General features: G+C 54.2%; 2 protein-coding genes across 4 annotated transcripts; one reads left to right on the top strand and one right to left on the bottom strand.

Moving 5' to 3' along the window:
* The first annotated feature begins 14,425 nt into the window (after positions 1 to 14,425).
* LOC100341843 (L-gulonolactone oxidase) lies at positions 14,426 to 40,075 on the top strand. Its single transcript, XM_008249274.5, has 12 exons — positions 14,426 to 14,542; positions 15,482 to 15,583; positions 18,340 to 18,465; positions 19,792 to 19,886; positions 20,303 to 20,393; positions 22,815 to 23,000; positions 29,318 to 29,425; positions 30,296 to 30,372; positions 34,561 to 34,710; positions 35,525 to 35,689; positions 38,191 to 38,281; positions 38,828 to 40,075. Exons 1-12 carry the CDS (start codon positions 14,540 to 14,542, stop codon positions 38,954 to 38,956), a joined length of 1,323 nt encoding a protein of 440 aa, XP_008247496.2. The 5' UTR covers positions 14,426 to 14,539; the 3' UTR covers positions 38,957 to 40,075.
* Positions 40,076 to 50,826: 10,751 nt separating this feature from the next.
* Positions 50,827 to 67,775, bottom strand: CLU (clusterin). 3 transcript variants are annotated; one of them, XM_070067796.2, is made up of 9 exons: positions 67,593 to 67,775; positions 63,223 to 63,357; positions 61,265 to 61,413; positions 59,502 to 59,672; positions 58,467 to 58,875; positions 57,402 to 57,506; positions 52,836 to 53,065; positions 51,307 to 51,482; positions 50,827 to 51,091 (listed from the first exon to the last, which is right to left on the bottom strand). In XM_070067796.2, exons 2-9 carry the CDS (start codon positions 63,314 to 63,316, stop codon positions 51,082 to 51,084), a joined length of 1,344 nt encoding a protein of 447 aa, XP_069923897.1. In that variant the 5' UTR covers positions 63,317 to 63,357; positions 67,593 to 67,775; the 3' UTR covers positions 50,827 to 51,081.
* Positions 67,776 to 69,654: the final 1,879 nt, after the last annotated feature.

Genomic DNA, 69,654 nt, shown 5'->3' with positions numbered 1-69,654 from the left:
GTTTAATTCATTTAACGTAATGTCTTCAAGGTCCATCCATGTTGTAGCAAAGTATTAGAATCGCCTCCCTCTTTAAGGCTCAACAATTTTCCATTGCCGGGATGCAGCAAATTTTGTTTTATTTTTGTTCGTCTATCAGTGTGCACTTGGGTTGCACTACCTCCTTTCCTGAGCATCTATATGCCAGGTGATCTCATCTCCACAACCCTACACAGTTCTATTTTCAGCTGAGCAAACAGAGGACCTGAGAGGGTAGCCACCTGGCCGGTTCCCAGGTGCGTAATTGGGTTAGGATATCGATCTAGGTCTGTTTGACTCCAGTGCCTCCACGCTGCCCACTAAGCCACGCTGTGAGGGAGCTAGGGCTTTATTCCGTGAGCTGTGGGGATCCAAGCAGAGAGGAAGAACAGTCAGAGTGAGTTCAAAGTCCTGATTTAAAAGGTGACCTTAGAGGAAAGATGCTTAGTATTTTCTGCTCTAGTATATATAAAGCTTTTTTTTTAGTTTTTTGTTTCCGTGTTTTTGAAGATTTATTTATTTATTTATTTATTTATTTGAAGGGGAGAGTGACAGATAGAGGAAGAGACAGAAAGAGAGAGAGAGAGAAATCTTTCATCCTCTGGTTCACTGGCTAAATGGCTGCAACAGCAGGAGGTGGTCCAGGACAAAGACAGGCGCCCAGAGCTCCATCCAGGTCTCCCATGGGTGGCAGGGGCCCAAGCACTTGGACCATCCTTGGCTGCTTTCCCAGGCACATTAGCAGGAAGCTGGATCAGAAGTGGAGCAGCCAGGATGCGAACCAGCACCCTGATGTGGGACGCCAGCATTGCAGGCTGCAGCTTAGCGTGCCAAGGAACAATGCTGGCTCCAAAACATTTTTGTGTTAGTGATTGTTGCAGCCATTGTGGAAAAAAGAGGAATCAGATTTTAAATCTGCAATAACATTTCCGGTATGGTTTTGTTCTTAACAACAAAGCCCCCTGAAAAGGAGGAGATAATTAGGCCCCAGCATAAGGAAAAGGGCCTTCAGCAGTGAGTTAAAGGGAACAAGAGGACTTGAGCAACCTCTCTGACCACCGGCAAAGGTCACTCCGCTGTTCTTCCCCACGCCACCGCGGTGCTGCATGGTGTAACTACTGTTGCGCTTCCTTCCAGAGGAGCTGGTAAAGAGACTCAATGCCCCCACCCCGCTGTGTGCCCTGCTTGGTATTCCAGTGAGTGGTCTGACCACAGGAAGGCACCCAGCAAGTGGGTGGGGATGAATCCAGCAGCTGGGAGTGGCCATGACGGGCACAGCCCTGGGTCTTTAGGAGCAGTCACTCACAGGGGTTCCTGTCAGTGTCTGGTAATTACTCTCCAGGGAGACGCATGGGCAACTTCACGTCTGTCCCCACCCTCCGTTCCCTCACCTGCGGAAGGTTCATTTTGTCAGATGGTTTCAGATAGGCAATAGCTTCAAAAACAAGCTGAAATCCCATCACTGAACCGATAGCATTAGTTCAGCCCTTTGAGTCAGGGGTGGGTGTGGGGAGCCCCGCCTTCCTGCCTCCCTCTTCCCAACATGGTCCCCCCGCTTCCTCTGTGGAGCCCCGCCTTCCTGCCTCCCTCTTCCCAACATGGTCCCCCCGCTTCCTCTGTGGCCAGGAGAAATCACTTATGGGTATCTCCTGATTCTCACTGTGAGTACGCAGGCTGCTGGAAGCTCCCTCTGGGCAGAGGATACACCATTGCCCTCATCCCCTACTCCTTTTTAAGATTTACTTATTTATTTGAAAGGCAGAATTACAGAGAGGCAGACGCAGAGAGACAGAAGTCTTTCATCCGCTGGTTCACTCCCCAAACAGCCACCCACAGCGGCCGGAGCTTCGCCAATCAGAAGCCAGGAGCCAGGAGCTTCTTCCAGGTATCCCACATTGGGGTAGGGGCCAAGCACTTGGGCCATCTTTTACTGCTATCCAGGCCATAGCAGAGAGCTGGATCAGAAGTAGAGCAGCAGGCCAGCGCCACGGCTCACTAGGCTAATCCTCCGCCTCGGGGTGCCGGCACACCGGGTTCTAGTCCCGGTCGGGGCGCTGGATTCTGTCCCAGTTGCCCCTCTTCCAGGCCAGCTCTCTGCTATGGCCTGGAAGTGCAGTGGAGGATGGCCCAAGTGCTTGGGCCCTGCACCTGCATGGGAGACCAGGAGAAGCACCTGGCTCCTGGCTTCAGATCAGCGCGATACGCTGGCCTTAGTATACCAGCCACGGCGGCCATTGGAGGGTGAACCAATGGCAAAAGGAAGACCTTTCTCTCTGTCTCTCTCTCTCTCACTGTCCACTCTGCCTGTCAAAAAAAAAAAAAAAAAAAAGAAGTGGAGCAGCCAGGACTCGAACCGGCGCCAATATGGGATGCCAGCTCTGTAGGCGGCGGCTTTACCCACTAAGCCACAGCACGTCCCCCCTTATCTCTTGTTCATATATGCTCAGCTCCACAGGGCGACGTCTAGACAAAGTCCAGGTTTTGGACCCAGCTTTAATATTTCTTTGAGCCCTTAGCCAACATGTGTACAATCTTTGCCAAGTCTGGTGGAAACCCAAAGGGTTTGTTTTTCTTCACTTCTCAGAGAAGAGAAAACAGACTTTCTGTTTGATTGTCAGAATGGTATGAGGAGGCAACTCTGGCAATGAAGCAAAGTAAAGTGGACCCAACTGGGCACTTTCAGGTGACTTGTCCTATTCCTGCTTTCTCACTCTGAGGATCCTTCCCATCCGCATTAGCCTGGGCCTGGCTCACAGCCCCTGGGGTCCCCAGTCAGAGCACGTGCAGCACTCCCCCACCTCCTGGCACTCATTCCTCTTCCCTCCTGCTGTGCAGTGTATATGCATTCTTTATTTATCTGGGGAAGTGTGTGTGTGTGTGTGTGTGAACACAGAGCAAACTAGCAGCAGATTTCAAAACCCAAACACAGTTTTGCTTAAGTATTGAACCAGATGAGGAATTAGAGTGGAGGGAAAACGTGGACACAGGGAAGTGGAGGGGTAGGAGGCTTGGCTCAGCTGGAGTCTCTCGGCGCCCACCAGCGATTTCCTTCCTCACAGTGCCGAGTCTTTCTGAGTCTCTAGAACAAGCAGCTCTTCAGGTGGCGGGGTCAGTCGGTGATTGACCATGTGGTTTAATTGTTAGGGTTTTTTTTTTTCATTATAAAGTAATTCAGATACTACTTAAAAAGACTGAGTTGCATAAAGTAAAAATGTAAATTTCCCTTCAAACACCTAGGAGCTAATAGTAGCTACTATTAACAGTTTGATCAGTATTTCCCAGACATTCCAAAAATGCTCTTCAGTAAATATGTGTGTATGGGGGTACATGAGTGAGTGTGTGTGTGTGTGTGTGTGTGTGAAAACATGCTGCCTTTTCGTTTAACAGATGTTGGACAGATTTTCCTGTCAGGACATACAGCTGTAGCTCACTTTTTCAGGGCCGCATGCTGTTTCATTATAGAGATGAGCCATGATTTATTTAATTAATCCTCCGTTGAGGAATATATTTTGCTTTCACAGATGAATAATAAGGTTTTTTAAAAGATTTATTATTTATTTATTTATTTGAAATGCAGAGTTATAGAGAGAAGGATACACAGAGAGCGAGAGAGATCATCCATTCACTAGTTCACTCTCCAAATGGCTACAATGGCCAGGACGGATCCAGGCTGAAGCCAGGAGCCAGGAGCTCCATCAGGGTCTCCTACGTGGGTGGCAGGGGTCCAGGTGCTTGGGCCATCCTCCTCTGCTTTCCCAGGAGCGTTAGCAGGGGGCTGGGTCAGGCACTCACATGGAATACCGACATTGCGGGCTGTGCCATTTGCCAGCCCCTGAATAATACATTTCAGAAGAAAATGCCACCTCATCACCAGGCTCTCTCTATGGTCATTCCAATTCTTGTGGCTTCCATGAAGGAACCCTTGGCACTGTCCTGTTCTTAAATTGGCTGTGTTGTGCTATGGTGAGAAGCGCAAGCATGCAGGGACTTGGAGTCTGTCGTTGTCAAGCTCCGCTGTGCATCCCTAACCCACCTGACTGGAAACCAGGCCCTTAGCACCTCTCAGCCTGAGCACCTTCCTCTGTGAAATCACCTGAGCGGCTCACAACGTGGCAGGTGGCAGGTGGCAGCTGACGTCTGGGGTCCTTTCAGAGCCCTCTGAGGCCTGACTCCGCCCCCTGCTCCTGTCCCACTGGCCAAACAGTGGAGAGTCAAAGGTCGCACTTTGTTCTTTTTACCCAGATTTCAGATGCCTCTATCCACCAGCATCTTTGGCCTCAGAGACCGCCACTTGGTCAATTCTCCTGGCCTCTTTTAGAAAACGCTGCTGCTGGCGCCGTGGCTCACTAGGCTAATCCTCCGCCTGCGGCACCAGCACCCCGGGTTCTAGTCCTGGTTGGGGCACTGGATTCTGTCCTGGCTGCTCTTCCTCCAGTCCAGCTCTCTGCTGTAGCCCAGGAGTGCAGTGGAGGGTGGCCCAGGTCCTTGGGCCCTGCACCCACATGGGAGACCAGGATAAGCACCTGGCTCTTGGCTTCGGATCGGCGCAGCGCCCTAGCCGTAGCAGCCATTTGGAGGGGTGAACCAACGGAAAAGGAAGACCTTTCTCTCTGTCTCTCTCTCTCATTGTCTAACTCTGCCTGGAAAAAAGAAGAGAAGAGAAGAGAAGGGAGGGGAGGGGAGGGGAGGAGAGAAGAGGGGAGGGGAGGAGAGAAGAGGGGAGGGGAGGAGAGAAGAGGGGAGGGGAGGGGAGGGGAGGGGAGGGGAGAAGAGAAGAGAAGAGAAGAGAAGAGAAGAGAAGAGAAGAGAAGAGAAGAGAAGAGAAGAGAAGAGAAGAAGAAAAGAAAATTCTGCCCCTAGAGTTTCAGGGGAATTTCAGTGAATGCTATTGAGGTACAGGGAAAATAAGAGCAAAGTTGCTGGCTCCACCCAACAACAAAGCTCCCTTCATCCACTTTTTTTTTTTTTTTTTTTAAGAGGCAGAATTAGAGAGAGAGAGGGAGAAAGGGGTTAGGGAGGGGAAGATCTTCCATCTGCTGGCTCACCTCTAAATGGCCACAACAGCTGAGGCTGGGCCAGGCCGAAGCTGGGAGCATGGAACTCCACCCGGGTCTCCCACGTGAGTGGCAGGAGTGCAAGTGCTTGCGCCATCTTCCGCTGCTTTTCCAGGCACGTTGGCAGGAAGCTGGATCAGAAGTGGAGCAACCGGAACAAGAACTGAACCAGTGCTGTATGGGAAGCTTCCTTCCTCCCTTCTGTGAACTGTGAAGGGCTGGAGGCTGGGCTGAGCTCAGGCCTGGTGGAAGCCGACCCTTGATCTAAGCGGCTAACTCGGCTGTCTTCTGAGCAAGTGCACTGCCTCTGGCTGACCCGTTCTGCACCCGAGAGGGGCAAAGAGAAGACTATTGAGGAGAGCATCCACTGTGCTCGGGAAGGAGGAAGGGAACCCCATGAGGAGGTCCGAGGGGACAAGGCAGGCCTGTCCCCATGGCCCTCACACCTGTGTGAAACTCGCTGGCAAACGAGTTGATGGAGGGCACCAGCCCTGCCAGTGCTGCAGTGGAAAGTTAGGCCTCACTCCATCTCTTCCTGTTCATGCTACCTTTAGGCGCTCCTGCTGACAGAGAGATGAACCTGTACATGGAGAGGAACAGGAGGCAGCAAGCAAAGTCCAGGGCGCTTAGGATCCTGGGAGCCTCCAGGCCCCTGCCTTGTGGTCAGCACCCCTGTGGAGGGTGCATGGCCCCACTGAGCTCTTTCCCTCCCCGCCCCACACCCCCCCACCCCACATCAAGACACTGCTTCAGGAGCTGTATCAGGGCCCTGTGGCTGCCAATTCAAATCGCCACAAACCTGGTGGCTCAAAGATGAACAGTTATTCTCTCCGAGTTCTGGAAACCAGAATGCCAGCATCAAGCTGCCATAAGGCTTGGTTCATTCTGGCACTCTAAGGGAAAAGGTGTTCACCACTGTCTCCCAGTGATCGTCAGCGTGCAGACGCTTCACCCCCTTTTCCTGACTCTCTCCCCAGGGCCTTCCCCTCCGGGTCTCTCAGTGGGTGAAACCCGCCTCTCCTTTCTGGTAACAGAGCACTTGCCATTGCACTGAGGGCACACTTTAGATTCAGGATAATCTCGTCTCCAGATCCTCAACTTAACTACATCTGCAAAGTAAAGTTATAGTCATGAGAACTGGGCGTTAGGACGCGGACCTCTTTTGGAGGAGTGGGCATTGGGCATCCCACTCCACTGGGGTGTGACGATTCTGGGATGCAAGTTGAAACACCATCCTTCATCAAAACTCGCATTTACTCTCACTGATTTTTGAAGTTAACCATCACATTGAGGAGTGTGAAGATTTAGGCGTGGTCATGTTTCTCAGTCGGAAATACGTCCCAGGAGTGAGGATAAAACTGGAACTACTGATCTGGACGCCACGGAAACCAAAAGTGACGAGAATGACAAGTTTCCTTCTGAGTGTCTGCGATTTCAAGTTTAAAGAGTGGGAGAGAGGAGAGGAGGGGTTAGGAAGAGAGGAGCTCTTGGGACTCTGATGAACTCTGAGGTTGAGTGCATTTCAGATCATCCACATTGTTTCTAAATTGGCTCTTGGGACTTCTCCAGCCTTGCACAAACTCAGGGAACTCTGAGAGGCAGCTCCAGGAGCCACGGAATCCCAAAAGCTGCCTTCAAGTTGCCTGCCCCAAGTGACAGTCCCTGGGTACCAGCAGAGCAGATGTGCTGCTTTGACTATTCAGGTTGCTGCTCAGCTCATCTTCTGTAAGGGAATTAGTCTGGTGAATACGAGCCTGCAGTGGAGCACAGAAAATAAGGTCTCTAAACCAAGACCATGCAGAAGGCTCGCCCACCAGTCTTCCTCTCCAGGTCCTTCATTCTCTCCTCTCTCTTCCCATCCATCCAGCCTTTGGTGGGTAGCTACCATTACCTTGCTATGGTGATGGTAATAAAAATAGGAATACGGTATGCTCTGTGTTGGTTCGTCAGCAGCTCACAGGTGGGTGAGGGGACCAGATCCAAAAGTAGACAGTCCTGATGCAGTCTGACCACTTGTAGGACGGGGATCATGATGATGATGATGGTGACTATTTGATGCCCCTATGTCAGGCAGTGTAAGAAACAGGCACTGCCTCGTTGAATTCCTTCAAAACCCGAGAGAGTGGAGACTCCAGGGAAGCGAGGTGCCCACGTGAAAAGGACGGGCACTGGGCTGTTTGTGGGCGCCTGGAGGCGGCCTTCACCTCTGTGCTTAGGGACACATGGTGGTGGGGGATGCCTATGGCTGGGCAGATAGCAAATCTGGCACTGCAGGGCCTGCAGGCAATGCTCAGCTTCTGTGGATTAGAGCGGCAGCCTGGGAGGCCTGGCACAGAAGCCCGGAGCAAGTGCTGCTGTCCCCTCCCCCTGCTGGCCCTCACCTTGGTCCCTGTCCCCCGCACATCTGAGCACCTTCAGTGAGGCACAGATCGGGTCACCTTTCAGTCTGATTCCCCAGTGGCCCTCTGACACCCTTTGGCTCTGTGAAGGCCCATGTGAGGGCAAAGCCCAGTCCAGGCCTCTGCAGCTTCCTCCAGACACTGAGCCTCCCCCTGGGCCTGCCAAGGGACAGCAACTCCTCCTGTGCATGGACTGGGCTGGATAGCAATGACCAGGGCCACACGCGGGCTGACCGGGGCCATGCGGATCTCTTAAAGGCTTCCCACCGTGCCTGTCCCTTGCTTTCACACTCACTGTGGGGCTGAAAGCCAGGCTGGTTCCCCAGGGACACTGAATCTGACAAACAGGAGGCAGAGTATTTACCAAGCCCACGTGGCTTCCCTCAGACAAGCGCGGCCACAGATCCAGGCCTGCCAGGTGGGCGATCCAGGTCCCTTCCTTCCATGCTGCCGGCAGGCGCACCCAGATCCCTGATGGGGAGCCACGTGCGGGGCCACACAAGCCGACCTCTGGCAACGTGCGGGGACCACGCTCTGTGCTTGCGAGGCTGCCTGGCACCTGGGGCTTCAGCGCCCCTTCCTCCAGGATTCTGAGTTCTGCCCCCACCCTGCCCGAGGACCAGCTCCAGGGGCTGCGGAGCACTAGATGAGTCCCTGCGCGCAAGGCGGTCCCAGGAGAGCGCGTGCGTGTGTGGCTGGGTGTGTTCCAAGCAGCTCTTCTGGGGTGGGGGGAGAAGGCGGTGCTGGCGAAAGGCTGTGACGACAGCGGAGGGCAGGGGGCGCCTCTGGTGGAAGGCAGGATGCGCTCTGGCTCCTAAACCAGGGAGGCGGGGAAGGAGAGCAGGGAGCAGGTGCGCCCGGCGGCCACGCCCACTCAGCCCCTCCCTGGCACCAGCTCCTTAGAGGCTGTGGTGAGGGAGGATCTTCACTACCCTTGCTGGGCGCCTGCCTGGGGACGGCTGACTGGCTTTCTCCAAACTGTTTCTGGAACAGCTGTCAGGCCTAGAGCTTTCAACTTCCAGAAAAAATGTATCAACTGAAATATTCCTTTATGTCCGCAAGAGTCCTGGACTGGAAACTTCAGCCGGTAGATTAGGGTCTCCTGAGAGATCTCAAGGCCCCCTTGCCACCTGTCCCCTTGATCTCAGTATCTGCTTCGTTGAAATGCTCCCGGATGGGATCTGGGGCAGGTTGTATATAAACAATGAAGAATCTAAACCCTCCGCCACCAGCTAGCATGTCTTCTCCAGCCCCCACGACTTGTCAGTAACCCTGATTCCTGACTTAAGCACTTATCCAACACGCACCCCCCCAACCCCTGCCCTACAAACAGGACCCCCAGAGGCTGCAAGCAAGACGGCAGCCGGAGCAGAGGCTCCCGTCGCTGACTTCCACAGAGACACCCGTCTCAGTAGCTGTACCTGCCCCAGCGCATCTTCGCAAGAGCTACAGAGGCCACATGAGAGACCACGGTGCCTCCTCTTAGTATAAGGAGAAAAGGAGCCGGCTCTGTCTCTCCCTCTCTCTGTCTGTAGCTCTGCCTCTCAAATAAATAAATAAATCTTTACAAGAAAAAAAAATGAGCCTGCAGTAGTTTTATCGAACTTTGAGTCCAGCCTGCACTTGCCTGGGCAGGGCCAGACCAAATGGTTTTGTACCTTACTGATTCGTGATCAGTGATGCTGAGCGCTTTTGCATGTGTTTATAGGCCATTGGTGTATCTTCTTGGAGAAATGTCTATTCATGTCCTGGTGCATTTTTAACGTTTATTCATTTATTTTTATTTGAAAGGCAGAGTGGCAGAGAGAAAGAGACAGAGGCAGAGACAGAGAGAGCACTTCCATCTGCTGCTTCACTCATCAAATACCCACAACAGCCAGGGCTGGACCAGCTCAAAGCCAGGAGCCAGGAGCTCCGTCTTGGTCTCCTACGTGGGTGGCAGGGACCCAAGAACTTGGGTGATCACCTGCTGCCTTCCCACGGTGCACATCGACAGGAAGCTGGAATGGGGATGGGAGGAGGGGCTCGTTCCCAGGCTCAACCCACAGCACCAGAGCGCTTCCTCCCACACACACCTTTGTCCATTGTTTGATGGGTTGTTGGTTTTGTTATTGAGCTGTAGGCATGTATGTGTCCCTGTTATTTACCCCTTATACATGATACGCATCCCGCACGCCATGGGTTAGGTTGCGCAGTTTCCTTATTCTCATATGGTTCCTGATTGATGGTTCTGTCACAGAAGACAAGTTAGCAAAGTCAATCATGCAAATTTTATTTAATCAAGGTTGTATGTGACACTGGAGACTTCAGAAATAACGACCCAAGGAAGAATCGACAGCCCTGTCAAAATGGGGTTGGCCAAAGGGTAGGGGACTGAGCAGGAAACCCTGCGAGTCCGGTCTGCCCAGCATCTTCACAGCCTCTTTTGAGGTTTTAGATCTTGTTTTAGTGAAGAGACTTCTAGTTCCCATGGCCTGCTTAGGGAAGAGGAATTCTGGCTTTTACAGCTTGCTTCAGGCCAGGGCGGGGGTGGCGAGGGAGTGGGAAGAGATGCAAGACAGGATAGCAGGAGGTCAGGCAGCTCCTGCTTCTGGTGTCTTCCAATGTCCTTCAGCTCAAAGAACTCCGCATGCCAAGGTGCCCTGCTTCAGCGCATTGTGTTCTGACTCTTCTAAGCTCACTTTTTAATCAATTAAGCAAAAAATAACATTTGTTTCTACAAAGTTCCTATGTTAGGCCCTAACTTCTGTTTCTCAAACCATTCATCACTGTTCTACATGATAGCAGACCATATCCGCATAGGGAGCTCATGTGACTGTTTGGGCTTGGGTCAGAATGGCAAAGCAGGCATAATTATTGAAGCAACTCGGAGTGAGTGAATTTCTGAGAAACCCCGGGAATGGTATTCATTGCACTTTGAGTCCGTTAAGGGGACTGATACTGAGTCATTGTCTTCACCAATTATCCTGGATCCAGGTGGATAAAGAGCTCTGAGGGGTATGGGTTGCTTTAAGCTGTCCTATCCTGCTTTGTGGCATACGTGTTGGAAGAACTTTGTGCAGCATCCTATTTTAAAGAGAATGAGCATGGCCGGTGCAGCGGCTCACTAGGCTAATCCTCCGCCTGCGGCACTGGCACACTGGGTTCTAATCCCAGTCGGGGCGCCAGATTCTGTCCCGGTTGCCCCTCTTCCAGGCCAGCTCTCTGCTGTGGCCAGGGAGTGCAGTGGAGGACGGCCCAAGTCCTTGGGCCCTGCACCTGCATGGGAGACCAGGAGAAGCACCTGGCTCCTGCCATCGGATCAGCGCGGTACACCGGCCGCAGCGCGCCGGCCGTGGCGGCCATTGGAGGGTGAACCAACGACCTCTCTCTCCGTCTCTCTCTCTCACTGTCCACTCTGCCTGTCAAAAAGAGAGAGAGAGAGAGAGAATGAGCTAGCTGAGTGTGGTAAGGAAGTGATAGTGGTAGATCAGAAATCATTAAATAGTCTGCACATTACTAGAGTAATTTGAACATTACTCACAGTACGAAGAACAGAAGTGTGTTGAAGAAATGCGGTAAGTTACCAGGTACACATAGTAAATCAAGGAGTTCTTCCTCATTGATGAGCGAGTCTCAGGGGGAAAAAAATCTAAAATCAAACTCTTTAGTGACCGCTGAAATGGCAGCATTAATTTCCCTTGCCAACAAATGTTTGAAAAGGTTAAGACTCAGCAGGTATTGAGCAAGCTGAGTCCTTCACAAGATGACATAAACAATAACCTTTCGACCTCAATCATGAGACGGGGCCGACACAGGCTGAATTAACCGATACGCACCAGTTTCGCTGGTTTTCATATTTCTTCTCATTTAATTTAAACTTCTTCAATTCAGGCAATTTATAAAATTGATATGCCTGGCTTGGGGAGGAGTGGAAATGGTCCATCTCAGGACAGTAATCCAAGGTGGAGAACGAAAGCTGCGGGATATCTCAGCAGGGAGGACAGGGGACCCAGAAGAAGCTTCCAGGGGGTGTGGATTGGCCCAGCCCCCCCCCCCCCCGACCTGGGCCAGAGAGCTGGTGAGGTGAGGGATGAGGAGCTGAGAGCCGCCAGCAGTCTGTTTGCTGACGTCACACACTGCAAAACACCCCACCGTCTTCCATGGCCATCCCACCTGCTGCAGGTGTGGCACACCCACTCCTCGATGGTGCACCTGCGCCTCACGCCCCCTCCTGCACAGGATGTCCTGATGCCCACATGAAGGCTGCAGCTCCAAGTGGAGACGCCATGCCGCCTTCCTAGAGATCACCACTTGTGCCAAAGCCCTGCCCAAACTCTGCCCCATTTGTATATTCAATTAGGGCACCACCCCCACGCGATGAAGAGATGCTGCAAACAGTGATGGGATCAGATGCCATTCTTTCCTGGAAAGACACTGCCTGAGTGTGGCTATCTCTGCCTGCACCTTTATCTATGTCTCTGCTTTGAATCTTGGATTATCCTGTCCCTCTGAGATAAGAGGTGGGAGTAAAACCAGCTGGGGACACCATTCCCCACAACACGCCTGTACCCCAGGCTGTGAGCTCGGAATGCATCCACAAGGAGGAGAACGTGGACTTGACCCTGGCGAAGAGGGAAATGTGAGGGCAGGAGGCGGGACATACTTTGCCTGTGAAGTTGCGGGAACAGGTTCTCGAGGGGGAAGAAGGAAGTGAGCTGCTGTATTTGGGGTGGCGCAAGGCTGTGCCCCAGCACTCCCCGCCTCACCCTGCTGTGAGCCCCCAAGTCCTCAGGACTTGATTCTGACCCTGCTGGCTGTGTGGACCACAGCCCCCAGGTCTGCCTCAGGGCTCAGAGACAAGGAGGGTGCAGAAGGGTCTGTGGCTGGCCGCCTCCATTTCCCAGTCCCAAAGCCGGGGAAGAGGCTTGTCCTTGCTCTTCTCTCGCACCGAGGCCTTGGTGGAGACTCCAGCTGCGGGGACTCGCAGACATGGGGAATGAGCGTGCCAGGGCCTCTGCAGCCAACCGGCATAGGTGAGGTAGTGTGAACACAGACACCTGCTCTCCCTCTGGTCTGGAGGCTGGCAGTCCAGCACGGTGTCAGCCAGCCTGGTTCCTTGGAAGAGCTCTCTGCTTGCCTGGTAGATGCAATCTTGCCCCTGCGTCCGCACGTGGCCTTCCCTTGCCCTGCGTTTCCACATCTTCATCTCCTCTTCCTTAGGACACGAGTCCTGTTGGGTTGGGGCCCACCCTGGGGACCCCTTTTCACCCTAATCTCCTCTTTAAAGGCCCGCCCTCCAAATACAGAGGTGCTGGGGTTAGGACTCCAGCGTAAGGTTTCGGTTACAGCTCTTGGCCCTGGTTGGCTCTGTTCCGAGGCTCTGAGCCCTGCTGGCTCCTTACCTATCTCTGCGGCTGCCCTGTCCCTGACTGAGCTGCTACCGGATGTTTGTACACAGTGGTCCCTCCACCAGCCAGGCTTGCCTATGGGGAGCACATGGCCACCACCCCCGCCGCACAACGTCTCATTTGTGGATAGGAGTGCCATCCCACACAGGCACACACGCACTCATGCGAGCACATGACGGCTTGATGGAAATACAGACCAGGGGGCACGGGTGTGACCTTGACCCCCTTGGCAGCAGTGTCCCCCTCGGTGTCTATCTGGCCCCCAGTTTCCCTGCTGAACTCCAGAGGACCACTCGGGCTTCCCATTAGAGACTGGCTCTTGGCTGGGAAAGATGTGATAAGCTAAGATGCCCAGTGACTTATTAATTTGTGTGTTGCACAAACCATGCATGGGACATGAGTTCTGAGCCAGGCCCTGAGTTGAGGGATGGGGATAGGGACAGCAGGGTCCCGAGGAGTCTGCCATCAGCAAGTGCACAGTGGAAGCAGAGCCCAGAGCCACCTCCTCTTCCAACCCCGGCTGTGCCCACACTAGATCTTCTCCTACGTGGACGGCAATCTTGATGCTGACCCTGGGAGTCAGGCAGAAGTGCCCCCATGTCACTGCAGAGAGACCTGGGCTTCACAGAGTCGATCGGCAAAGCATAGATTAGGAATCCAGGCCTGTTGCCCTACAGCCTTACTCTTCCCCTGACTGCTAGGAGACGTTGCCTGGGCGTGGTGTCACCTGCCCCCTGGGCTGGAGCTCCCAGTGTCCTGTTCTGTGTCTTAGTGGCAGTGGCCCAAGTGGTTTACTCACCCCCCCAGGCCTGGCAAACGAACTGAGGCACACAGGGGCTGAGACCTTGGCTGCTCGGGGATGCCCCGTGGGCCTCCTCCGTGCTCCTCCGCACACCCCGCAGGCCCCAAACTGTAGCCTCCTCTGACTATGGTGATAAGAACCTAGGCAGAAAAAAAAAAAAAAAAAAAAAAAAGCCGGTGCCATGGCTCAATAGGCTAATCCTCTGCCTGCGGCGCCAGCACACCGGGTTCTAGTCCCGGTCGGGGTGCCGGATTCTGTCCCGGTTGCCCCTCTTCCAGGCCAGCTCTCTGCTGTGGCCAGGGAGTGCAGTGGAGGATGGTCCAAGTGCTTGGGCCCTGTACCCCATGGGAGACCAGGATAAGCACCTGGCTCCTGGCTTCGGATCAGCGCGATGCGCCGGCCATAGTGCGCCGGCCGTGGCGGCCATTGGAGGGTGAACCAGCAGCAAAGGAAGACCTTTCTCTCTGTCTCTCTCTCTCACTGTCCACTCTGCCTGTCAAATAAAAAAAAAAAAAAAAGAACCTAGGCAGGAGGCTGTGCTGTTCCAGGGCTGCAGAATGCCTAGCGCTGGGCTCAGAGCTCAGGCAGCTTCCAGGAACAGAGCAGTCACGGCTCAAATTCTTTCCAGCGTCCTGTCCTAGGAGGGGGCTGGGGCAGGGGCGGGCCTGCGCTGCTGTTTGCACTGATGGCCCTTATCTTGTTGGGGGTGGAGTCTATCCCAGCCCTGTTTACCTATTTATGCCGGCCCCAAAGCCCCTTGGTGTGTGACAGCTGCAAAGCCAGCCCAGCACCAAGGTCATCGCACCCTGGGCCTGCTCTCCGGGGCTTTGTTCACAGAGGAGCCGGAACCAGCCAAGGCCACTGATCACTGGAGTCATGGTAGGGGCCGGGTCAGTCAGTCCAGCAGGCTGGGTCCACAGTGGGTCTGCAAGCAGGTGCGGGGTGGGGGGTAGGAGTGGGGCAAAAGTAAGCCAAGGCTGGGGACTTGGGGGAGGGGGGACCTTGAGGCTCCGGGGAGATGTTAGAAGAGCAGCAGGCATGGGAGAGGAAGGCCTGGGCTGGACTCCATTGGCATCACTTGGTTGCTGTGTGAGCTCGGGGGTGGGGGGTGGGGGAGTTATTTCACCTCTCTGAGCCTCAGTCTCGGCTTCTGAAAAAAAGAGCAGGTTACCAACTTCATGGCCTTAGTGTAAGGTCCAAACAAGACGTGCTAAGTAGAGGGTCCCGGCACAGTGCCAGGCAGCACAGCAGGTGTCCAACAGAAGGGAGTCTGATCCCCAGGACTCCATGCTGTGGGGCCAAGACCAAGAAGGGAGTCTCCCAAACACACGGCTTCCGTGCTGAGAAGTCAAGTGGGGAAGCGGAGGGCCAGTCCCAAGTCCTTCTTCGGCCCCCAGCACCGGCTCATGCAGCCCCTTCCCTGCCCATCCTCCCAGCCACAGAAACCCTCTACCTGGCCCCTCCCCAGGGAGCCCTGAAGCAGGGGCAGAAGCCCTGATCCTGCTTTCTCATTATCCTCCACCTGTTACCTCTTCTCTCCCCTAAGAACGGGCAGACTTTCCCTATGGTCTGTACGTCTGACCATAAATATCCACCACAGACTATATCAGGAGACCCTCCACAGGGCCATACCAGGGGCCCTGAGAGGTGATAAGGGCAAATGAGAGCCTAGCTTCAGGGCTGTGACCTCAGCGCCCCCCCCCCACCATCTGTGAAGGTGGAGAGTGGGGGATGGTAACAGGGTGGGGGATGGGGAGTCACACAGTGCCTAGCTGCTTATCTATGGGGACCTGGTTTTTTTTTTTTTTCCTGGCACAGGTGCACGGCCACAAAGGGTTCCAGTTCCAAAACTGGGCGAGGACCTATGGCTGTTGTCCAGAGATGTACTATCAGCCCACATCAGTGGAAGAGATCAAAGAGGTGAGCGTCTGTCTCTGTTCTGTGCCAGGATGGCTCAGCCGCGGAGACCGGAGCCTGGCCCCAGACACGAGGCTGGAGATGGGACTGCCTGGGCTCAGACCCGGCCTCCCCGCCCAGCACTGCCGCTGGCCAGGTGTGAGCGCAGTGCAGGTGGCTAGACCAGGGCTCCCGCTCCAGCTCCACCCAGCAGCCACCTCCGATCTGCACAACTCACTTTGCCAAGGACAGATCTCTAAAGACTCACATGAGTTCTCTTTCATGGTTCAAAGTCACCCCAACCTGATGTACCCAGAATAACGTTTTTCTTTTTGCCTTTGACCTGTTCTGTCTCAGCGTTTCCTCATCTCTGTACACCGTCCCTGACTGCTCAAATGAAAAGGCAGGAAGTGGGCGCCGGCGCCTCCTCTAACCTGATCTCGCCTGAGCAAGAGCTACCTCGATCGGGCTGGCAGAGTCCACCGTCTATCCCTGCAGCCCAGGCCATCATCGCTCCTCCCTCGCCCTGGCCCATGAGGCCTCCTCTCTGGTCCCCTGTTTCTGTTCTGTTCTCCTGCGGATGCACGTGCCACAGCCAGCACCCGTTATACCTCAGGGTGGACCTCGCCTCCTCTGAAGAGTCCCCAGACTTCCTTCTCTGAAGTGTGTCCCCAATTCCATCTCCGCTCCTCGCTCATTTCTTCATCGCCTGTTCATAATTTTCAGTTATTTCGTTGACTTGAACAGACAGTCTGGCTTTTAACTCCCTCCCTCCAAGGACATCAGCCCATGCTTGTCCTGCTCTGTCACATACTCACCACCTGGTGGCGCTGTGCTTAGTCCACAGGAAGTACTTAGTAAATGTTGAAGGAATGAGTAAGCGGATGAACAGATAAATGACTGAAACCCCATCTGTACCCTTAGGAAGTCTGCACTTATGCACACGACCAGCTCCATAGGATGCAGGTGTTGGTTCCCGCAGAGCACAGGGGAGGGAGAAATTCACTGAGGGCGTGTGCGCCTGTGTGATGGCAATGTGTGTGGCGGGGTGGTCAGAGGTAGCGGTCACCACGAAGCGATCATCTCACTTGGGATCTATCGCCTCAGCGATCCTCACAACGTGCCTGTGGGGAGTGGTGATTGTCACCCCCATTTTATAGATGAGCAAAGTGGGGCTCAGACCGGTTCTGTAACGTTTTCATTCTATTAAGTATCAGGGCCAAGACTCAACTCAGAGCATATCTGAGCTCACAGCCCCTAACTTCTCATGCAGGAAACACTACAGAGAGGCCAAGTGGCTACTACCCGGGCCCTCGAGGGAGGACAAGAGTTGAGCAGCGTGCTGGGGAGGCATAAAGAGAGTGAGGGGAGAGTGTGGGGGGTGGCTGCAGGGAGCGTGGGTGGGGACTTGGAAGCAGAGAGATTTGGGGTGGATCAGAGGGCCTTGAACGCTGCCACGCTGGCTTCAGCAGGAGGGGAGGGAGCCAGCTGGAGGCGCGCCTGAATGGCCCCGGGCACAAGCTTCCTGCCTCACTAAGAGGCCTCACAGGCTGGGTACAGCAGGTGGATGTTTCCACAGAGGGCTAGCAGGGTCAGGTGGAAAGAAAGCTGGGTTGTGTGGTCCAGGAAGCTGCCAGGAAATGATGCTAGACCAAGTGAGACAGATGCCCTTGTCGTGCGGCCGTGCAGCTCTGGTGGGGGGTGGGGGAGATGTGGGAGACAAGCACAGCGTGGCATTTCGCAGTCCCCCCGCAGAAGCCCTCGTGGACTAAGTTGTCACTCCGGTGTTCCCTGGCATGGACGCTAGGGTGTTTGAGCAAGGACATGACGGTGAACGTGACTGGATCCATTTGAGTGATGGTCTGCATTGTCCAGTCTTGCTTCAACAAGCCTGAGAGACTGCTTGTGCCTCCGATCTGCAAGGTGGAATTCAGCCACTGTCCCTGCCCTTGAGGAACACTGTCTAGGGCCTTATCGCCAAGATAAGGAACCTAGATCTTATCCCTAGAACCCTGGGGCTCCCTTGGAAGGTTTGGCGCTGGTGAAAAATGTGATGGAAGGGTCGGCAGCAAGTAGGCTAAGCCTCTGCCTGCAGTGCCAGCATCCCATATGGGTGCTGGTTCTAGTCCCGGCTGCTCCACTTCTGATCCAGCTCTCTGCTATGGCCTGGGATAGCAGTGAAAGATGACACAAGTGCTTGGGCCCCTGTACCCATGCGGGAGACCTGGAAGAAGCTCCTGGCTCCTGGCTTTGGATCATCCTAGCTCCAGCCATTGAGGCCACTTGGGGAGTGAACCAGCAGGTGGAAGACTTCTCTATCTCTGTCTCTCTCTTTCTGTAACTCTGCCTCTCAAATAAATACATAAATCTCAAGAAAGAAGAAAGAGAAGGAAAGGAAGGAAGGAAGGAAGGAAGGAAGGAAGGAAGGAAGGAAGGAAGGAAGGAAGGAAGGAAGGAAGGAAAGAAGGAAAGGAGGGAGAAAGAAAGAGAGAGAGAAATATATAATGGAGTTTGCCTTTAGAGAAGCCTCAAGCAGCACGGGCTAGAATGAGCCTGAGCCTTGTCCCTTAGTTCTCCGTCTCCTTCACTTCCTCGCCCTTCTCTCTGGCTTGCTTTGCAGGAGTGGCTGGCACAGCAACCCAGAGCCAGGCAGGGCGGGCCCTGGAAGGCTGCAGCTGCACTCCCTGGGCCTCCCGCGCCCCCTGCAGACCGAGCCAGAGCCCTGCATGCTCTCTGGCTGCCTCTCGATGAAGGATGGACTCTTGCTCTCATCTTGGCAGGTGCTGACCCTAGCCAGACAGCAGAAGAAGCGGGTGAAGGTGGTGGGTGGCGGCCACTCCCCCTCGGACATCGCCTGCACTGATGGCTTCATGATCCACATGGGCAAGATGAACAGAGTCCTCCAGGTACCCGGAGCCTCGGCTCCCAACCTCTGCTTGCCCCAGCCTCAGCCTCCATCCCTGCCCCCAGGGCAAGAATGGAACCTCAGTCCTCCTCCTCACCATGCCCCTGCCACCCTAGAGGGACTCTGATTCCTGGCCCACCTGAACCCTGCGCCTGTTGTCAGGTCGGCTTCACCCCCTTGAGGCTACACAGAGCATGTCCACCCCAGTTCACCCCCGCCCCCACCCCTGCCAAAGCCTCTTCCTCCACTACTCTAGAACAGGAGCAGTGAGTGGGGGCCTCTGAAAGGCAGAGTCACAATGACATGCAGCAGGGCCCAAAGTAGCACCCAGCCAGTTTTACAGAGGGAGAAACTGCAGATCAGGGGCTTGCCTGGGGTCATACAGCCCATCTCCAGCAGAGCTGGGCACAGATTCAGAACTGAGGCCAGCTCCAGGCTGAGATACTGTGCATGCAATGCAACCAGCACCTGGTAAATGCCCTAGCCAGTCCGGATGCTGGGCAGATGTGGACTCCTGGTCTCACCTGCTGGGGCCGGCTTCCCTAAGCTGTAACTGTTGCCAGACCATCTCCCCTTCCCATGACCCTGCTAACGAGGTGCTGGATTTCTCTCTATTTCTATTTGCTCAGGCTGACGCTCTCCCCCTCTTAGGAAACATCCTGGCAATGCATCAGTTATGGCACTAATTAACTCTGCTTGCCGATTCGGGAGGACTGGGCTCCAGAAACGGAATTTACCAAGCTCTTTGTCCAGGGTCAATGGAATGAGTCAGGCAGAAGTGGATTCCCATCTCAGTTCTGACTAGAATGCTTGAGTGACCTTGGGCAAATGACTTCAAGTCCTAGATGTCAGTCATCCCTCCTCCCCACCCCCCAACAATGGAGAGATCATTCCTACTGCCCGAGGCTGCATCTTTACCCACCCCAGGCACCAAACAGCTATCTCATCCCCTTCACCCCTTTTCCCAAGGTGAGGATAAGTGGAGAATTTGAACTCTGCCCAGCAAGGCCCAGACCTTACAGGATAAACCCTCTTTAGTTGGTTCCTTTGCATAACTACACACAGGATTCTACCCTCGGGCCTGGGGAGGGAGAGGGAGAAGCACAGGTGTGGCTGCTTCCCAGGCCCGGCCCTGCAGAGTGAGCCTGGACACACTCTCCGCGCTGTTCTCTCCTCTGAGAAGGCTTCCTTTGGCGGCCTGCAGCAAGAGGTGGCTGAAGCTAAGCACAGGCTGGGACAAGCCACATGCATCCTCCCAAGGAGCCCGGCTGCAGGGCAGGGGCTGGCGTCAGCTTGGCTCCTCCAAGCCCGTGTTGATCTCTTGCAGGTGGACAAGGAGAAGCAGCAGGTGACTGTGGAGGCCGGCATCCTCCTGGCTGACCTGCACCCCCAGCTGGACAAGCACGGCCTGGCCCTGTCCAAGTAAGAGCCCCCGCCATTCCCCAGAGGGTCAGGGCTGCCTGCCGCCCCCTGCCTTGGCCTGGGCCAGACACCCCTGCACCTAGCAAGACAAGGAGAGGAGCACTTCCCCAGGGGCATCCCCATCTGGGCCCCATTACCCCCTTCAGGGTGCCTGTCTCCCCAGCTCCCAAGTGTCATGTGGGAGTACAACACACCACAGTGGAGCTGGTGTGAAATAACGGTGTTGAACAGGCTGAGGCAGGCACGGGTTAGGGCCCAGATGCCAGAGCCAGCCTCCCCCGTGACAGCCTGGATGAGGTCGCAGGCAGGAGATGCCAAGCTCTGCTGCCCTGAGGGGCCTTGTACCGCCATCTAGGTGTGCCTGTTGTCCCTCACTGCTCTCTTGTGTCCCTCTTTCTCTCTCCTGCTGAGCCTAGCCTGGGAGCAGTGTCAGATGTGACCGCAGCTGGTGTCATTGGGTCCGGAACACACAACACGGGCATCAAGCATGGCATCCTGGCCACCCAGGTGAGTCCACCTGCTTCCCTAGCAGAGCAGGCTCAGCTCCATGTGGGCCCCTGAACCCAGCCCAGCCCCCTCTGGGGCGGAGACCCAGCAGGTGGCCCCAGAAGCATAAACCTCCTGCACCGCCACAGACATTAAGGTGCCCCAAGCATGTTGTCGCCGTATCAGTCCTAAGACACCTGCCAACCACCACCTCCCAGGAGCCAGCACACAAGCAATGGGCAAGCTGACCTGCACCCCCAGCTGGACAAGCACGGCCTGGCCCTGTCCAAGTAAGAGCCCCCACCCCCACTGAAACAAGCCTGCAGGGAGCCGGCAGGAAAATGGGCTGTCCAGGCCAGTGGGACAGGAGGTGGCAGGCGCTGTGGTGGGTGTACATGGGGGCATAGAATTCCCACCTGACCTTTATCAAAAAGCAGTCATGGCCGGCGACGTGGCTCAATAGGCTAATCCTCCGCCTAGCAGCGCCGGCACACGGGGTTCTAGTCCCGGTTGGGGCGCCGGATTCTGTCCCGGTTGCCCCTCTTCCAGGCCAGCTCTCTGCTGTGGCCAGGGAGTGCAGTGGAGGATGGCCCAAGTGCTTGGGCCCTGCACCCCATGGGAGACCAGGAGAAGCACCTGGCTCCTGCCATCAGATCAGCGCAGTGCACTGGCCGCAGCGCGCCAGCCACGGCAGCCATTGGAGGGTGAACCAACGGCAAAGGAAGACTTTTCTCTCCATCTCTCTCTCTCGCTGTCCACTCTGCCTGTCCAAAAAAAAAAAAAAAAAAAAAAAAAAAAAGCAGTCATGAAACTCCAGGAGCATCCAGCATGGAGAACTTGAAGGGAGCCTAGGTTTTGGCCTCAGACCTGGGTTCAAACTTGGCTTTGTTTCTCGTTGGCTGTTCACTTGTAGGTAGGTGGCTCAACGTCTCTGGGCATTCCTGTAAAGATCATCGTCGAAATGGGGTCGATCACACTGGGGTGGTGAAGAGTAAATGAGATGGGGGAAGTCTAAGGCACCGGCCTCTGGACAGCGAACAGCTTTAACTCGCAACATGAGGCAGGGCCTGATTTCTGGGTGCTCAGGGTCTTCATGGCCATTGTCCCCTCCAACAAGGGTTGACCCCAGTCTTAGTTTTCTATTCAGGACTGACGTTGCCCACCTTCTACGAAGTGATCCGCAGAGCGTGAACATAACTCTGGGAGGGGCCTCAAAGCCAAACGCACATCAGACTTCCTGTTCCCTTCTCTAGGACACCCAGCGGGGCCAGCCTGGAAGCCGGGGCGAAGCCTGCAGGCTGTTTCACACACAGTGGCAGGGTGCGAGGACAAGCGGTCTGGCAGCCTTGCTACCTACAGGGCTACATCCTTGACATAGTCTCTCATTTGATTCTTGCCAGTCCTCTGAAATACCCTCATTTCATAGACAAGGGAACAGAGAGGTTGAGTAACATGCCCGCGGTCACACAGTGAGCACAGTGCCTGCCCTTTGTTTGTTCCTGAATCCTGTTGAAGTGTTTCACAGGCCAGCTCTCGTCCTCTGCTTCGGGTCTTAGAATCTGATTTTTGTTCAAAATCCCCGTGACGCCCTCACTTACACAGATGGCCAGGGTGCCCCATTTCTGCCAGTTTCTCCTCTCTGGTCTTTGGACACTGCTAATCAGAATTAGTTCAGCCTGATCTTCTCTCAGCCTCAACACCCAGCTGCCAACTACAGGCGTCCAAAGTAATTTCCATCCAAATGATCAGGTGGTAGAATGTGGTGAGGTCCTCAAATGGCTTTGACCAAGGTCTCCCGGAAGTGGGGCCAAGGGCAAGGGGCTGCTTCATCCTCCATTCCCACCTGTGCACCTGAGTCCGTGGAGAAACCGGAAGGTTGGGTGTGAGAACTAGGCCCTCGGGGCAAGGGTCTCTGGAGGAGAGGAGGCCCAAGCATGGTTGACCAGCTGCTCAGAAGCAGCGACAGGCCATGGGGGCAGTGGGGACCGTGCTGTTGGGCTGTGGTAGGACAGAGGGCAGGAGGAACGTGACCGACCCACGCCCTCATGCGCTCACTGCCCTGCTGAGAACTTTCCCCAGGAACGCGCTGCTCGTTGTAGCTTGGTCGTCTCTCGGGCTCCTCCAGGCAGAGAAAGGCTTGCTGCCGGCCACGCTGTGCTGCCTGCAGGAGGAGTGTGGCAGCGGCCCGGGAGGACGGGCCAGCGGGGTCCCCGGTAACCTCATGCGATGAAGGCCCACCCCTCTGCCTCGCTGTCCCCATTCCCCGTTCTCTCTCACCCATGACTGTCACCCATGGGGCTGTGACAGTAGGCCTGGCTGGGATCTGTGGCCAGATCTCTAAGATCCTCTGGGAATAGGTGATCCCTGGTCTCCCATCCCAGGACAAACAGGGAAGTGAGGGCCGTGGCCACAAGGGGTTCTGAAGTGTGGCTGTTCTCCCAGGTGGTGGCCCTGACCCTGCTGACGGCTGACGGGACTATTCTGGAATGTTCTGAGTCAAGCAATGCGGAGATTTTCCAAGCTGCACGGGTGCACCTGGGCTGCCTTGGAGTCATCCTCACCATCACCCTGCAATGCGTGCCCCAGTTCCACCTGCAGGAGACGTCCTTCCCCTCAACCCTGAAAGAGGTACTGGCCCCTTGCTTGCTACTACTCAGCCTCGGAGAAGAAATGGAGGACCTTGACAAGCAGGCCACGCCCCCCTGACAGCCCCTTGGGTCTTCAGGCCCAGCACACAGATGGCATGGTCCTCACCACACCTTCTTAGCCCTAGGGATACCTTGGCCAGAACCCTTCTGAGCAACACAGTGAAACTCAGAGGAACTGCAGGGTTGGGAAGAGGTGTGGGTAAGAGAGGGGGTTGGGTAGAGACTTGACACTGGAGCCAAGTGTGAGCTGCCAGCCCCAGGGAGCTTGTTAACTCTCAACTGCCCTGAGCCAGAGACTGCACAGGGCACCCTTCATAATGGTTCCCTCCAGACAAGAGAACTGGAGTAAACTTCAGGCAGTGTCTAAGGCTACATGCAGGTGTTTGGATTTGGATGAAGGGAGACAGGAAGGATGGATAACAGTGATTTTTGAATGAATGAAAGCAACATCACTATTGTTCATTCAATAGCGATGGATGGATGGATGAGTGGATGGATGGATGGAAGGAATGGGTGGATGAGTGGATGGATGGGTGGGTGGGTGTATGAAGGTAATTGCTAAGCTATAGGACTTCAATCTGTGTTTCCAAGTTCCTTAGAGTTCAGGTTCTTCCATTGCCACCTTATTGTTCAATATGTGCAGACACCTGTACAGGTGGACTTGGCACTGATGTCAGCCACATTGATCCAACATGACTGTGGTCTTTGGAATCAAATGAGCCTGGCCTTGCAAACTGGCTCTGCCACTTCTAGGCTGTAACCTTGAACTGGTCGTGTAACATTGCTGAGCCTTACTTTCCTCATCTGAAAAGAGAATTAGCAACATTTACATTAAAGCGTTGAATCTAAGGATTAAATCAGGTAATGCATAGAAAGTGTCTACTTTAGCGTTAAAACCTGCCCCATGGCACTGAGGTAGAGATAAATGAAACTATTATTACCTAGCACTGGGTCTAAAACCATTACCACTGGCGTTTCTAATGTATTAGCCACGGGGCAACAGCCTTAAATCTAGAAGACCCCTACTTAGAGTCAAATAGCTCATTAGGGCCATTTGTTCACACCAGGCAGGGCTTTCCAAGCATTTGCGTTCTGCCTTCCACTCAGTGCCAGGCACGCTGATGGACAGCTGTGAGGGGGTCAGCCTTTGGGCCTCATACAGCTAAGAGCTAACCCCCAGTCCCGTGAAATACCGCTGTGAGCTCCCCTTCCCTCCAGCCCTCCTGCCTCTGTGATTCCAGGCCTTTCCTTTCTCTATTTGTGGGATGACCACTCTATCCTGTAGGATGTGGCAGGGACCCCCCGACAGGGGTGCAACCCAAGGAACCCTTCCCAGCCCCACACCGGGAAACGCGGGCATCCCAGCTTCTCTTCAGTAGCTCTCGCTCAGAGCAGCGGCTGCCGTGCCCCCTGCCCCTCAGCCTCTTCCTGCCCTGGGCTGGGCTGCAGAGATACCAGATCTCCAACTGCCCTTATCCCTGCTGCTTCCGAGCCAAGCACAGTAGCTTTCTAGGTTCAAGGGTTTTTATGGACAGGGAAGAACAGAAATAACATGCAGGGGAAGTTACAGGACTCCCCACCTTGGCTCCTTCTCTGAGGCCAAGCACAGACCCAGACATGGCTGATGGAGATCACTGCAGTAATGAACCTGGAGCCTCCAGGGCTAGCACACCTGCGAGACTGCCCTCGGGATTTGAAACGGGAAACAGTTTCCAGGATCCGATGAAACCGTTCACAGCAACCATCGGGTCCAAAGAGCCTGGGGGAAGGGGCCAGGGCAAAGACCACGTCCAAAGCCAGCAGCAGCAGCAGGAGGTTTGGAAGAGGCCAGGCAGAGAGGGCATGGCCTGGGGAGGCACTCAAGGGGCTGGAACACAAAGCCGAGTCCTGGACCCAGAGCGAATCAGGACCCAGCAACCGAGGACGAGCAGTGAGAAGGAAGGAGGGGCAAGTCGGGGATGGCAGGGCCACTGCCCAGCTGGAGAACCCGGGAGGTCCAGCAAGTGTGGGCAGCAAGTCACGTGCTCAGTTTGACTTTCAGGTGTCTCAAGTGGAGGTGTCAGGAGCAGCTGATGGAAGGGCAGGACCTGGGCCAGGGCCGGGGTGGAGGTGCAGCCTGAGGGGCTGTGATAGTTTGTTGGAGCTGCCGGAACAAATGCCGCGGAGTGGTATGCACCTGAGACAATTAGCCCTGCTGTGGTTCTGCAGGCCAGATGTCTGAGCGCAAGCCGCTGGCTTCCTCTGAGGCCTCTCACTGGGTTTGTAGTTGGCTGACTTCTCCCTGTGTCCTCATGAGGCCTTCCCTCTAGGTGTCTGGGTCCTAATCGCCTTAGAAGGACACCCTTCAGACTGGACTAGGCCCACCTGTGCCACCTTGTTTTACCGTAATTCTCTCTTTAAAGGCCCTGTCTCCAAGTACAGACACACTCTGAGGTCCTGGGGCTTAGGGCTTCAGTGCAGGAGCGAGGGCAGAGGGGACAGAGCCCAGCCCATAGCAGAGGCCGCCAGCCCCCTGGATGACAGACCACAGGAGCAGTGGGATCACCGCAGAGCGTGGGCTTGGGTGACAGCAGACAGAGGCTCTCAGTGCTGAGAGGATAAGGAGGAGTGAGGACAGAGCTGGAGGGCTTGGCTGGAGAGGAGCGGAGCGGAGCCGCTGAGGGGAGGTGGCGCCCTGGACACCATGGGTGCCAGTGCCCGGGAGAGAGGGGTCAGCAAGGTGAAGTGCTGTGGCTAGCAGGGACCGCTGCCCTCATGGCAGTGTCAGGAAGCTGTTGCTGACTCTGCAAGGACTGCTGGGCTGGATAGGGTTAATGCACAGCTCAGGTGAGGAAGAGGGCAGCAGAGTTTCTCCGGCCAGCAAGGGGCTGTGACCCTGTCCAGCTGGCGAATCCACTTCCCTGTGTCCCACGAGGCTCAGAATGTGCTAAATTTGCAGATGAGCATTTAGACCCAGAGATAAAAAACAACTGCCTTGTTTTGCCAGAGGCCCGGCTCTGGCCCCCATGCCTCTACGGGAATATCTACATGACATATCTCTACGGAGGTGGCACCTGGACCGTGTCCTGGTACCCAGGGCCTTCCTCTCCCTGCTCCTCCTGTGAGCGCACTGAGAAGGGCTGACATTGACACTACCAAGCCCTAGTTCTAAGAGAGTGATCTGGGGCTGTCTCCCACCTCCCCAACACATACACATGTACACGCATGCACTCACAGAAGTACACAACCCTAAACTCTCCACAAAGTGTAAAGCAAGCCCATGACCTTGACCAAGTGTCTCAAAGTCTCTGGGTTCCAGTTTCTTTGTCTGACTTGAGCATTGCTGAGGTCCTTCAGCTCTGATGTTTTGTAGCCAGTGCAGCTCGTGGACGACAAGCCACATCGCCACTTCTCCGCCCTACCCTAGGGAGTGACAGTCGTGTCTGGCATTCCTGTGCCTCTCCTTTGGGGCATCTGATGAAAGTTCTTGGGCCTTCTCCCCAAGGAAGCTGTGCACCCCGATGAGAAAGTCCCTGTAGTTCCCCCCGCTGAATCCAGCTCATCCCACAAGGGCTGGCGGAGCAGGACGTGCGTCACTCGTCCCTACTCACCTGTGAGTCAACTCAGCCTGGACGAATCCTCTCTCCTTCCCCCAAAGCGGTCACTGCCTTCATCCCCCCAGTACTGACCCGGCATTGGCCCCACAGCGGCACAGCACAGGCCTCGAGCCAGCCTCACAGACCACAAAAAGGACTCCCTGTGATTTACTGCGAGGGCTGTGCGCCATAAATAGCTCCTTTTTAAATCGGCTTTCAGTCGCTCCTCTTCGTTGGGGACTGAGCACAGTTGGGAGGAAAGAGGGGAAGATTAAGATGCTGGAAAGACAGCACCCAGACCTTGCTCCCTCCCGGAAGCCGCTGCACAGAGGAGGAGGAAGGGAGCCGTGAGCAGGCAGCACGTTGTCATGGGAGCAGTTTCTCCCAGCCCTCTATGCCTGGGAGCTTTTCTCTCTAATCCCAAAGGAATAATAATTAGACCTGATTTCCCAGAGCATGAGGGACCTTGAGAACCAACAGGAAGAGAGCGGGCCCCTTGTTTGTGCATTTCTATCTGCCTCTGGTTTCTTGCCATTGATGGCCCCCAGAGAACTGTCCTCCCTCTGCTGGGGCTGCAGACCTTGGTACCCTTCGTGCCTGGCTCTGTCCAGGGGCTGCCCCAGCACGCACACAAGGCCCCAGACTTGGGTCCTTTTTCATGTGGGCCAGCTCTCGACAGCCAGGGCCTCCAGGGTGGCTGGTGGTGCTGAGCCATACGGGAGCACACAAGGAGCACAGGGAGCCAGGACAAAGGAGTATGGCCGTTGCTTCCCACCTGTGAGGCCAGGTCTGAAGATTTAGTTCATCCACCATTTTTCTCTCTGTGCATTCCCTTTTCTTCCTGTCCAGTTTCCTTCCTTCCCGCTCACGCATGTTTATAGTACACCTGCGCCAAATCCAGTGCCAAGTTCAGAAGAGCCCAAGGAGACCCATAGGAGGGTGCAGGGTACATCTCCAGGGTCAGTCCTCCTGGGTCCCCACGGACCTGCTGTGACTTTGGCCGTGGACTTGTCAACTGTGCTGGAGGGATGTGAGATGAAAAGGATCCCCTGTCCTCACTGCCTTCACAGCCTCAGGGAGAGACACCCACACTCCTTCTCCCCCTGACATGTTCGGGGGTTGGGGAGAGAATGGACACTCCTGAAGGGTGATTACCAGCATCCACGTTAGTCTTGGACCTTCCAGGCTGGGAGTGCTGGTCGCACCTGTCTTCCCCATGAATGCTGTCACCACCTTCTGACACTCATCTTCTCCCCTTTCCTGTGGGGCGGTCAGTTTCTAGAGGGCCGAGATCATCACGGAAGCATCTTTGGTAGTGTTCGGTCCATAGCAACTCAATGGTGAGTGCATTGAGGATTGGTTTCAAGTCCACCCTCTTCTGGCATTTTCCCCATTACCCCAACCCATGCAGTGTGGGGTCCATCTCAAATTCAATGCCATGCTCCCAAGTACCGCTTCTCTGAAAGGCATCTCAAGATGGTTTTTCCTTAAAGATTTATTTTATTTATTTGAAAGACAGAGAGAGAGAGCAAGAGAGAGAGAGAGATCTTCCATCTGCTGGTTCAGTCCCCCAGGGCTGGGCCAGGCCAAAGCCAGGAGTGAAGGACTCCATCTGGGTCTCCCAGATGGGTAGCAGGACCCCAAGCACTTGGGTCATCTTCTGCTACTTCCCCAGGCACATTAGCAGGGAGCTGGATCAGAAGTGGAGCAGCCAGGACTGCAATCAGCACTCCCTATGGGAGGCCAGTGTTGCGAATGGCGGCCTAATCCATTGTGCTACAACACTGGCCTGAGTTGATTTTTGAATTCTGCTCAAAACTGTGTTAGTGCTTGGTGCTGTGATACAGTGGGTTAAGCCACAGTGCCAGCATCCCATATGAGCACTGCTTCAAGTCCTGGCTCCTCCACTTCCAGTCCAGCTCCCTGCTAATGGCAGGGAAAGCAGTAGAGGATGGCCCAAATGCTTGGGTCCCTGCACCCACATGGGAGACCTAGAAGAAGCTCCTGGCTCCTGGCTTCAGATCAGCCCAGCTCCAGCCATTGCGGCCATTTGGGGAGTGAACCAGCAAATGGACGATCTCTCTCTTTGTCTCTCCCTTTCTCTGTCTGTAACTCTGCCTCTCAAATAAATAAATAAATCTTTTTTTTTTTTTTTGACAGGCAGAGTGGACAGTGTGTGTGAGAGAGAGAGAGAGAGAGGTCTTCCTTTGCCGTTGGTTCACCCTCCAATGGCCACCGTGGCCGGTGTGCTGCGGCAGGCGCACCGCACTGGTCCGATGGCAGGAGCCAGGTACTTATCCTGGTCTCCCATGGGGTGCAGGGTCCAAGTACTTGGGCCATCCTCCACTGCACTCCCTGGCCACAGCAGAGAGCTGGCCTGGAAGAGGGGCAACCGGGACAGAATCTGGCGCCCTGACCGGGACTAGAACCCGGTGTGCCGGCGCCGCAAGGCGGAGGATTAGCCTAGTGAGCCGCGGCGCCGGCCTAATAAATAAATCTTTTAAAAAAAAATCACTCTCCTCTAAGCTACTCATGGAAGTCAATATGGAAGTGAACCATTTTAATGCCCAGTGTATTTTAATGCTCTTCCCATGTTACTTGGCAATATTAAGTATTTTCTTTTCAAGGGGAAGAACTGTGGCCCACTTGGGCCCTGACTCCCAGGACTCCCAGCCCTGTCTCTGTGACCGACGCCATCTCTCCCCTTCCCTCCTATGTGCAGGTGCTCGACAACCTGGACACCCACCTGAAGAAATCGGAGTACTTCCGCTTCCTCTGGTTCCCTCATAGCGAGAACGTCAGCGTCATCTACCAGGACCACACTGACAAGGTAGCTGCAGCAGCCTGCCTGTGCCCGCGCCGTGTCCTGGAGCAGGTGGTGGCCAGCGACCGGCAACCGCCTTCCCCAGCCGCACCCACCCCCGGAGTCCCCCCACCCTCTCTGCTCCCGGGTGACCCATACTTGTCATCCTGGCCATCAGGGAGAGGAGGGCAGGGAACAAGAGGGAGTCACTGAGCACGAGAGGAGAAGCAGAAAGGCCAGGGAGTGGCAGGAAGAAGAAAGTGCTGGCCCAGTGTGTCCGGGGGTAGGGATCTGTAAGGGTGCGGGGACAGCCTAGATACAGAGGAGGGAGGCAGAGGACAGAACAGGCAAGACAGAGAGTGGCGTCCTAGACAGCTGGAGCAGCCCTTGGAAACTGTCCCGACCTCCCACCTCCCCTCCTACACCCCCATCTGCCCTGCTCCGGGTGTACAAGCAGAGCGGAGAGACAGACAGTTTGTCTCTCCCCGAGTCCTTAGCAAGCAGGCTGCTTCTCAGGAGAAGGAAACAAAGCCTTCACTGAGGGTGCGTGTTCATGGGACGGGTTGGATAAAGACCTCCGTGTCTGCTGTACGAGTGGAGCCCATGGTTCCTGAAGGCTGAGCACCTACTCACAGGCTAGCAAGACAAGGGCCGGATGCGTGTCTCTGTCTTACATAAAGTCCATGAACAAATATTTAAACAAACACATAAAATGAAAGGGGATGGGGCATGGGAATTAGCTATGCTGCTGAAAAGTGAGGGTAGGTGGGGCACCCCCTCCCCACCGCGCACAAAGCTGCTCCCGGGACCCAGCTCGCGCTTACAGGACACCGTGAGAAACAGGTCAGGAGGCAGCTCAGCTCTGGGCCCAAACTGATGTCAAATTCTGCTTCCCAGCCCCCTTCCTCTTCAGCCAACTGGTTTTGGGACTACGCCATTGGGTTCTACTTACTGGAGTTCCTGCTGTGGACAAGGTAGGAAAGCAATGGTACTTTGCCCCCATGTCTGCCGCATGCTGTTGAGGGTGGCGTTCATCAGGAGACGAACATCTGACCTTGAATGCATATCGGCCTCTTGGGTCTAAGGCAGTGATTTCTGACCCTGACTGTACCTTTTAATCACGTGGCAAGCTCCAAAGAAACAAGTGGAGCCCCTGCCCTTAACCATTGCCCCCTACTGCCCTGCTAACCGTGGGATGAAATCAGCCAGGACTACGGCCGTTCCTCCCTCCTGGGAGGCCTTTCTGTTGTTGGGCTAGGGAATGGCCAGCTTCCCTCCCATGCCCAGCTCAGACCTCCCACCTTCTCCAAGGTCCTCAAGCCTGACCTCCTTTCTAGTGAGCCACAGACTTCCAGGACTTCCAGATGCTGCCCTTGTCGTTGTATTTCCAGTTCCAAGCTCAGGGCCTGGCACAAAGGATGCTCTATAACATGGAAGAATGAATGGGCAAACTCTGCAGGCCCTGTAGAGAGGAGGGACTGGGAGGACTCTTACTCTAGGAGGAACTTGCAAATATCACTAAATAGAGTTGGCCCAGCAGACAGAGTCTTTGCTCTGCAATGTAGAAAGATAATTAGCAAAATAAATAGGTAACTATGCTTGCAGTGGCATCATGTTATAAGCAAGTGCCATCCTAGGAATTAAGAGTAAGGCTAGGGTATGACAGAGTGATGTACATTTCAGTCTCAGGCGGGAGGCAGCTGTATCCTCGAGTTCCAGAAGAAAGATACTGCAGCCCAGCCTGGGAGGCATCCACCTTTGGGGTCAGTCCTAGTTGCTACTTGGCCAACATGAATTTAGCCCACAGGTCCGCCATTTTCTAATGCAAACTCAACTAATAAGCTCCTGTGGACGATAATTCACCTGCACACCTTGTGGCGATAGTTACTACACCCCCAGCCGGGGGCCCGAGGTGATACATGACCTTGGCTTCTTCATGTTGCCACAACCTGAAGGCCAAGTCAGGTAAAAGGGAACAGGTCTAAAGGCAAGATCTGAGCTCTGGTCCTGGTGAACTCTCCAGCCACATACAAGCCCCCTTTCCTTTCTCCCCCACTGCACCCCAGATGCTGCCAGCCCAGCTCTCCGCTAAGCCATTTGATGGGCCAGAACACATTCTGTGACTTCCTTTTCATGATGTCAACTCAGGTTGCCAGCATCCATTCATCCTCACATGCCTCTGCGTGGGCAGCCGGCATCATTAGCTTCCCTTCCCATCATTAGCACCTCTTCTGCAGGTGCAGCGTGCTGGGGTTTACTGCATTCCAGACACTGCACTGGGTACTGGGTATGCGTCGCTCCTTGTTGCCTCGGCAGCATCCCAAGTGGGCGATGCAGTCATCGTTAACTTATAAACAGGGAAACTGAGACTCCGGGAGGTATTTTCGGAGGGTAATTCACGAGCAGCCAGGATGGGCTCCCAGGGCTCACTGGGACACCCAGGACACTCAGGTTCTGCCAACAGAACCTGGAGGCCTGGATGTTGCCCAGGGCCGCACGACAAGACTCTCTGGATGCGGGCAGGGAGGGCCAAGGCGCAGCGAGGACACTGCTCCCTCCAGATGATGGATCTGGGCTGAGAGGGGAAAGTGCCCAGTAGGCTTTCTCTCCAGGGCTTCGGCTTCCATCACAGCGGCTGACAGCTTTATGTGCCTGTGTCTGCCGCCATGGAGCCCAGGAAGCAGCCATGTAAATTGGGCTGTAAATCACAGTTGTCACAGCTCAGCCAACCACCAGGAAGCTGTGAGACAGCTGCGGGGCCTCTGAGCTCAGCCCCGCCCCGTGGCTCCAGCTGAGCAGTGCTGAACCCCCCATTGCAGTTCTCGGTGCTCCCTGAGCTGGGGCCCGGGAGGAGCAGGAAGAAAACTTTGGGAAATGGGTGGTGCCCTAGCTGCTTCTCTCCAAGACTGCACGCCTGAGGGTAGGGCCCTTGCTGTCCCATTCCCCTCCATTCCCCGCCCTAATAGCCCCTGACGCTGGCAGGAGGCTCATGGGTACCTGTGCAAGAAATGTCGTGTGAAGGGCTGGTGGCTACCTTGACAGAGAAGAGGGCCCCTTCCGCAGGCCGTACGGAGACTTGGGCAGCTTGGGCCAGTGGCAGGTGCATGGGCTCTGGGCTCCACTGGACCTGGACTCTGATCTCCCCTCCCTCGCTTGCCTGCTGGGTGACCCTGGGAAAATTGCTCGGCTCATCTGGACCATGATGTACTCATCTGTAGTGCAGAACTGGACTGGTGGCGACTACCGACTTGCGGGCAGATTCAGCTCCACGTCCGTGTGGAGCCTGCTCACTGACAACATGCCCCTCGCTGCTCCAGCAGCACGTGGAGGCTCCGACTGTGCGCTGTGTGTCAGCTCTGACAGCCGAGGGCACGCCTGGGTGACGGAGGGTGACGCGACAGCTGTGGGGAGTTGGACAGGCCTGTGGAGAGGCTGGGGGGGGGGGTGGCAGGTGGCAACCATGCCAGAGAGGAAGGGCCTGGCAGTTTAACCCGGCCAAGAAAACCCCACCGCCAGGCCTAGCCCTCTGAGTGGAGCCTTTAGTGGCCCCATGTGGATGACCCCGTGGGACTGGCTGCCCTGCCCACGCGAGAGGCTGGGACGGACCTCGCAGCCTGGCTGCTGGCAGGCAGCTAGAGCTCCAGGCTTGAGTGGCAAAGGAGGCAACTGGAGCCAGCTCAGCCCAGCAGGGCCTCAAAGCTGTCCTTTGTCCATCCGCCCACCCTCGGGGGAGGCCCACTCCTGCAGGGCCCAGAGCAGGCAGGAGCAGAGTGCTGGCCTGAGCTGGCTGGGGGGGTGGGGGGGGCCTCCTGCCAGCTGTCCCCAGAACAGGCCTCCGGACCTTGACCCCTCTGTCCAGAGCCCGCTCAGGGCCTCCACTGCCCCGCAGAGTCTGTGCTGTGGATCTGAGAGCAGCCTTTCCTGAGGCTGCCTCTTTGCCTCTCTGCGGCCTCCGGCCTGAGCCTCTCCCTCCTCTGCGTGCAGAGGACGTCACACGTGCAGGGACGCAGTCTTGAAGTGTGCACCCCCCTGCTGGCTCCCCTCCTCTTCCCTGTGTCCCTGAGCCTTGCGTGCACGCAGCACAGTGGGTGAGCATCTGACGGCCCCCGGTGGGGTCTATGCCTTCAAGACCCGCGCGTCACGTGCAGACACAGGTGTTGGTCAGTGCTCACCATGCAGGACACACAGGAGGAAGGGGCTGGCAGTGCCCAGCCCCCAGCGAGAGCTCCCTCCCTCCCTCCCTTCCGGGTGGACCCACAGGTGCTGGGTCTGACTGCACCGGCAGTGAGCGCTGACCTTGTTTGCTTGTCTGTCTACATGTCTGCAGCGAACCCTCACAGATACGCTGAGAGAGGCAAGAAAGGAACTGAGGGAGCGTTCAGCGCAAATGGAATGAAAACATTAAGCTTTTCAGTGCAAAAAACTTTTGAGACAAATACATAGTTTTTCATGACATACATGTTTCATGAACTTTTTGAAGACCCTGTCATTTACGTGGATTTCAAAATGTTTTTGCACCAAAATAGCCTGACTTTTAAATTCCACTTTCTGTGAACTTTTCAAAGTAACCTCATATGTGCATGCATTTTCACACATGTGTGTACGTGTGTGCATGGATGTGTACATGTGTGCTTGTATGCTTGTGTATGTATGTGTACGTGTGTATATTTGTGTGTTTGCATGTGTGGATGTGTGTATGTATATGTGTATGTATGTATACATACATGTGTGTGTACATGTGTGTGTGTGTGCATGTGTGTGTGCGTGTGTGTGTTGAGTCACAGATTTTGAAGACGATGACTTGATGAGTGAATTTCTAGAACAAAAAGTCAAGGGGTTAAAAAAAAAAGGCTTCCAAAGTATGGAAGGCGGGTGAGTCCCCCAGTCTTTATGGAAATTCACCTGGCAACAACTGAAGGCAGAGCTCTACCTATCCTTTGCTCCAAGCAGCTGGTAAGGCTTTGGGACAAAGACCCTTGTCACACCCGTGTTGTGGCATGAGGCGGCAGTGGCACTGAAGACAAGCCAAACAGCCATCCACGAGAGCCCTGGGCCTGCAGTGTGGGCTATCTGTGGCCCGGGCAGCCGTGCGCGCTGGGGCCAGGGCTCTCGTGTGCGCCTGCGCATACACGCCTGATGCCCTCGTCCGCCTGCCCCCGCAGCACCTTCCTGCCGTGCCTGGTGGGCTGGATCAATCGCTTCTTCTTCTGGCTCCTGTTCACCCGCAAGAAGGAGAGCAGCGACCTCAGCCACCGCATCTTCACCTACGAATGCCGCTTCAAGCAGCACGTGCAGGACTGGGCCATCCCCAGGTAGGGCTCTGTCCCGTGGCCAGGCTGCCCGTGTGACAGAAGCTGGCGCCGGCGGCCAGCACCCTCACCTCTCCCCTCCTTGAGAACCCCCACTCCTGTGTTTAAGGTTAAAGGACTCCCCTCCCAGCTATGCACGCAGCTCCAAGTCCCACCCATTATTAGTGGGGCCCACAGGCTCTTAGTCGTCTCCCAGTGCTCCTGGGACCAGCCTGGAGCTGGGGAGAGCTGGCTCTTGGGGAGAGCCAGTCACGGAGCCCCCACCATCGCCCTGCCTGCCCCTCTCCAGCCACGAGGCGGGCAGTGGTAGGTTTGGAGCTCAGGGCTCCCTGTCTCCTTCCCTCGGCCGGCAGCGCACCCCCAGCGTGCTGGGGGCTGGTTGCCCTGAGTAGGGAGGGACCCTAACTGCTGCACCTTTCCCCTGAATTCCCCCTGCCCTTGTCTCCAGCGGGCCCAGGCGATGCCTCTCTTACTGCATTCCAGGGCTTGGCCCACCAGACTCTCCAGGCAGGAATATTACAAAAACACAAGTTTTGGGATCAGAGGGAAGAAAAGGAGACCCAGGGACCTGAGAGAGCTGTGGCGGGGGGCGGGGAGGGGGAATGAGAGGGGACCCCTGGTTTAGCAGGGCTCTGGGGACCAGCCAAGCAGGAGGGACATCTCCAGGGAGATGCAGCCACAGGCTCCACTTCCGGAAGAAAGGCTTCCGGCCCAGCCGTGAGGGGTGGGTCGCTGTGGAGCTGTCCCAGGGGTCCGTGCAGAGTCCAGGGCGGTGCCTGTCAGCCCCTTGCCCTGCTGAGACCTGGACTCTGTGCAGAGAGAAGACCAAAGAGGCCCTGCTGGAGCTGAAGGCCATGCTGGAGGCGCACCCCGAGGTGGTGGCCCACTACCCCGTGGAGGTGCGCTTTGCCCGGGGCGACGACATCCTGCTGAGCCCTTGCTTTCAGAGGGAGAGCTGCTACATCAACATCATCATGTACAGGTGCGAGGGCGCCGGCTGCTGTCCCCTGGGACCTGAAAGGGGCCCTCTCCTGCCTCGTCTCTCCATGCCTGTTCTAAGGCCTCTTTCTGTGGGGACGTCACTGATCGTGGCAGGCAGCAGGAGACAGCCTCTCCCCTCCGGGTTCCCGTCGCACTTCCTGTCTGTAGACCCTTGTGACGTATGCCGCTTCCAGCCTGTATTACGGTAATGTCCAGAGAAGTCATGCATGAACATGTATGACGCTCATGCGATGGACTGACATACATTCTGTCTCCTTGTGCTCACTGTGGCCGATGATTCTGACAGCCTGGAACGCTGTGTTGAGAAACGTGCTGAGGCCAGAGATGAAGATGGTACTCAATGCTCGTTGCCTGCCGTGGTCGCCTTTGCCCATCGAGCCCAGCTCCACCAGGCACTGCTCATACCCCGCTGGCCAGTCTGCCTTACCTTTATCCTGGCCAGCTAGGCAGTGGGCTCCAGAATGAGGCTTATGTCCATGGTGGTTTAAGTCGTCCATCTCTTCTAGAATGCCCTGCCTAAATGCACCGTCCTCCCCCCTCTTCCCTCCACCTCCTCTGCTCTCCTCCAGAACTGCCCTCCCCCCATGAACACCATCCTCTTGGCAGCCCTGACCCACACTGTGGTGCGTGTCTCCAGCATTCAAACCCCCAGACTTCCAGCAGGCCCAAGGGAGGGCTGAGGGAGGCACTCCCTGGGGAGTCCCAGAGAGCCAGGGAAGAGTTTCCGAAAGACACGTGGAAGAGGCAGAGAGGGGCCGCTCAGCCCCCACCTGTCTGTCTGCTTATCTTTTCCCTACCTGCAAATTCAAATTCAGAAGTGAGAAAGTTATCATGAGGATATATTTCCCCATGGTTATTTGAATTTTTAAAAATGAAGTTGGACTTTTTCTAGTTGGGTGGTGAGACCCGACCAGTGCTGCCCATTAATTTATATGGCCACGTTTTCCAAACATCAAATGAGGTGCTGCGGAGATAGTAACACTAAGTCAAATAGATAGCCACAGTAGTATGTAGGGATGAGGATACTTCACAAGGACCACGGAAGAGAGAATTCGAAGGTGAGTGTAGAGGTGGGTGTTCGCTGTCACTCCGGACACCTGCATTCCACACTACAGTGCCTGGTTCCAGTCCAGGCTTCCTGCCCGTGTGCACCCTGGATGTTCAAGTACTTGGTATAGGTGCCATAGGTGATGCCTCTAGTCCTTGGGTAACTGCCAGCCACGTAGGAGAACTGGTAGAGTTCCCAGCCGTTGGCTTCAGCCTGGCCCAGGCCAGCTGTTGTAGGCATTTGGGGAGTGAACCAGGGGGTGGCAGGTATTTCTCTCTCTTGCTCTCATGCTCTCTCTTTTTCAAATAAAATGAAAATAGATTATTTTTTTATTTGACAGGTAGAGTTATAGACAGTGAGAGAGAGAGAGACAGAGAGAAAGGTCTTCCTTCCATTGGTTCACTCCCCAAATGACTGTCACGGCCACTGATCTGAAGCCAGGAGCCAGGTGCTTCTTCCTGGTCTCCCATGGGGTGCAGGGCCCAAGCACTTGGGCCATCCTCCACTGTACTCCCTGGCCACAGCAGAGAGCTGGACTGGAAGAGGAGCAGCCAGGACAGAATCTGGCACCCCAACCGGGACTAGAACCTGGGGTGCCAGCGCCGCAGGCAGAGGATTAATCAAGTGAGCCACAGTGCCGGCCCCAATAAATTGATTTTTTTAAAAAGGATGTCTATTTTGGTCCCCAATGTTTTGAAATCCATGCATACCTTTTTCATAATACACAATTCCCTTGAACTTTTCAAAGATCCTTCGTATGCATGGATTTCAAATTTTTTGCACTAAAATGAACTTAACTTTTTATTCATTTTCCATACACTTTTTGAAGAATCCTTGTATGTTCAGGTATCCCTAGGTGTCCACAGGACCCTCAACAGATACCAATTTTCATGGGTGCTCAAGTCTCCAACATAAAATGGCATAGTACTGGCTTATAACCTACACACCCACCACCTGTCTGTGTTAAATCATCTCTAGATTATTTTCAACACCTAATAAACTGCAAATGCCATGTGAATACATGTTATGGTGTATTGTTTAGAGAATGATGACACGACAAATGTCTGTACCTGTTAGACATGTACATGTCTTTTTGGAACTTTCTGGAATCTTTTTCTGCTACTGCCATCAATGGATAGATGTAGAACTCACGATACTGGCTGGCATGTGTGTGCACATACCCTTTGTAGCTATTTAAATCCACATTAGCTTTCAGATACCAGTGAAAAAATACATGAGCAGACATACAGTTTTTCAGAATCCTTGAGATAAGCAGTGAGCGAAAACCCTCAGGACGTCGGGTCGCTGCTTCCCTGTGTCCTGCAGGCAGAACTTGGCCTTCCCATTCACAGCCCTTGTGAAGGGCAGACACAGGTGCCTGATGAGGCACACAACAGCAAAGACAGGGGTTTACCTCCTCTGCCCCCTTCCAGGCCCTATGGCAAGGACGTGCCACGGCTGGACTATTGGCTGGCCTACGAGACCATCATGAAGAAGGTGGGGGGCAGGCCCCACTGGGCCAAGGTAAGAATTGGGTCCAGAGCCTCCCTAGAGCTGCAGGGGGTGCTATGCACGTAGTGTCCACCAGGGGGCGCCTCTCTGCCTTGTTCCCCTGCTGGCCCCTGTTCAGGAAGTGCTGGGGCTGAGCATGGCCTTCGCCGGCTGGTACCCAGCCCGCCTCTCTGCGCCATTGCTCCAAAGCCCCGTGATTCCAAGCCCTCGGGGTTTCAGGGAAATGCGTCGCCTTTCGCTTTATCTGCTGTCCTGGAAACCCCATGCACAGGACAGTGAGGGGATCAGTGAGCCCATTTTACAGAGGGGGAAGTGAGTCTCTCGGAGGTGACACTAATTAGCTGTGGAACCGGGGAGAGTTCCCACCTGGAGACACTGCTGGGTGGCAGCAGGAATAGAGTTCAGACTTTCCCCTTTACCTTCCGAGAGCAACTCCTCTCTGGGTCTCCACGGTGTGTGTGTGTGTGTGTGTGTACACGTACGAATGCACGTGTCACACACACAGGCTCACAGACACAGTTATAGGGCCCAGACCAAGGTATCTGGTTGTTTCCACAGGCCCATAATTGTACCCGGAAGGACTTTGAGAAAATGTATCCTGCTTTTCCCAAGTTCTGTGCCATCCGCGAGAAGCTGGACCCCACCGGGATGTTCCTGAACACGTACCTGGAAAAGGTGTTCTACTGAAGCAGGCGCACACAAGCCCCCTCCCCTGACCTGGCCGCAGGCCCCGGCCCCGTGGGGAACACACCGCCCCTCCCGACCCCACGCTGCCAGGCGGGGCTCTGGACAAGGCCTTCCTTCTCTTACCTCCCTTTCCCCCAGAGCGCCCCACGCAGAAGCTGGCCTCACCCCCAGATTCCTGCCCACATCTCCATGACAGCTCCCCTTCCCCAGCCTACACTCACATCCCCTGCTCCCAGAATGGGGCCCCAACATGCAGTTAATCTGGGCTGAGCATGAGGGAAATTCCCGTGCTCTGTAACTCCAGGGGTCCCCTGCACCGCTGTAGAAAGGCCCCTTGGCGAGTGCTGGGCACAGGGTTCCTGGGGGGCTGCGCTCTGCTTTCTCTCACACATGAGGACCTTTCACATGTTCAGATGAGCGCCCCCTGACCCGGGACTCCGTCTCCACCATGGATTGGCCTAGACGTGTGATGTCGCGTACTATGACCTGCCACGGGCCAGCTGAGGGGTGGGGAATGGGGCTCTGCTCACCTTCTTCTCAATAAAGACCCACAGCTGACTCCTCTCTGCTCCGTCCTCCTCACTGGCAAGGTCCCCCCTCGGGAGCGGAGGGCTCCCTGGCTCCCTGGATTCCTTCCTGGAGCGATAGTCTTGACCGCCCCGCACATGCTCTTCATGTTCCTTTTTCAAGCCTAACTTTGATCTGTCTCTGGCCTACCACACCTGTGGGCTTCGTGGAGCACTCTTTGAGCACCTACCATGTGCCAAGTGCTTTAGGGGAATTAAAAGAACATTAAGGGGTTGGCGCTGTGGTGCAGCGGGTTAAAGCCCTGGCCTGAAGCGCCGGCATCCCATAGGGGCGCCTTCTAGTCCTGGCTGCTCCGCTTCCAATCCAGCTCTCTGCTGTGGCCTGGGAAAGCAGTAGAAGATGGGCCAAGTCCTTGGGCCCCTGCACCCACATGGGACCTGGAGAAGCTCCTGGCTTCAGATCGGCCCAGCCTTGGTCATCGTGGCCATTTGGGAAGAGAACCTGTGGATGGAAGACCTTTCTCTCTGTCTCTCCCTCTCTCTGTCTGTAACTCTACCTCTCAAATAAATACAAAAAAATTAAAAAAAAAAAGAACATTAAGATAGAGTCCTGCCCTCAAGAAATTTATATTCCAATTATGTATCTCATGAAGTGTTAATATTCAAAGTACCTACAACTCACCAACAGAAATACAACCAGTAACACCAAGAGCAAACGACTTGAATATTTATTTCTGCAGATACACAAATGGCCAATAAGCACATGAAAAGATGCTTGATATCACTAATCATCAAGAAATGCAAATAAAACCATAATGAGATACCACTTCACACCCATTAGGACTGATATTAACAGCAACAACAGAAAACAGCAAGTGTCGGGGAGGATTCCAAGGAATTGGTATCCTTGTGCATTGCTGGTGGACGCGGAGGTGGTGCAGCCACTGTAGCGAAAGGTACAAAAATAGAATTCCTCAAAAAACAGAATTGCCATGTGATCCAGCAATTCTATGTCTGGACATAGGCCCCAAGGAAGTGAAGGCAGAACCTGGCAGAGAGATTTATACACCGTGTTCCTAGCGGCATTATTCACAGCAGCCGGAATGCGGGAGCCCTCCAAGTCAAGAAACAGAGAGAGGCCAGTGTCGTGGAGCCGCAGATTAAGCCACTGCTTGCAACACCAGCATCCCAAGAGCAGAGTGCTGCTTCCAGTCCAGCTCCCTGCCAACGCCCCTGGGAAGGCAGTGGCAGATGCCCCAAGGCCTTGGGCCCCTGTGCCCACCTGGGAGACCCGGATGGAGTAGTTGGTGCCAGATTTTCATTGGCCCAGTCCTGGCTGTTACAGCCATTTGGGGAGTGAACCAGTGGATGGAAGACACCTCTCTCCCTCTCTTTCTCTCTGCCTCTGTCTCTCTGTAACTCTGCCTTTCAAATAAACAAATAAATCTTTTTTGTTTACTTGAAAGGCAAGTTATACACAGAGAGAAGAGGCAGAGAAAGAGAGAGAGAGAGAGAGAGAGAGAGAGGTCTTCCATCCAATGGTTCATACCCCAGTTGGCTGCAACAGCTGGAGCTGCGCTGATCTGAAGCCAGGAGCCAGGAGCTTCCTCCGGGTCTCCCACACAGTGCAGAGGCCCAAGGACTTGGGGCATCTTCTACTGATATCCCAGGCCATAGCAGAGAGCTGGATCAGAAGAGGAGCAGCTGGGACTAGAACCAGTGCCCATATGGCATGCTGGTGCTTCAGGCCAGAGCATTAATTCGCTGTGCCACAGTGCCGGCCCCAAAATAAATCTTTAAAATTGTTCATATTTTATATTTTTTGCTCCACACGTGCACAACAAGGGACAGCAGCTAACTCAGCGTGGGATGGAGTTGTTTAACCGAGCGCTCATCCCCTCACCGCTGTGAAGGCGTTTACTCCGGTGCTGTGGGTGGGCTTCATGGGATCGGCCGAAAGGCCTTCAGAGCACAAGCAGGCTCCTGGAAGAGGAGACGCTTCGGCCCAGGACTGCGCACTGACTCCTGACGGGCTGCCTGTGAATCCGGAACTTGCCAAGTCACGGAGTCAACCCCTTGCAAGTCATCTCTCAACACGTTAAGATCCACATCGGCTCCGCTTATCAGGAGGGCACCGGCTGAGACCTACGGAAAGCCAGGGATTGAGGAAGTTAATACAAAAAAAAGGGCCCAGCAGCCCAGACTCCAAGGCTTCGGAAATCCATTCAAACCGCCCCCGGGTCTACCGATGAGAAACCAGGACTGAGAGGTCGTCCAAGGTCGCACAGTAAGTTAGGAAAGGCAGCATCTTCAAACGTTTCAATAAAGTGTGTCTCACAGCCCTAGATTTTCAACAGCTTATATTCTAAGATTTATCTTATTTATTTGAAAGGCAGAGTGACAGCGAGAGACACAGAGAGAAACAGATCTTCCATCTGCTGATTCATTCCCCAAAGGGCCCCAACAACTGGGGCTGAGCCAGGCTGAAGTCAGACGCCAGGAGCTTCTTCCAGGTCTCCCATGTGAGTGACAGGGCCCAAGCACTTTGGGCCATCTTCCACTGCTTTCCTAGGCGCATTGGCAGGGAACTGGATTGGAAGTGGAGCAGCCAGGACGCAAACCCGGTCTCCAATATAGGGTACTGGGATCGCAGGCAGTGGCGGATTAACCTGCTGGGCCACAGCGTCACCCCAACGGCTTATATGCTAACGTTTTAAAGCTATGCATTTTGCATTCCATTCCATTATGTAATTGTGTTTCAAACGTTTAAGTTTTGCTTTCCAAATCTTTAAGTGGCATTTCTCTTCCAAGGAGTACCACACTTGTTCTGGGGGCTGGCACCTCATGTCTACCCCAGAGGAAGAAAGACAGACATTAAGGGACACTGCCGGCACGGTGGCTTAAGTCCGAATCCTCGAGTTTGAGAAAACTTGAATGCCGGCCATGCTGAGTCCATCACACGTTCTGGAACCCACTCTCCAATTACTGGGGAACCCGGATAAAGGGTGGAGGCCTTTCATTTTGTGTCTTTTCATGTCTGAAGATCAAACACGCTCACTGTCGAGGCGTTCTGCTGAGTGATGGGCTGGGGTCTCCTTTCTCCCAGCACGGTCTCTAACTGGTTAAGCCGGAGGCGTCATGTGCCTGCTCTGCCCCCTTGTGGTAGACGCTGTCCTCAATCAGGAAAGTGGAGAGCCCACGGACTGGGAGCTGGTGCTCTAAGATTGGGCTCTTAACAGTAGACAGTCACGACCAGGTGCGTGCAAGAATTAGAGACGCGTGGAAGGGTGAGGAAAGGCGTCTCCCTGGCCGGTAAGAAACGCGATCGTCCCAAGGCGGCTCTCAGACTTGCACTGGGGGTGAGCAGTCGCCAGCCAAAACGGAAACAGCAAATCTCACCAGGTGGCAGCTTCCCCGTCTCCTCCCACTCATGGTGGCCACCTTGCTCCCAGGGACTCAGCCGGGAAAGAAGGGCCAGGAGAGCTGTGAGGGTCCCGCCCACCGCCGCGAAAGGCTCCGCTAATGCAAAGATGTGGGGGCATTGAAGGTTGAAGACAGATGGCCCTCACTTCTCTGCTGGGTGTCTCCAGTGGGGACAGCCCCAAATTGGCAGAGTCGGCCCGGCCACTTGTCTGAGATAAGGCTTTGTAGCCTTGGGGTCAGGAAGACGAGCAGATCGAGCCTACCGGGGAGCGGGCAGGAAGCCCACCATTAGCGGGGACACAGCGGAAGGACTCCCTCCCCAGCCACTCCAGAGCAGTGTCCAGTCAGCACCTGCACGGGAACGCATGGCGCCCCCTGGTGGCAGCTGCCCAAAGCGCGCTGCCTCCAACCCGAACTGCCCAGCCTGCTGGTCCTGAACAGAATGTTCCAGAAAAAGGGACACACACACACACACACACACACACACACCCAGGGAGCCGCTGGCCGTTGCTAGAAAAAGTTCTCTAGGGGACAGTTGGTTTCAAGAAGGAATGTCCTCAGGTCCTCTATAAAGAGGGGCTTGCCCTTAGGCCTTGGGTTATTTTTTTTTTTAAGATGTATTTTATTTATTTGAAAGACAGAGTTACAGAGAGAGAGGCAGAGACAGAAAGGACTCCCCAAATGGCCGCAACAGCGGAGCTGTGCCGATCTGAATCCAGGAGCCAGGAACTAGGAGCTTCCTCCAGGTCTTCCACGTGGGTGCAGGGGCCCAAGGACTTGGGCCATCTTCTACTGCTTTCCCGGGCCATAGCAGAGAGCTGGGTTGGAAGAGGAGCAGCCGGAACTAGAACCTGCGTCCATATGGGATGCCGGCGCTTCAGGCCAGGGTGTTAACTCGCTGCCCCAGGCCTTGGGTTATTCAAATGAGGCCCAAAGCAGGAACAATGCCAAGGATGGGAGAGTCGAAGTAGAAAACATAGGGGGACCGGATCTCAAGGGTTGGGAGCAGGGAATCATTTCTGCCAAGGGCCATTGGGATGTATAGAACAGCATTCCCAGGCCGCACAAAATGATAACTTAAAAACTTAGATTGCTAGAGATTTACTGAATTTTGAGCCTGCCTGCGGTTGCCTTGGTAGGGCCCGAGCAAATGATTTCGCAGGCCGTGGGTGGCCCACAGGCCCAGTGCTCCCCATCTCTGGCAGGTCCCTGAGCCTGAACCCAGGAACTAAAAATCCAAGGCAGTGTCTGAGCAGACAGCTCGTCTGGGTTGCTCTGGTGTTGTTGTCCATGGAGCAGGACCTTTCAGAAGCCAAGAGAGGCCCAAGCAGTTCCAGAAAAGTCCATGGCAGTTCTCAAAATGCTGGTTTGTTTTACATTTTTTTCATACCTTGCACATGCAGAAGGAGCCAGTATTATGCTGTGTTCAAGGTAACTGCAGGATACAGTTTCAAAAATCGATAGTGGTGGGCTATGGGAAATGAATACCTTTGATGGTGCCGATGTACCCTTGTGGCTTTCCACACCTAAGTCACTTGCACAAAATGCCTGGTCTTCTTCGGAATGTGTGGCTGGAGTAAGGGGTTTCCACATCACCCCACCCCCATTATGTGCCTTAAGGTGAGTGCTAGGCTTTATCAGATGGGCCACGTGAGAGGGACTAGAGGCAAAGATGAAGTCATGAGAGAACATCTGGTACCAGTTCAAGGTCAGGGTGTGTTCCTCTCCTGGCTTCAGCCAGTGAGAACAGGCAGGAAATGGTGCGGTCCCCATGCCTACCCCCTTGAGCAAGCAGATTAAGCCCTCACTCTGCTGAGGGGTAGGCCAGACCTTGCAATAGGCAACTGTTGGGTCTCCAGTTGAATAGACCCTCAGAGTTGGTGCACAGGGCCTGGGAGCTGGACAAATTCATTGCCAACAGGGAGCAATGTAATATAGTGAATTATGATTGAGGCCCTGGGATCAGAGATTAACCAGATCAGTGTGTCAGAATAGCCCAGAGACCAATGGGGAGTTCATCATTAACCTTGTGAGTGCATCCATGCAATCTGACATCACTGCTCCCGTGTTGACTGATTTGGTAACCGTCGGTTCCACTGGCAGACTCTGAAGACTGGGGTCCCTTTTGCACTCTCTAGAGCTATTTTCTGTGTCCTATTCTGCAGCTGGTTAATGCTAGATCTGCGGAGGACATGGAAGTGGGAACCCTGGGCAGCTAACAGGTGGTGGTGAGACATGTCGCTCCCCGTCTTCGTGGAGGAACGACACAGGACCCTGCGCTGTTCTTTCGTCTGCTCGGCCCTCCCCGGGTTTGCTGCTGGTTCTTCCCGGGTTGGCTACCGACCCTTCCACCTCCGTGGAAGGGCGGTTCCCCCTGCCACATTCCCCACTTCCGCGGGGGAGCGGCACACCGCCGGCCGGCTCTCTCGGGGGCTGCACAGGTGTTCCTTCAGATAGATGTTCCCCTTAGATGTTCCTGGTGCATGTTGTCTCTCTCCTCCTTTATAGTCCTTTTCCACCAATCCCAACTCTGCTACCCACACGCTGAGTACGCTGCTCTCCTCCAATCAGGAGCAGGTCCTGCTGCTTATTGGTTGAACTGGAGGCAGCTGCGTAGAAGCTGTTTCTTCCTCTCCCAGCGCCATATTGTGGGAGAGTAGATGCATAGAATAAGTCTTAATTCCAGTAACTTAGTCTAGTCCGAGTTGCTCCCCACAGATCCCCCTTTCTTTTTATTTTTGGCGTTGATACGCGCCTGTCTTCGGTGCCTGGCGGCACACACTCTGCTCTGCCTGCTAGAGTTGTCCACAGGTGCTTACAAGTCCTATCAATCAGGCAGACCGAATCCAAGCTCTCTCATTGCGGTATTGTGGGGAGACTATTGATGTTAATAATGTGCCTGTCTTCGGTGACCTGCAGCGCATAAGCTGCTAGCCGCCCGCAGGTGCTCACCACCTCCCTAATCAGGCAGACCGAATCCAAGCTCTCTCATTGCCATGTTGAGGGGAGGCTTTATTTTTCTCTATTTCTCTATCCCCGGGCATTCCTATCTCTCCTATTTTACTTCTATCTACCAGCATTCCTATTTTTCTCATTTTACTTCTAAATTTCTGTTTCTCTTATCCCTGCGGCTTCCCAGCGCCTGCCCCGAGGCTGCTTCTCGGCGCCTCGCCCCGCGGTGGCGGCTTCCCGGCTCTGAGCCGCTTCAGCCCGCGCTTCTCTCATCTGCGCGGCTTCCCGGCTTCGCGCGCGCACTCCGCGGTCTCCGCGCCCCTTCGCGCCCACACCACGGCCTTGCACTAGCCCCGCGTTCCCTATCTATTCACGCCCCGTGCTCTCTCTGCACGCGGCGGCTTCCGCGAGTCACACAGCGTAGCTTACGTTTCCGCCACTAGCATTCAATCTAAGTTCCCCGGGCTAACCTGGCGAATTCAACCTATAGCTTACGTTTCCACCTTATGGTTTGGCTTCCCATCTTTTGCTCCCCGGGCTAATCTGACGGATTCCAACCTGGCGGCCCACGTCTCTGCCTCTGGTTCCAGATTTTCGCCTTTTGCTCCCCGGGGTGACTTGAAGAATTCCAAACTGGCTTACGTCTCCGCCTCGGCCTGCCCCCCGCGGCTTCAATTTCCCTAACATTTTTCTCTACCCGGTATGTTTCCCTAAGTTTTCTTCCAACAATATTCCTCCCTCATTTCTCCTGGCTTCTCCCCACAGTCCGTATCCGAGTCTGTTTGTTCTAGCTTTCACTTTCGCTTTCGACCTTAGAGATTTCTCCCAGCTTCCCCCCGTAGTCCATATCTGAGTCTATGCCTAGGCTTTCAATAGCTTCTTCCGGCACCTTTTTCGTCCAGCTTTTCCCTAGGCTGTTTGCTAGTCTCTCTCTGCAATATTTTCCACTTCTTCACGTTTCTTCCCTCCTAAGCTTCCTATCCTGTGGGGAGCAAACCGGACTAGACTGAGTTACTGGAATTAAGATTTATTCTATGCATCTGCTCTCCCACAATATGGCGCTGGGAGAGAAGTAAACAGCTTCCGCACAGCTGCCTCCAGTTCAACCAATAAACTGTAGGACTTGCTCCTGATTGGAGAGCAGCGTACTCGGCATGTGGGCAGCCGAGTTAGGATTGGCGGAGGAGGACTATAAAGGAGGAGAGAGACGGCATGCACCAGGAACATCTAAGGGGAACATCTAGTTGAAGGAACACCTGTGCAGCCCCCAGAGAGCCGGCCGGCGGTGTGCCACTCCCCTGCGGAAGTGGGGAATGTGGCCAGGGGGAACTGCCCTTCCACGGAGGTGGAAGGGATAGTAGCCAACCCGGGAAGAACCAGCAGCAAACCCGGGGAGGGCCAAGCAGACGAAAAGAACAGCGCAGGGTCCTGTGTCATTCCTCCACGAAGAGGGGGAGCGACACTATCCGAGTCACGGCACCATTATGTCGCTCCCTGTCTTCGTGGAGGAACGACACAGGACCCTGCGCTGTTCTTTCGTCTGCTCGGCCCTCCCCGGGTTTGCTGCTGGTTCTTCCCGGGTTGGCTACCGACCCTTCCACCTCCTGGAAGGGCGGTTCCCCCTGCCACATTCCCCACTTCCGCGGGGGAGCGGCACACCGCCGGCCGGCTCTCTCGGGGGCTGCACAGATGTTCCTTCAGATAGATGTTCCCCTTAGATGTTCCTGGTGCATGTTGTCTCTCTCCTCCTTTATAGTCCTTTTCCACCAATCCCAACTCTGCTACCCACAATGCCGAGTACGCTGCTCTCCTCCAATCAGGAGCAGGTCCTGCTGCTTATTGGTTGAACTGGAGACAGCTGTGTAGAAGCTGTTTCTTCCTCTCCCAGCGCCATATTGTGGGAGAGCAGATGCATAGAATAAGTCTTAATTCCAGTAACTTAGTCTAGTCCGAGTTGCTCCCCACAAGACACTGTGAGCTCTGGACTCAGACCTGGTTCAAGTCCAACCCTGGCACTGAGTGCTATATAACTGCACTGATGTCTCCTAGGCCGTGGCTCCTGGAACCATGGACTCTCACGGAGGTACCGACGTGAAGCCATCTCATTCACGCTAACCAGTGGCCTATCACTGGTAGCATCTGAAGCAGAGTCTTTTACTTCACAGTTAATAAATCAGTTTGGTTGCAAATGTCAATGTCATTTCCAAATCAAAACTCTTCCCTCCCCCGTCATCCTCAGCCGAACCCCCAGAGCACTGCTCAGCACACAACTGGGCAGCTTCTGACTCCGCCTCCCCACCTCTCCATATACAACCTAGAGGTCCTCTGGGAATCGGGCTGGGGTGTTCCCACATCCCAGCAATCCCTGTCACATCATACTTCCCTGTGGCAGGCTATCCCAAGAAGCCTTTATAATATGAGTGACTTAAACCCCTGCCATGAGAGTAATTGTGGGCACCTAATAGGAACACAGGAAGCAACGGGCCCGGGTGTCAGAGCACTTAGCTTTGCCCGGGGCTGCTGCTTACAGTTGCACAAGCAGCGCACTGCGCAACACCAGTGGCATTTCACCTTGCCATCATACGCAGGTAGCTTACTACAATGTTTCTGGCACACGAGCTCTCGTGTCAACCTTGGCCTCACAGCACAGTCGGTGCCTGTCCCCCTTCCAGGCAGAGGCCAGAGCCCTCCTCAGCACACAAAGGCCTTGCTCTCACTTGGCTCAAGAGTTCTAGAGCCCCAGTCCAAAGGTTCTTTATCTGCAACCTCCAGCCACATCCACAATTAGCCCGATAGCCTCAGCCCTTGGTGATCTGGAGTCCCGCTCAATCTCCTGTGCCTTGGGCTGGAACTTCTGTCAGGGGTGGAGGGACATCCAAGGAGCCTCAAACTCAGGCCACTGTGCATAGGCAAAAATGAGTAGAGAGAAGGGGACCCACGATCTACTCTATGACAGTTTCAAATAGGTCCATTAGAAAAAAGTAGCACTACTAGACAGAGTGACTCCCAGAATCTAGCAACGTAACCGTGAGAGTGAGAACGTAATTTTTGAAACACACTGTGGGCTATCAGCGTTGACATGGGATAAACAGGCAGGAAGTTAGTTTAGGTTTGTTGAGCTGGAAGCCACCGCCCCCATGTAATTCTAGCCTTCTACCTGTCAATCAAAATGCCCCCTTTCCTGGGATGCACCTGCTTCATCTGGGACCCAAGCAGGGACACCATGACAATATGGATATTGCGCTCCACGTGGAACTTGTAGAGGTGTCATTAATTAGCAGGTGGCTTCACACCTTTGTGTGTGGCCCTGCCCTGGCTTCATACAGGAGACCAACAACTGGGAAGTGAACTATCTCGAGTGCTGGCGTGTTCTCCCCCCACCCCCTCCCTGCCAGAGACCACAGCTGGTGGGGTTGCCAGGTGTTCTGTTCCCACTCATCTACTCGTTCTCCTTTTGGGCAAATCTTCTGGCCACTGACCACTCATGATGGGTATTTCTCTGTATGGGGTAACCCATGCTTACGTGTGTATGTGTGCTCACTTTCTCACCTTTCAAATAAATTATAGCACTTTGTGCACCTTACTTGTGTCAGCATTCAAAATGTCTATCTTCAGGGGACAGTGCCGTGGTGCAGCAGGTTAACTCCCTGGCCTGAAGTGCCAGCATCCCATATGGGTGCCAGTTCTAGTCCCAGCTGCTCCACTTCCCATCCAGCTCTCTGCTATGGACTGGGAAAGCAGTGGAGGATGGCCCAAATGCTTGGGCCCCTGCATCCATGTAGGAGACCCAGAAAAAGCTTCTGGCTCCTGGCTTTGGACCAGCCCAGCTCCAGCTGTTGTAGCCATCTGGGGAGTGAACCAGTAGGTGGAAGCGCTCTGTGTGTGTATCTCTCTCTCTCTAACTCTTTCAAATAAAATGGACAAATATTTTTAAAAAAAAATGCCTGGAAAAAAAATGTGTATCTTTGTGCAGGACAAGAACCTGGAGTAGAAATAATTAATAGCTCCCCTTACCTACATCACTGTGGTGTGTAATTTACAAGTATGGTCATTTAAACAAAGGCCTCTGACTGCATATCTCTAATGTCTATCAGGAAGTGAAGCACACTGAATTTACTCTGCATTTCCTTGAGAGTGAGGCTGGCTAAGCCCCACAGGTTTTGCTTTCTCTTGTAACCTGTAAGACAGAAACAAGGAACGGTGACCGAAGACTATCCTACACTAAGAATGCATGTGTGGTCATTGGACGTTGCTACAAGCCTTGGATGCAGCCAGAGCATGTCTCCCATTTACACAGAATTGGAAGGACAGAATTCTATACTTAGAGAATTTGATCAATAAAAAGCTTCACGCTTTGAGATTTGTACAGTGCCACTTTCTGGCAGCAGTGGGTGCTGCAGCCACACTTCAACAATTGAGCTTCCTAGGAGTCATCTAGAACAATCTAAGTCTAGGGAGAGATTGAAGCTTGTATAAATGGGTGGTGGACAGACGAGACCACAGGCTAGAAGGTGCCACAGAGACAACTAAAAATAAAATGGCCTCATTTGATCTTTTGGGTCTAGAGTTCCGTAAAGAAAGTATCGGTTATATGCTAAATTACCCAGGAGGCCTGATAATTACCCCGTCTTTACCCTAATTTCCAGTGCACTCCTTAGGAGACTGTCCTCGCCCCGGGGAGTCTCACCCCAGGGAGACTACAGCAGTCACGTTATAACGGAATGGGAAAGGTTGCATTTTAGGAAGGTCCTTTAGTAGCATTCTTGCAACACAGGTCTCTTCCTGAAAGCAAGAAATTTTAGGACTGTCCGGACCTCCACGTCGTCTCCTTTCATCCGCCACCCCAGCGGCTGTCCCTAGACCATCTCTGCCGCAGCTTTTCATGTTGACTTCCTGCTTCTTTTTCCCTACCAAAACGGAGGCACACAGGAGGCACAGGGGCAGCACAGAGGGAGGAGGCTCCGGGCGTTGGGATGACAGGCAGCTTTATTGAATTAGTTGCATGCGGGAGCTGTTCCGCCCAGGAGCGAGTGAGAGCGCGAGCTGCAAACGCAGGTGCTAGGGGGCAGAATCCCGAGGGCGGAGAGACTGGCTGGGGTCGGGGTCGGGTGGGGGCCCAGTCTCCTGGAGACATGCAGAGCTCTCTCTCTCTGGGGGGCTGTGGCTCATCTCAGTGGCAGCGGGACGCGGATGCCCCCGTGGGTGGAAGAGCAAGTTCATGTCTCACTCCACTCTGAAAAACAAGGAGGGCCGGGGGAAGAGAGAAACATCAACCGTCAAATCCTCGTCTCCCAGGGAAGCTCGTGCCCTGACGGAAACATACAATCCCCAGGGACATCTCAGCTCCGGCCACAGGAGTGGCCACGTCCACCGGGCGACCCGCTTTGGGCTTCCTTCCCAGGGACCCGGGAGGCCCCACGGGGTCGCCTGGAAGGCCTGCCTACTCACCGCTTCTTTTTGCGGTATTCCTGCAGCGCTTTCTCCGCCACGGTCTCCATGAATTTCGGGTTGTCCCTGGAGACTTCTTCTGGGATTGTGATAGTGATGGGGTCGGAGTCAAAGAGCTTCACCACCACCTCGGTGACACGGGAGGGGGCCTCTGACTCGGAGGTGTGGGAAGTCACCTGGAAGGCGCAGAGCAGAGCTGAGACGCTGCAGCCGACACACACGCGTGCTGCAGCCGGCGTCAGGCCCACGGCCCAGAAGGAAATCCCAACAGCGGGACAGCTTCTGGCTAACACAGATGTCCATGCAACTCAGTAAACAAAACACGCAAATGACCAGCCGAGGGGTGCCCAGAGAGCAAAAGTGCTTGCCAGTGTTTTCTCCGGGCGGGCACTGGCCACACTGGGGTAAATAAGGAATGGGGCGGGGGTATGGGGGGGGAGTTCCCAGCCCCAGAGGAAAGTTTTTATCCCCGGCAGAGAGCAATGTGCCGGTTCATGAAACATTCCACTTGGCCTAGGGGGGGCAAACGACCTTGAGAAAAGAGCACAGTGTCCCTCAGGATCCATCAGGGGTGGCTCCTGGATCCCTCACAAATACCAGAACCCGTGGATGTGCCAATTCTGTCAATACAGTGGCGCAGGACTTGCACAGGACCGATGCACATCCTCCCCTACACTTGAAAACATCCCGAGATGACTCAGAGCCCCTGAGAAGCGGTGCTTGCGACATACACAGCTGTTGCGCTGTGTTGTGTAGGCAATAAAGAAGAAAAGCCTACAGCTCTCTGCTGTGGCCTGGGAATGCAGTGGAGGATGGCCCAAGTGCTTGGGCCCTGCACCCCATGGGAGACCAGGGTAAGTACCTGGCTCCTGCCATCAGATCAGTGCGGTGCGCCGGCGGCAGCGCACCAGCCGCGGCGGCCATTGGAGGGTGAACCAACGGCAAAGGAAGACCTTTCTCTCTGTCTCTCTCTCTCACTGTCCACTCTGCCTGTCAAAAAGAGAGAGAGAGAGAAAAGAAGAAGGAGAAGGAGAAGGAGAAGGAGGAGGAGGAGGAGGAGAAGGAGAAGGAGAAGGAGAAGAAGAAGAAGAAGAAGAAGGAAGAAGAGGAAGAAAGAAGAAAGAAGAAAGAAGAAGAAAAGCCTAGACACACTCAACAAAGACACAGTGTTCCTCTTGATACTTTTGATCAGCAAGTGACTGAATCTGTGGCTGTGGGATTTGTGGAGACAGCCATTGTCCAGGCTCTGCAGCCCTCCAGAGAATCAGCTGTCAGTCACCCAGTCTGGGGCACCCTGTGCAACCTGTCCCTCTCCTGATGAGTATAACGGGGCTGTGAGAGTGGGCCCCACTCGGTGATGCGGCTTGGGTGCCACAATGCACACAACTTTTCTATTTCCTGCAGCGCGTGGTCAGTGCTCCAACAGGAGCAAAGTGCCTGCCTTTAATGCCGCCCTCTCATTTCACCCCTGGGGAGAGAAGCTCCACATCCAGCCCCCAGCATCAGCGCGTGGTTGCCACACGACTCACCGTAGAGACCCGGAGATAGTACTGGTCTGGGCCCTGGGTGAGGTTGGCCAGCTGGGACACCCAGTTAAACTGCTCATTGAGCTGGTCCAGCAGGGACGAGGTGTTGAGCATCTTCCACTGATAGGACTGAAGCAGCTCGTTGTACCTCTTGGTCAGCTCCTCAGCCAGCCGCAGGGAATCGTTCAGCTCCTGCCGCAGCTGATTCTGAGACGGGTTGTTGGCCGAGCAGTCTGCTCGGAGATGCAGAAAACAAGAGAAGGGACAGTTCCAACGGAAATCAGCTCACATGGCTGGCACCTAGCTATGTGGCGCTCTACAAACTGCTAGAAACTACAAACCCCACTGGAACTCACCTTGGAGTTTAAACCTCCATGGTGAGGTAGGAAGAGGGTGGGAACCCAATCCCACTCTCGTGTTTACAGGTGGGGCCTTTGGGAGATGATTTGGATAAAATAAGGGTCAGCCTCCATGTTCGAATACTGGTGACTTTAAAAGATTGGGGGGGGCAGCGCTGTGGTGCAGTATGTTAAGCATCTGCCTGTGGCGCCAGCATTCTATATGGGTGGCGGCTCCTGTCCTGGCTGCTCCACTTCCCATCCAGGTCCCCACTAATGGCCAGGAAAAGTAGTAGAAGATGGCCCAAGTGCTTGGGCCCCTGCACCTATGTGGGAAACCTAGATGGAGTTCCGAGGTCTTGGTCTCCATCTCAACCTGTCCCAGCCCCAACCACTGCGGCCATTTGAGGACTGAACCAACAGATGGAAGATGTCTCTCTCTTTGTCTCTATAATTCTGCATTCCAAGTAAAATAAATATTCAAAAAATAAAGGAAATATAGACCAGGGAGAGGCCAGAGGATTCACATGGGTGCTCCCTATCTCTCTCCATGGGGTGCCCTGTGCCCCTCTGAGACTGCTAGCAAGAAAACATCACCAAGTGCATCCCCTTGACCTTGGACCAGAACTGCAAGCCATAATAAGCCTCTTTTTTAAAAAATAAAGTTCATGAGTCTCAAGTGTTTTGTTATAGTCACAAAAGAAATGGACAAATACAGTTTGTTATCATTTGTAACAAATTAAAGAATTGGACTCAGGAGAATCAAGACACTGCTTCCTTCACGGAGAAACTCTTGCTCTTGGAAGCAATGTGTGCTGAACCAAACATGTGCTTAGTGACATAACTCATCCAGCTCCGGGCGCCAGACCCTCATCTCCTTGGCAACTGGTCACAAACAGTGCTGACCACACTCTGAGAAGCTGGAGCCAGGCTCACTGAACTCGCCCTTCCCAGGAGTTGTTTCTGGAGAGGGGGATCTTACTCTTCCTGTGGCACCCACGGTGGCTGGGGAAGGCGGGCTTTCCTCTAACAAGTCAGTTCTGTTCTGACGTATGCATTAACACTCCTGTTTCACCAACAGTGAGACTGAGCCCCACAGAAGTAAATAACTCACAGTAAGTCTGGAAGTGCTCTGTGCAGCCTGGAGTGAATCCAGGTCTTTAACCACTAAACTCGGGTTCCTCCTACGCTAGGTCTGTGGTCCTGGAACATCGTCCCAGCTCACATTCTCAGCATATCTACAGGGTGGACAATTCTGGTCCCAAGAGTCCATGCAGCAGAGGAGCCAGCCAGAACCCTCGGGCCACAATGCGCGGAGTCCTTGCCTGCCTGCCCCCCTCCCCGCCGTGGGGCTGGTCAGCAAGCTCTGTGGGAGAGCAGGTGAAACAGAAATCTTTCTTTTAGATCCTCGAGGATCTGCCAGACTGTCAGATTTACAAGAGCAGGAAACGACCCACTATCTCTTTAAAAACTACCATTTTCTGGGATGGGCACTGTGGTGTAGCAAGTAAAGCTGCCACCTGCAGTGCCAGCATCCATATGGGCACTGGTTCAAGTCTCGGCTGCTCCACTTCCAATCCAGCTCTCTGCTATGGCCTGGAAAAGCAGTGGAAGACGGCCCAAGTCTTTGGGCCCCTGCACCCACATGGGTGACCCAGAAGAGGCTCCTGGCTCCTGGCTTCAGATCAGCACAGCTCTGGCCATTGCAGCTATCTAGGGAGTAAACCAGTAGATGGAAAATGTCTCTCTCTATCTCTCTGCCTCTGCCTCTCTGTAACTCATCCTTCAAATAAATAAATAAATCCTTTTTAAAAAGAAGAAGAAAACATACTTTAAAAAAAAACCAAATAAATAAAAACTACCATTTTTCTCTCTAGATTATTTCAACAATACCCAGAGGAGGCTGCATCAAATTTCTGTGATTTTGGGGAAAAGAGATCTGCAGGATGGTGCCTGTGATTACTCATCTCATAGAAAAATGTTAGATGCAGCAAGAAACAGGATTACTAACAAGAATCCAGGTCGAAAAGAAATATGTAATGAGGGCCGGGTGTTGGTACAGTGGTTAACACTCTACTTGGGACATGCACACCCCATGTCAGAGTGTCCAAGTTCAAGTCCTGGGTTTGAGCCCCAGCTCTGCTTCCGATTCCAGCTTTCTGCTAATGCACATAGCAGCAGGGGACTACTCAAGACAGCAAGTGATAGTTTAAGTAGCTAGGTCCCTGCCATCTACATGGGAGACCCTGATTGAATTCCAGGCTTCTGGCTTCAGCTTGGTCTAGTCCCAACTATTGTGGGCATTTGAGAAAATGAACCAGCAGATGGAAGATTTCTGTCTCTGTCTCTCTGCTTTCAGTTAAGTAAAAAAGAAATAAATAAGAAACATGTAATGGGCTCTGCATTGTGGCTGAGTGAGTTAAGCCACTGCCTGCAACATCAGCATTCCATATGGGCACTGGTTCGAGTCCTAACGGTTCCACTTCCCATCCAGCTCTCTGCTAATGTGCCTGGGAAAGCAACAGATGATGGCCCAAGGACTTGAGTCCCTGCCACCCATGTGGGAAACCCAGATGGACTTCCAGGTTCCTGGCTTTGGCTTGGCCAGTACTGGCCATTGCAGCCATATGGGGATTGACTTGGAGAATAGAAGATTGATCTCTCTCTCTCTCTGTGACTGCCATTCAAGTAAATAAATAGATCTTTTATAAAAAAGAAAGAAATAAACAAACAAATGTGTAATGAATAACCAGAACTCTTCTACTAAGGAATAATTTAAAAATAAGAAAAGCCCTTGAGAACAGAGACTTGGTCTAGAAGTTCTCCATGAGGGCAATGCTACCTGCCAGGGGCCACTTGGTAAGTTCTGAATACATCTTGGTTTTCTAGTTGGGGGTAGGGAGCTATTGGCAGCTAGCGCATACAGGCCAGGGAGGCTGCTCAATGCTCTACAATGCATAGGACAGACCCCCAAGACAGAGAATGGTCTGACTCAGAAGGCCAACAGAGCTGAAATCGATACCTCCCCATCTAGCATCCCCATGCAGACACCCACTCATAAGGGTACAAGCACCTTAAATGAGAGCAAGTCGACCCGGATCTCTAAAGCAAGGTGACTGCTCAGTGGAGCTGTGATCGGTGACAGAGGAGCTCGGGGGGAGAGCTCCCATCTGAGCCTGGACACCTGTTTCTCTTCTGGCCCCAACGTGACTAACTTTCGTGTGGTGAGGTACTATGTAATTTATGCTACCCTATCATACTTTGATGATAAAAGCCCAAGAACTTTGATTATACACTCACTTAAAACTTCATACTTCAGCCTCTTAAAACACTAGTGTTTATTTTGTAGTGGCCTCTAAACACAGGAGTGAGGCTAGGAATATTTAGCTAGATTCTGAAGGCCTGCCCTGGCAAACCCAAACCTATTAAGTAAGAGCAAAGCCACAGATTGAATAGCGACCTACAAGGTGGAGAAGTTAACTCCTGATCATGGACAACTGTGTACCAGCAACTGCTCTCCGAATCTGTATAGCCATTATTTCAAAGTAGGAAGAACTGAACCTATCACCAGACCTGGAAGGGAAAGTTGGAAGGAAATATCTTCTTTGCCCAGGGACCAACCAGCCCAAAGGAATATTCCTGGGACACCAAGGTACCAGGGCCCTGGGGGAAGAAGCTAGTCTGAGAACAAACCCAAACACTGAGATCTGGACATGGGAACTGTGTGATCCTGCATAGATAGACTCCTCACCCTTTCTGTGACGGAGTTTTCTACTTGGTGAGCTAGGCTCAATGACTACCCCCAACACACAGGGTCATTTGTGAGATGTTTAGACCTGTACCTGACACATACAATTGTTTAGCAAATAGAATTCACACTAAGATGTTGTAGTCTGAGGATGTCTACCACACTTGGCACTTGGGAGCAGAATGACCTTGGAAATCCAAGGCCAATGGCTTTGTTTTTAAACACACAGCAGCACCCACCATGGACTGCCAGTTTTCCAGGAGCCAGACGTGGCGGGAGCATCTCGCCGACTTCGAGACAGCCCTGCCTCTGTACCTGACTTTGCAGACGGGGAACCAGTCTGTGCAAGGCTGAGGACCTGCTCTCAGGCCACAGGCCAGGGGCTGCAGAGCTGGAATCTGAATTCCCGTCTGTCTGACCCCACTGAGGCAGGCGCAGCGAGGCGCGGTGACTCAGGCAGGACCAATGGCCGGGGCCACTCACCCACAGACAAGATCTCCTGGCACTTAGCACACTGGTCCTTCATCCTCAGGCAGCCCGTGGAGTTGTGGCGAATCTCTTTGCACACTGCACGGTCATCGGGGCCTCCTGGAAACACACAAGGGGAGCAAGTCAGGCTGAGGCACCCAGTGCTGCAGACAGGCCCCGCCGATTTCTTGGAAGCCTTCCACGTGACCGTGTGGGCCCTTGAGATGGTTTGACGGTCAGACAGCTGGAATCGAGTTGTTTGCCTGCCCTGACTGTAGGCCTCCTGGAAGTTGTTCCTGGGATCCCTCAGGGGGTGTGGCCTCCCGGGCTACCAGGTCCATCTGAGGCCCCGCCCCCCACCTGCTCACTCACTCAGTTACTTGCACTTCTCTTTGGCATCACAACACAAGTGCTCTGCATTCTTCATGGCTCAATGCTCTTTCCCAGCAGGTCAGCAGACCCCTGAAGCCAGGAGCGGCCGCTCCTCAGAGCCTCCCGACACCACAAGGCTACACCACAAGACGCAAGAGATGCTCATTCGATTCAAAGCCCTCCGGGGCTTTCAATCCATTTCAAGACAATCTTGGCGCTACTCAGACTGTAGCTAACTGGAGACGGGGCTGGCTCACTAAGTGCCAGTGGAGGAACGCACTCAATGAAGTATAGTCCGTTCATGGCCATGTCCAAGTTTGCTTTTTGCAAAACACCTACCCTGAATGCCCATTTTGTTCCAAGCTCTAAGGCCATGGCCATGAACAACTTCTCTAACTGTGAGATGGTTGCTTATATAATTTATTCCCTAGATATGTGCACAAAGCCCCCTGAGTTCCCAGGGCAAGGGGCTCTGACTCTGTAGGAGGAGCCATTGATGTGACAGCCAGCAGCAGCTAAAAATGCTGCCGCCCTGCAGCACTGGGTTGGCCTGGCTCCACTTTGCAGGCTGGGAAACCTTGGATACCTCCCCCTTCACCTCTCATAGTTTCGCTTTCCCTCTCTAAGTGGCAAGAATCCCACCCTCGGGTTGTTCCATAAGTTGTCGGCCCCCGGGCCTTCTTGGCATGAACGAGGCTTCTCTCTAACCTGTGATGAACTCCACGTTAGGAGTCTGATAGGCCGGGCTGTGCAAGTGGACGTCCATGGCCTGCTGAGCCTGGTGAATCATTTCAAAGAAGGGCTGGAACATGTCCTGGAAGTTCAGGGGTCCGTACAGGGAGAGAGGCATGATGTTGCGGACAAGGCGAGACTTGGCATAGTGGAGGGGGGGCCTCCTGAAGTAGCTGAAGGGAGAGTGGTAGAAAGTGTCCTGGGGCTTGTGGGTGAAGAATCGGTCCTGGAAGAGCTCGTCCATGATGCCCGTGGCCCGGTTGAAGCTGTCCTGCATGACGTCCAGGACGTGGCTCTGCTGCCGGTCGTTCTCCAGCAAGGAGTCGATGCGGTCGCCGTTGATCCAGAAGTAGAAGGGAGAGCTCTGGTTCAGGAACTCCTCGAGCTGCAACGACCCAAATGGGGACAGTCAGGAGCCCTGTGGGAAGGCCACAGTCCCCTCTGCCTTCCTCTGGTCCAGGGGGCCAGGCTCTACCCTCGCTGTAACAGTCACACAGCTGACGGTTTAACGCCCAGCAGCTGTCAGGACACTGCCCTTCTCTGCCACCTCCCATGGGGGAGAGTTTAGAGACACCTGGGAGGCCATCCTTGGCCACTGATGACACCACTCCTGCACTGCTGAGGGCCAACTGATGTGCCTTCAGGAAATGGCAACATTCATGGAGTCCCAAGCACTTAAGGCCCAAGAGGAGGCCAGGGTTAATATTAAGATCTAAGAAATTTTTAATTCCTACCACCTAAGTGGGTGCAGGGCTCTGCCACACCACAGAGCTCTTTGTTATGTTATCCAGCTAATCACTGCTGGACAAGAGCCTTGGAAGAGATGGCAAGTACTTGCTGTGCATGCCCTATGTGTCTGTATGCTTGCCAGACATTACCAATCAATCGTGGCACTCTCGGGCCCCATGCAGCCAGCCAGGGCTATCAGCTGCATCCAGAATGAAGCCTGTTTCACTGTGTCCCCCTCATTCTCCACTGACAGCCTAAGTCATGTGTGTAGCTCCCTTTCACCTGGCGGCCAACCAGGCCTGAGCCGCTTCTGCAGACGCGGGCGTAGAACTTCATGCAGGTCTGCTTCAGGCAGGGCTTACACTCTTCCCAGAGGGCCATCATGGTCTCGTTGCACACTTCCGGGAATGCCTTCAGCTTTGTCTCGGAGTCCCGGGTCTCATTTAGGGCATCCTAGAGAAGACACGCAGCCCCGTGAGGCTCAGGCAGAGGCTGCAGGCTCCACCCATCCGAGCAGGGGCTACTCTCCGGGGCCATCCTCCCAGCAGGCCTGCCAGGGGCTGCCCCCACGGGGTGCTTATTTCCAGCCCCACCCCCGCTCACACCACTGCCTCATCCACCTTCCTGCTTCCCCACCAAGCCTGGCCTTGAGCATCCTCACCCTCACGACTCAGCTCCTTCCTAAGCCACCTGGGCGCCCACTGGATCCCCTCCCTCTGACTTTGGCTCTTATACTCCCTACCCCAAGATCACCTCATTTCCCATTCTCTGCTTCTGCTGTTGAAGTGCCATCTCCCAAAGCAGGCCAGGGACTCCTTGAATCTTATTTTTCTTCTCTTGTGACCACACATGCATATAGAATCCGCAGGCTTTCAAAACCAATGTCACATCAACTATCAAAACTCTCTAGCCTGTGTCATTTGATGCAATCATCCTATAAGAATCTATTCCAAGGGATTCTCGAAACCAAAAAGAAAACTCTTTTGACTAAAGGTATTTCTAATGCTAGTAGTTTATGACAAATACATACGTATATATTGTGTGAATCTATATATATATATATATGTAGTCATACATATATGTATTTATATATTATGTAATATATATTTATATTTTACTTATGTATTTTATATGTGTATATATATGTATATGTGTACATATATATATATGAAAATCCACACAGGTGCTCAAAAGAAGGGGACAAGCTAAATTAATTGCATAACAGTAGTATCTCCCCATCCCCGTCAGCAATTTTATCTTCCAACAGTTTCAGTTTTCTGTAGGCAACCATAGCTCAAAAATATTACTACAGTGCAATGAGGAATTAAGATGTTCTGAGAGAGACAGATCACTTCCACATAACTTTTAATACAGTGAATTGTTATAATAGCTCTATTTTATTATCATTTGTGTTGATAACCGCTTACCATGTCAAAGTTATAAATTAAATCTTATCATGGGTATGGATATATGGGAAAAAACAAAATAGCATATGTCAGGTTCAATCCTATCTGTGGTTCTAAGCACTGACCTGGGACCTTGGCATACATTGCCTGTGGATGAGAGGGGACCACTGTCCATACAATGTTTTGGCAAGTGGATCATTGCAAGGGTTGCTTATCAGTTTTAATTGTTAGAGTCAGCATTTTGATATTAAAAATTCATGATTTTGAACATAGCCAACATCAAAAAAAGGTTGAGAAGAAGAGTAGTAAGCGACAGATCAAAGATTAACAGCTTCCTAAAGGTGGGGCATCATCACCCTCCCAACCCCTACCATGCTGTCCACAGCCTACCTTGGAACCCAACCAAGTGAATCTGGGCATCGGGCCCTAGGCCAGGGCTGTAACAAAACCAGATCCAAGATTTCACCCCCTGAAGCTTTGAAAAGCAAATAACCCTTCCCTTTTTCTGAACTGCAGGGCCGGCATCAGCTGACAAAGTGCTGGGAGGACCGCAGGTCGCCATGGCAACCCAGCAAGGCACCCTGAGCTCCCCTCGGCAGGGCGGGCAGGGCAGGGCCGTGGTCACCAGTCCAACCTCACCTCCTTATTCTTCTTGGCTTCCTCTAAGACACTGAGCAGCGTCTTGCGCTCTTCGTTCGTTTTCTCTATCAGAGTCTTGATCTCCTGCACGCCCTTGACGGCATTCTGAATTTCCCTATCGATGTACTTACTCCCTTGAGTGGACATTTCTGCAAGACAAGGGCAGGAGGTGCAATGAGGAGAGAGGAAGAGATGGCGTTGGGCATGTGAGCCTGGGACTCCTGGCATGGTTACAAAGGCCTGTGCAGTACAGGGAGCGTCCAGTATGAGAGCCCCTGGCCCCTGGCAGGCAGCCTTGCAGCTCCAGCCTTGCTCTGAGACCAGTTCCCATCATAGGAGTCATGGTCAACTCCAACCTCCTGCTCAGAAATGCCAACCACAGGAGCTGGCACAGCCTGGAGAAGGGGCAGCAGTAAGGCTGGCCACTGCCCTGCAGCCCTGGAGAACCAGCTGGGCCATGGAAAACAATTCTTAAGAGGGGAAAAAAAACCATGAGTGCACATTTTGATGCATCACAATATAAAAGGTTGAACCAAAACTTCTTTCTTCCAACGCTTGGTAGCCAGCAACAGGGATGGGATGATGAGTGAATGGCACAGTTCCCCCAGGAGACTGAGATCAAGGCTCAGGACCAAGCAGTGAGACACCAGATCACCCAAGGACTGCGCACCCGGTGCTTACCGCAAGCCAAACGCTGCACCAAACCCTTCATGCGTGTTTGACTTAAGAAGCCTATCATTACGTCCATCTCACAGGTGGGCTAAAAAAGCAGTGCAGTGAGGGAGGTGTTGGGCAAAGAGCCCAAAGCATCAGTTATGCAGGATGAGTCAGCCCTGGAGGGGCCTTTCATTACACTTGACATTCACTGAGAGAATTGGTCTTTTTTTTTTTGAAAGGCAGAGTGGACAGTGAGAGAGAGAGAGACAGAGAGAAAGGTCTTCCTTTGCCATTGGTTCACCCCCCAATGGCTGCCGCGGCCAGCTCACTGCGGCCAGTGCACTGCGCTGATCCAAAGGCAGGAGCCAGGTACTTCTCCTGGTCTCCCATGCGGGTGCAGGGCCCAAGGACTTGGGCCATCCTCCACTGCACTCCCGGGCCATAGCAGAGAGCTGGCCTGGAAGAGGGGCAACCGGGACAGAATCCGGCGTCCCGACCGGGACTAGAACCCAGTGTGCCAGCGCTGCAGGCGGAGGATTAGCCTAGTGAGCCGCAGCACTGGCGAGAATTGGTCTTAAATGCCCTCACCACAAAAGAAACATAGTCACCTTACTGGGTGACGGATGTGTGAGTGACGTGAAGGTGGCAGTCATTTCATGGTGTGCTTGTGTAGCAAAATGTCACATCGTGGACCACAAGCACATACAACCTGTCCCGCACACCTCCATATAAAGCTGGTGGGGGTTTGGATCTGCAGCCAGGGAGTGGCAGGACAGACTCACACCAGGCGTGACCGCCAAGTCTGGGATTTGAATGATGACCCCGCAGAACTGGCCAGCCAGCGGGAGGAGGCGGGAGGTTTCAGGAACGGGGGGCCTCCACACTTCTCTGTCTCCGCTGTCTGAGCATGGCACACGCAGCCTATTTTCGGGGTCGGCGCGTTGAGGACACACAGCAGAGATGGATGAAGATGTAAATGGTCCTTCCAGGAGGAGGCCTGGGGGCTGGGCCAAGGGGACTGAGAAGGGAACAGCTGAACAGAGCACTGCAGCCAGGAAGTGCTTTGGAAATGTCTGCACACCACTGGACGTGAACTTGGCCACAAAGGGCTTAAACCAGAGAACTGAGGCACAGAGGCTCAGAGAGGGGCTGGAAAGAGGAATCTGGGTCCAGGACACAAGACGCAAATTGTCTAACACTTGGGGCCAGACAGAGGAGACTGCACGAGGGAGGCGCGGCTGCCCTCAGCTGGCCCAGTGCGCTGCAGCCCTAGGACTCTGTCTCATGCTTGCTCTGCTTACCCTGCAGCTCATTGTCGGAGACCAGCTGGTCTCCCAGGACCTGCCCACGCTCCCAGCTCAGCAGCAGCCCCACACACAGCAGCAGAGTCTTCATCTTGCCTCCTCCTCCTCGGATACTGGGGCCCAAGAATGCCTCTGTTGGGAGAGAACAGGAGATCGTCACGGTAACAGCTGGACAGCTGCTGCTTTCCTGCCCAGCCCGCTGCCTACACAGGGGCACGGAGAACATGTTGCCTTGGCTGTCTCCTCGAGCAAGGATCCATGTGGTTTTATCCATGAGTTAATTAGGAGGAAAGACCAGGCTTGCCCTTGACACTTTCAAAAGAAAGTGAAGGCAGGCAGTGCAGGGAGGAACCACAGGGCAGCTGCACATGACAGAAGAACCAAGAACCCTGGAGCTGCAGGCCAGCACCAGGCAAACCTTTTCCTCCCCTGGAGTAGCTGTCCACGCCTAAGCAAAGCATGCCAGATTACTGCGTCCTGGCCTCAGCCTCCAGAGAGGGTACCCATCATATCAGACATCCAGAATACTCATCTGCTCCTCCCCCATCCCCCCTCAACTGGGACTGCATCCCAGGCCCAGCCACATTCCCCTACAACGTGCACAGCTCATGGTTGCCCACAGCAGACATTACCAATCAAGCACAGCTCTCTGCTCCCTGCACCACATAACCATGTTCTCTGAGAGCCTGAGGCAGTCACAGCCAACCCTCTGGGCTGGCTCATGAAATTAAATCCATCTGAGGCTTGAGCCAGGCTGCATGTGGATTCAGGGGTGTCAATAAAGAGTGGAGTGAAGAAGGGAGGACCATCCTCTTCAAGGAGTAGAGGGGGAGAGTGAAGGAAGTGAAAGGTTCTTTGGTTTAAGAGTTAACAGTGAACCTGGGGCTTTCGATGCAGGCATCCAACACTGGAGCACCAGTTTCAGTCCCGGCTGCTCCACTTCCAATCCAGTTCCCTGCTAATGCACCTGGGAAAGCAATGGAAGACCGCCCAAGTGCTGGAGCCCCTGCCACCCACGTGGGACCCTGGATGGAGTTCCAGGCTTAAGGCTTCAGCCTAGCCCAGCACTACCCTTTGCAGCCATTTGGGGAATGAACCAGCAGATGGGAGATCTCTCTCCCTCTGTGTGTGTGTGTGTGTGTGTCCCTCTCTCTATGTCACTCTGGCCTTCAAATACACAAAAATAAATATTTTTAAAAGATTTTTATTTATTTATTTGAGAGGCAGAGAGAGGGAGAGACAGAGAGAAAGGCCCTCCTTCTGCTGACTCACTTCCCAAATGGCAGCAACATCCACAGCTGTGCTGATCCCAAGCCAGGGTGTCCCACGTAGGTGCAAGGGCCCAAGGACTTGGGCAATCCCCCACTAACTTCCCAGGCCACAGCAGAAAGATGGATCGGAAGAGGAGAAGCCGGGACTAGAACCAGTGCCCACATGGGATGCCAGTGCCGCAGGCAGAGGATTAACCTACAGTGCCACAGTGCTGGCCCCACAAAAATTAATCTTTAGACAGAAAAAAAAAAAAAAAAAACAAAACCAGGGAACCCAAGAAGCAGGCCGGGCTTCCCCAGGAAAGTCCCTGTAGGAGGACATGCCCGTTTGCTTACAAGGTCCCTTTTACAAGGTCTGTTCCCTCGAGGTCTGCCAGGGTGCTCCTGCGCTCGGCCAGCTGCCCCGAGCCAGGGGACATGGGGCCAGAGCCCCAGTCTTACACAATGGACCCATTCCCAGAAGCTGAAGTTGTTACATAAAACAGAAACCCCTCCTCCTGTGCCTCCATCCCCTCCTCCCCGAACTGCTTATCTAGGCTCAGCCATTTGCTGCAGCAGAAGGCCCCGGGACATGGGATTCCCTGTCCCGAGATGGTTCACAGCCCACGGCTGCTCAGCCCAGCAGGCCCATCTGGACGGTGATCACACAGTAATAAGGCCGGCCTCTGAGGAGACGTAATCAGTGGCTCAGAAGACAGGAGCAGCATGGGAGCAGAGAACGGGTCAGTGCCTTCTCCAGCAACGTGTGGGCAGCCAAGCCAGGCACAGCTGCGGGCCCACCAGGAAGGCCCCGGTCTCGTGGGCTCTGCCCTAGCTGCTCACTGAGGCCTGAAATGCCTCCAGCAGGGACAGAGCCTTTGTCACGCCCGACACCCTCTGACATCGGTTCCAACCAGGAGACGGGGTGCTGGGCCCTGAGCAATGGGCAGACAGGGCAGCCAAAGGCAGAGCCCTGGAAGCGAGCGGCTGCTACATGGTCTGCCACTAGGAGTCCAGGGTCCTTGGGATCAAGCTCACGGCTGGGCAAAGGGTCATCCTCTGGCCCAGTCTCAAAGCCCAGACAACATGGGATGCCTCAGGGCCTCAACAGACTGGTCACAACCCGCAGATAAGAGCCCAGCCATCTCAGCTCCCAGTCCAGTATCTTTCCTTGACACCAGCCACTTAAACCTATGAGCCCTGGTTTCTCCATCTGTAAAATGGACCTAATGTAGACCTCAGGAACATGAACATATTCTGTAAACACAAGGGCCTTATATAATCATAGTAAGTTCTGACTGACTTACACGCCTCTAAACCAGACTGAGGCATGACCCTCGGCTTTGGCAAGATCTAACTGGTGTTTCTGGAGAGTAGTAGGCAACCTGCAGCAGGCACAGGGCCAGGTGCCCTCAGAGAGCATGGCTTTGTCTCTGTGAGACAAGGGGCTCCCTTTTAGAGCACCTGACTCTCCCTGAGGCCTTGTGATAATGCTGGTGTGGGATCGGAACCCGCCTTTCTCGCAGGCCTGCCGTGTGGACGGTGCCCTGCCATGTGGACGGCGCCCATCTAAGGAGAGTGCTAGAACACCAGCTGCCCATCCCGACTGCCCACCTCGACTGCCTCACTTGTCCGCTCGCCCTGTCAGGGACTGGCCTGGACCCTGGTGCGGACCGCCATGCACAACCAGGCCAGGCCAAGGTCACAGCCCTCTTCTCCCCACTGGGACCACCTGGCCTGGCTCCTTCCAGCCAAAGGCCAACTCGGGCAAGAGGAAGGGGAAGGAGGACGAGGAGAGAAGATGGCTACTCGGAGTGCAGCTTTGCTCTGCACCAGGCACACCCTCCCCGGAGCCTTTACACTCGGCAGCCTCCTGTGGGGCTTCCAAGGGCCACCCCCAAAGCCAGAGGTCCCCCAGCTAAAGGCTTAGAAGCCTAAGAAAACCGAGAGGGAGCTGGAGGGAGGAGCAGGCCTGGGGAAGTACAGAGTTTCCAGCCTGAGGCCCAGATCCTATACTACTGCCCCCCCACCATGTGGAAAGCTAAACCCCAAAGAAAGCAGACAAAAGCTGTCTGTCACCTGTAATTCCTACCATCTAGGGGCAAACATTAGCCTTGTGGTCTGTTTCCTTGTATTTTCTATGCACGTTTATGCAACCAACTCCTTTCTATCCCCTGCCCTCAAGTATGCTGTAAAAAAAAAACACTTTTGCAACATATGATACTCCATTTTCTGACGTGCCAGAGCTTGGCTTACCATTCTCACAAGGTCAGGCATTTAAATGACCGCAAATATCCCACCAGTTAATTATTACTATAACTAACACTCCCAGGAGCATCCTTTTATCACATTTGTGCCTACTTTTAAATTTTTTTAATTCAAATAAATATCCTTTATTAAAGAAAAAAAGGAGTATCATTAAGTACCAAAACTGGATGTTGTTACACTGACTTTTAAATTCTTAACCTTGCTCTTTAAAAGCAAAGCAAAACAAAAACCATAATAAGCTTATGTTTCTCACTAAACCCAGAAATTCGGAAAAGTCAAGGGCTTCAATTCTAATCCCAGGTGAGCTAACTAGCTGCTGTTTAGGGCTGGAGCCAGAAGTCCTGAATCTCTGCGGGCTTTAGATTACCATCTGTGAAATGAGAAGGCGGCACCGCTGGCTGAGGCCTGACGGAGCTTGTGTGACTTTGCTCTACTGCATCTCAGGTGCACTTGAAGAAGCAGAAAAAGTAGGCTTTATGGGGCTGCAGTGTATACTTAAACCCACAGCATGGTACTTACAACGCGCCCTCCGGAGTACTACAGAACCCAGGAGAAAACATGATGACTCATGCACGCAAGCCAGCAGCCACAGCTGAGGGCTCGGCACCTCCACCGCGGAGATGCTGCGGGGAGGACCCCCGCGCAGGCCAGCCCCGCCACCGGCAGGGCGCCGCAGTCCCCCGCAGTCCCCGAGCCTTTGAAAAAAGAGGATCGGTACACCTGTCCGATGGACGGCCACAAAGCTGTGATTACAGCCTTACAGCCAATATGCACGGGGACTCCCAACCTGCGCGCCACCCGCAGCCATTCGTCCCCCGGCTCGGCTGCTGGGGATGGGGCTCCCATCACCTCTCCTCCTGGGCTGCCCCGGCTTCCTCGGAAGCGCGAGCTGTCACCGCTCCCCACCTGGCTGCCACCCCCGGCTGCTCATCTGTCTGTCTCGGGGTGGCTCGGTGCAGGGCTAGGAAATACGGGGACGTCTCACCGGTCTGCAGCGCCGGCGCTCGTGCGCTCCTCCTGGCGACGCCGCGTGGAGAGCCGCGTGAAGCGCCGTATTTATAGTGCTCGGCTCGCGTACACCCCCTTCGGGGCTGGCTGCAAACCTGCATGACTCACGCCCAAAGAATGCCGTAGAATGCGCGGGGAGCATTCTGGAAGCGGGGTGTTGGGGGGGGGCGCCGATGCAGCAACGGGCGAGGGGCGCCGGGGGGCGCATGGACATCGCGAATGGCGAATGGCCTGGGGTGTGGCCGAGTACCGCTCCCTGCTCCCCGGAGGCTCAGCTAGGCAGCTTGGGGCACCGCGTCCCAGGAAGGAAGAGCTGGCCGGCCCTGTGTGCATCCTTAGAGGGGGTCCACTGCCCTCCTGGCCGCCCCCAGTCCGAAAGATAATCTCTCAGTTCTCCGGCCCGTTAATGGTTCACATTAAACACCGCTTCTCTTGTATTCCAACAGGACAGTGTCAAGAATGGTGCTGGCCTTGGACTTCCCGGGAACACATCAAGTATTGAAACGCCAGCGCCTGCAGCCATCGCGCTGACCTGGTGGTCCCTGGAAGACCCGCCTCTCCTGGAGGAAACAGAAATGTGTTTGGGAATTCACAGATCAAGTTTTTTGGGGAAGCAGAGGCCTCTCCTGGCTCCCTAATTCATGGAACCCAAGCAGTTATTATCCCTGTGCATCTGGGACCCAGCCAAGTGCAGTGGACTTTGTAAGGATGGGGCTCGAACAGCCTTGAACGTCTTAATAGCTTCTTTTTTTTTTTTTTGGACAGGCAGAGTTAGACAGTGAGAGAGACAGAGAGAAAGGTCTTCTCTCCGTTGGTTCACTCCCCCCAAATGGCCACCACAGCCGGCGCTGCGCTAATCCGAAGCCAGGAGCCAGGTGCTTCTCCTGATCTCCCATGCAGGTGCAGGACCCAAGCACTTGGGCCATCCTCCACTGCCTTCCCGGGCCACAGCAGAGAGCTGGACTGGAAGAGGAGCAACCAGGACAGAATCCGGCACCCCAACCGGGACTAGAACCCAGGGTGCCGGCGCCCCAGGTGGAGGATTAGCCTAGTGAGCCGCGCCGCCGGCCCTTAATAGCGTTTTACAAGGGTGCTGTGTTTTCCTTCCACTGGGGGCCCTTCACCGCTGCATCTGTGTGCAGAAGGATCCAGGAGGCTGCAACTGCCCAGAGTCCCTCCTGCTGAGAGAGGAGGGGACAGGCGGGGACACTCGGAAGGCCCTAAGGTGCAGCTGCTGCTTGGGGAAGGAGCTGAGCTTTCTACTCTGCATCCCCAGGAAGTCTGAGCTCCAGGAGAGAGGGCGATGCTGACAGGGCAGTTGCTATCATGCTGTTGTTGCTGCTGCTGTGGGGGGTGGGGGGGTGGGGGGATGCAGATGGACCCCCAGGGACAGGTAGCTTGGTTTGGGGCAGGGCTGGAGTGGGGGGGGGGCAGATTTGGGAAACCATGCAAACCAAACAGGCTTAAAGAAGATCAGGATTCCAGCGACGGCTGCCTTCTCTTCACGTCTATGGGGGCACAGCCCACGTGCCAGGGGCCACTAGGCCCCTACCTGTCTGAAGGAGGCAGGATGGGGGAGCTGCTTGGTCTGTGAAGAAGTGAGACAACTGTGGGCTTGGGGCACAGAGGTCTCCTGGTGGGTTGATGGGACCAATCACTGCCCTCAGGCCTCAGTTTCTGCCCTCTGCACCAGCAGGAATCTAGACATCTAGACTCATTTCTCAGGTCCCCTTCAACCTAATCTGAAACAAGGCCAAGTGTGAAAAGATCCTCAGCTCAGAAGAAGAAGAATGGGGCAGGCACTGTGGCGTAGAAGGCTAAGCCTCCGCCTGCAGTGCCGGCATCCTATATGGGCACCAGTTTGAGCCCTGCTGCTTCACTTCTGATCCAGCTCCCTGCCGAT

This window comes from Oryctolagus cuniculus, chromosome 2 (assembly GCF_051225735.1).
Source record: "Oryctolagus cuniculus isolate XC-2025 breed Fujian yellow rabbit chromosome 2, ASM5122573v1, whole genome shotgun sequence".
Taxonomy (NCBI): domain Eukaryota; kingdom Metazoa; phylum Chordata; class Mammalia; order Lagomorpha; family Leporidae; genus Oryctolagus; species Oryctolagus cuniculus.
This window is presented reverse-complemented; position numbering and strand designations above follow the sequence as displayed.

Coding starts and splice junctions, on each gene's coding strand:
- LOC100341843 (XM_008249274.5), top strand. Junction 35,690..38,190: donor ATCAACATCATCATGTACAG/GTGCGAGGGCGC, acceptor GCCCCCTTCCAG/GCCCTATGGCAAGGACGTGC. Junction 38,282..38,827: donor GCAGGCCCCACTGGGCCAAG/GTAAGAATTGGG, acceptor TTGTTTCCACAG/GCCCATAATTGTACCCGGAA.
- CLU (XM_008273913.5), bottom strand. CDS start 67,674: ATGAGCAGCCGGGGGTGGCAGCCAG. Junction 58,876..59,501: donor CAGGCCTGGTTGGCCGCCAG/GTGAAAGGGAGC, acceptor GGGTCGTTGCAG/CTCGAGGAGTTCCTGAACCA. Junction 51,483..52,835: donor ACTATCTCCGGGTCTCTACG/GTGAGTCGTGTG, acceptor TGCGCCTTCCAG/GTGACTTCCCACACCTCCGA.